The following is a 72,089-nucleotide window of genomic DNA, read 5'->3' as shown; positions in this document are numbered from 1 at the left end:
GAAGAGGATACTCATGTTTTTCGCTACTGAATAACATGTAGTATCCGGATTAATACCACCCTACAGCCATCAGAGTTGGCAATGGAATTGTAAGTTCTTGTCAGATGCTGATAATGGTCATGCGGGATCCAACAGACCCAACGGTCCATGTCCACTGTGCCACATCTCCAGTGGCTACAGATTACAAGTGCCCTCTGTCGCCACAATATGGGATGGTTGGCGGCAGGCAGACAGTCCATTCACAATGAGGTGCAGCCCAATCTCACTTTGAGCCTCTTCGTCACATGATACTATGCAGAAGACATTTAGTCACAGCTCTGACACCAACGTTCATGCTTTAGCACAGAGAGCCTCATCTTTCTTGCTACTGTAATAGCTGGACTTATCTGTTGCTGCATTCTCTGTAATGGGTTTTCATACTCCTGGAGAAATACAAGTTAAGTAATTTTTTTTTTTTTTTTTTTGCTGTGTTAACTCGTTTGCTAATCATTTCTGCTTCTGTCCAGCTTTCCTGCGATGACAGTTGCTGCACCACTCTGCAGCCACCTATTCTTACCATTGTATATGTTTTATTTTTTACAAAATATTGAATTATTTAATAGGACTTTTACTGCATTTTTGAAATCTACATACCTGAATCAGGTTCAGAAAATAATGTTGTTGATATGAAGTCGTCCTTGCTGGACACAAATTTGGATCCTTTCCTGAACGTTGTGCACAGCTCTCTACGACAATTCATTCAGCACAGCTTCAATTTCATAATGAATGGAAATCTTGATGTCATCTATTGTGTGGGGCTTGTTCACATACTCTCTTGATTTCAAGTAGCCTCACAAAAAGAACCTGTTGGAACCACATTTCTCTCATGTTAACTCAATGCCTTTCAAGTTCTGGAGGAAGAACGTTGTTTAACATTTCAATGTAGGGCACCGATTTCACAGTAACTGCGGTTCCCCATCTTCAAAAAAGTAGGGTCCACAGTCTCTGTCTTGAAGATAGCACACCACAATGTCACATTTGAGTTGCGGAGAAGTTCCTGGTGTAACTCATGTGGGATCTCTAACACCAATTACTGACAGTTCTGTACATTAATGTAACCATCTAGATGAAAATGGGCTTCATCAATTGTTCATTTCCCGGAGTTCAAACTGAACATGGAAGACCAGGTGGTTTCTTTTTCATCATAGAACCAGTACTTCTAAATGCTGCAACCCATTAGAATATAGTATTTTGGTCTGGAACTGCGTCATGACATTAAACTTTCGATGGAAAAGCTGTTGAACCTGACCACAGAATCTTTGTTTCTAAAGAACTGGTAAAATGCGAACACAAGATGCTCTATGCTCCAAAGCAACTGAAAACACATTGTCTGAGCTGTCTGCCAATGGTTGCTCATGATCAATATCCCTACTCATTACCACGTACTACTTGTTTAAAAATGTGTGTTTCCTCTGCTCCACCCTAAATAATACAGACCTGGTCTAGATTCCAACTACAGATTATTTTATTTAAGTAGGTTATTCAAAATACAGGGTGTTTCAAAATGAATATACGGATTTTAAGGCTTTGTAGCATTAATTATGTTCACCTTACAAATATAAATAATAAATCAAATGAAAGAGCAATTCAAACAGTTTTGTTTGTATATCTGTACGCAAAGGGAAGAGATGGGAATGACCAACAGTAACTGAACAATGTGCTGCATGAGTGAGAGCCTTTCACTCATAGCACCAAGAAATCAGTTTGGATGGCTAGTCGTGATTTAGCATTTCCAGTGATGTCTCTGTGGAGATCTTTAAGAAGCAGCATATGGTTTATGTGTCGGCTTTGTAAACGAAACATTGCTGCATGGCAGTGAAGATATTCTGGATCTTGTCGTCTTCAGTGGTGGTGGGTAGTGTTTAACGTCCCGTCGACAACGAGGTCATTAGAGACGGAGCGCAAGATCGGGTTAGGGAAGGATTGGGAAGGAAATCGGCCGTGCCCTTTCGAAGGAACCATCCCGGCATTTGCCTGAAACGATTTAGGGAAATCACGGAAAACCTAAATCAGGATGGCCGGAGACGGGATTGAACCGTCGTCCTCCCGAATGCGAGTCCAGTGTGCTAACCACTGCGCCACCTCGCTCGGTCGTCTTCAGTGATGACTTGACACTTCACCTAAGTGAACACTTGTAAGATAAACTGTTTCAGCTGCTCTTTCATTTGATGTATTATTTATAACTGTAAGTTGAATGTAATAAATGCTACAAAGCCTCAGAACTTGCACATTCAGTTTGAAATGCCCTATATTTCTCATATTTTTTATATCAAGATAGCCTAATTAATATTCTTGCCTGAGCTTTTCATATTAATTTATTTATCCCCTTAACAAAGTAAAATATGCACTACAATTCATGAAAATATAACATGTCTTTAACTCAAGGTTTTTGAAACATCTAAAGAGTAAGATTTCAGATGCCAAGTGAAGTTAAAAATACACTGGAGACTAATTGTACAATGTTCCAAATACATTAAGAAATAAAAGTTTTATCTAGCTTCACAGGGATCTCCTGCACACTGTGCCCACATTGTGTCTGAGGAGGAGTGGAGGGGGTTTAAGAGACAGAGACAGAGAGAGAGAGAGAGAGAGAGAGAGAGAGAGAGAGAGAGGAATGTGGGATGAATTGGTTCAAGTTTGTAAGCAGATTTAATTGCCCTGACTACTATCAAATGATTGATAGCTGCTGTGAATCATCATGTTGGAAGAGCTCATGAGAGTCACGTACCTGTGATACTGGCACCAGAAGTCCCTACAGTACTATCCTTTCCGTTGGATCCTGTCTCCTCTGCAGAAAGTACAGGATCTGTGATTACTCATCCACTTGACTGCGAGTGGCATGGCAATGGTAGATCTAGGCCTCCTATATAGGAAGGATGAGGACTAGGGAGGACTCAAGGTGTTGTACCGATCCCTCTGACCAAGGAGTCTGAGGTGCTTTTTCTCACTGAAACTGAAAGTGAGCCAGTGGGACTCACTTTACGTGTTTTGAGGAAACCTATTTTATCCAGTGCCAAGAGGAGGCAAATACAAAACAGTAAGGGTCTATTAATCCTTGGCAGTTCAAATAGACAGTGAATGATGGCACCCCTTTCAGAAATGGCAGCAAGGGACTGGGAAGGTCACCAGTGTACTCAAATGTGAATGCCAGGGAGTCTTATTCAATATGTTGAAGAGGCTACTCCAGGACCCACTGAGGGAACAGGATGAAACAAATTGCAGATTGTGTCATACATTGGAACAAATGATGCCTGTCATCTGGGCTCCGAGGTCATACTGGGGTCAGTCCAGCGAATTGCAGAAGGTTGAGAAGAGCAGCCCCACACATGGAGTTTCAATGAAGCTCACAATTTGCAACAATGCTCCCAGAACTGATCGAGGCATTTGGTTCTCAGTTGAGTGGAAGGACTGGACCAGAGACTTCAAAGGTTCAGTGATGAGCTAGGCTGTGACCTCCTGGACTTGCACCATAGGGGTGAGAACTGTAGGGTCCCCCTAAATAGGTCATGTGTGCACTACACATCAGAGATTGCTACTCAGTTAACTGACTGTGTGTGGGTTGTACACAAGGCTCTTTTAGATTAGGAGACTCTCCATCCAATATAGATAATGATACCTGTAGGGAACCCAGAAGTATCAGTTAAAGATCAAAGGAATGCCTCCCACAGGTGAGAATATTAAAATCCAAATGGTGAAATGCAGAAGTATTCGCAATGAAGTGCCAGAGTTTGAAGCACTTATGAGAAACAGTGAAGCTCACATAAGCAAGCCGGTCGAAACCTGAAATTGATAGCAGTGAGATTTTTGGGGAAAGTTTAAGTGTACATATCAAGGATAGGCAAATGGGAAATTTGCCACAGTAAACAAGAAACTCAAAGCCACTAAGATAGAAACTGAAGCTGCATGTGAGATTTTTGGACAAGAATCATTACAGGAGTGGGCATAAAACGATAATTGGATCCTTCTATCTCCCACTAGACTCATTTCCTGATGTAACCAAAAACTTTAGATAAAACTTCAGTTCACTTTTATTTAAGTTCCTCATAATCATTAGTGGAGACTTTAATCATCCACCAATTAATTGGGAAAATTATAGTTTTGTTAGTATGGGTGTGATAAGATATTCTGTGAAACAGTACTAACGCCTTCTCTGAAAAATTACCTAGAACAAATAGCTAGGAACCCCACTGATGATGGAAACATATTGGATCTAATGGCAACGAACATACCTGACCACTTTGAGGATGTCCACATCAAAACCGGTATCAGTCACCATGACATGGTTGTGGCAACAATGACTGCAAAGTACAAAGGGTAACTAAACTAAGCAGATAGTATATATGTTCAGTAAGTTAGATTTTAAAAAAATCAATAGTGTCATATCACTATGAGGAACTTGAAACTTTCAGCACATGCCAGGAGTATGTACAGGAACTATGCCTGAAGTTTGTAAAAAAAAGTTGACCACAAACTGGATAGATATGTACCCAATAGAACAGTCTATAATGGGAAGGAACCTCCATGGCATGCAGTCAGTGTAAATAAACTTCTAAAGAAACAGATATCACTGCATAATAGATGTAAAACAAAGCATAGGACTATAGATAGAGAGATGCCGAATGAAATGCGTGTGGCTGCCAAGAGAGCAATGTGTGATGACTTCAATGACTACTGTAGTGGAACATTGTCAAATGAACACAGAATCCAAAGAAATGCTGGTCATATGTAAAGGCCATTGGTGGCATCAAGGTTGTTGTCCAGTCTCTAGTGAATGAGACAGGAACTGAAACTGAGGGTAGCAAAGCAAAAGCTGAAATGCTTAACTCCATTTTCAAATGCTCCTTCACAAAGGAGAACTGCTGTAATTTAATCCTTGAACACTGAAAAGATGAGTGAAATAAGCATTAGTGTCAGTGGGGTTCAAAAATGGCTGTAATCATTAAAACTGAACAAAGCTCCAGGGCCCAATGGAATCCCTAACAGATTCTCTACTGAAAATGTAGCTAAGTTAGCCCCTCTTCTAACTACAATCTAATGTAGACCCCTCGAACAAAAACAGTGCCCAGTTTTTGGAGAAAAGCACAGGTTACACTCATCTACAAGAAGGGTAGTAGAAGTGATCCACAACACTATCGTCCAGTATCCTTGACATCAATAAGTTATACAATCTTGACACATATCTGAGCTCAAACGGCCAACCTTCTCCTTGCTAACAAGCATGGATTCCAAAAATATCAATCATGTGAAACCCAACTCATATTTTTCTCACATTACATACTGAGTCTTTGGATGAAGGCAGTCAGGTAGATGCTGTATTTTTTGATTCCTGAAAAGCATTTGACTCAGTACCACACCAATGCTTATTGTCAAAATTATGATCATATGGGATATCAAGTGAAATTTGTGACTGGAATAAGGACTTTTTGGTAGGGAGTACACAATATGTTATCTTCGAGGGAGAGTCATTGTCAAATGTACAAGCTACTTCAGGTGTGCCCCAGGTAAGTGTGTTGGGACCCTTGCTGTTCATGTTGTATATTACAAACGTTGCAGAGAATATTAGTAGTAACATCAGGTTTTTTGCAGATGATCCAGTTATCCATAATGAAGCACTATCTGAATGAAGCTGCACAAATATTCAGTCAGAGCTGATAAGATTTCAAAGTAGTGCAAAGACTAGCAACTTGCTTTACATGCCCAGAAATATAAAATTGTGCACTTAAAAAAAGCAAGGGACAAGAAACATAGTACCCTGTGACTATAATATCAATGAAGTATCCTCTGACTATAATATCAATGAGTCACTGTCGGAACTGGCTAACTCATCTTCAGCTTATTGGTAGAACATTGGGGAAGTGCAATCAGCTTACAAAGGATACTGCTTACAAATCACTCAACCCAACCACCCTAGAATATTGCTCAAGCGTGTGGAACCCGTACCAAATAGGACTGTGGTGTATTGTGGTCTTCAGTCCAGAGATTGGTTTGATGTAGCTCTTCATGCTACTCTACCCTGTGCTGGCCTCTTCATCTCCGAATAACTACGGCAACCTACATCCTTCTGAATATGTTTAGTGTATTCATCTCTTGGTTTCCCTCTATGATTTTTACCCTCCATGCTTCCCTCAATACTAAATTGGTTATCCTTTGATGCCTCAGAACATGTCCTACCAACCAATCCCTTTTTGTAGTCAAGTTTTGCCACAGATTCCTCTTTATTCTGCTCAGTACCTCCTCATTAATTACATGATCTACCCATTTAATCTTCAGCACTCTTCTACAGCACCACATTTTGAAAACTTCTATTCTCTTTTTGTCAGAACAGGAGAGACGTCCTGCATTTAAACCTATTCTCAATGTTAACAAATTTATCTTCTCCAGAAACGCTTTCCTTGCCATAGCCAGTCTACATTTTATATCCTCTCTACTGTGATCATCATCAGTTATTTTGCTCTACAAATAGAAAAACTCATCTACTATTTTAAGTGTCTCATTTCCTAATCTAATTCCCTCGAAATCACCTGATTATACTCAGTTGTCTTAGTTTTGCTTCTGTTGACGTTCACCTTATATCCTCCTTTCAAGACAATGACCATTCCGTTCAACTGCTCTTCCAAATCCTTTACTGTCTCTGACAGAATTGCAATGTCCTCAGCAAACCTCAAAGCTTTTATTTCATTCCTACTCCAAATTTTTTCTATGTTTCCTTTACTGCTTGCTCAATAAATGGATTGAACAACATCAAGGATAGGCATCAACCCCGTATCACCCCCTTCCCAACCACTGCTTCTCTTTCGTGCCCCTCAACTTTTATAACTGCCATCAGTTTCTCTACAAATTGTAAATAGCCTTTCGCTCCCTGTATTTTACCGCTGTCACCTACAGAATTTGAGAGAGAGTATTCCAGTCAATATTATTGAAAGCTTTCTCTAAGACTACAAATGCTAGAAAAGTAGTTTTGCCTCTCCTTAACCTATCTTTTAAGATTAGTCGTAGGGTCAGTATTGCCTCGTATGTCCCCAAATTTCTAAGGAATCCAAACTGATCCTCCCTGAGGTCGACTACTACTAGTTTTTCCATTAAACTGTAAAAAAATCATGTTGGTATTTTTCATCAGTGACTTATTGAAATGATAGTTTGGTAATTTTAACCCCTGTCAGCACCTGCTTTCTTTGGAATTGGAATTATTATATTCCTCTAGAAGCCTGAGGGTACTGTCTCACACACTCACACATCTTTCTCACCAGATGGAAGAGTTTTGTCATGGCTGGCTCTCTCAAGGCTATCAGTAGTTCTAATGGGGTGTTGTCAACTCCCGAGGCCTTGTTTCAACTTACGTCTTTCAGTGCTCTGTTAAATTCTTCACGCAGTATCATTTCTACAATTTCATCAACCTCTGGTTCTTTCAGTTTATGCATCTTACATCTCCTTAAATTACTACCTTCTGCAGTTTCTTCAATTTTTATCTACAGTTCTTAACCAACAAATTGTGGTCAGAGTCCACATCTGCCCCTGGGAATGTCTTACAATTTAAAATCTGGTTTCTAAATCTCTGTCTTACCATTATATACTCTACACCATGTGATCAAAAATATCCGGACACCTGGCTGAAAATGATTTACAAGTTTGTGGCACCCTCCATCAGTAATGCTGGAATTCAATATGGTGTTGGCCCCCGCTTACCCTTGATGACAGCTTCCACTCTTGCAGGAATATGTTCAATCAGGTGCTGGAAGGTTTCTTGGGGAATGACAGCCCATTCTTCATGTAGTGCTGCACTGAGAGGAGATACTGATGGTTTGGTTGGCGAGGCCTGGCACAAAGTTGGTGTTCCAAAACATCGCAAAGGTGTTCTGTAGCATTCAGTTCAGGACTCTGTGCAGGCCAGTCCATTATGGGGATGTTATTGTCACGTAACCACTCCGCCACAAGTCGTGCATTATAAACAGGTGCTTGATAGTGCTGAAAGATGCATTCGACATCCCTGAATTGCTCTTCAACAATGGGAAGCAAGAAGGTGCTTAAAACATCAATGTAGGCCTGTGCTGTGATAGTGCCATGCAAAACAATTGGTACAAGCCCTCTCAATGAAAAACACAACCACACCATACCACCACCACCTCCAAATTTTACTGTTGGCACTACATACGCTGCCAGATGACATTCCCTTGGCATCTGCCATACCCACACCCTGCCATCGGTCCGCCACACTGTGTAGTGTGATTTGTTGCTCCACACAACGTTTTTCCACTGTACAATTGGCCAATGTTTTTGCTCCTTATACCAAGCGAGGTGTCGTTTGGAATTTACTGGCGTGTTGTATGGCTTATGAGCAGCCGCTCGACCATGAAATGGAAGTTTTCCCACCTCCTGCCCAACTGTCGTAGTACTTGCAGTGGATCCTGATGCACTTCGGAATTCCTGTGTGATGGTCTGGATGGATCTCTACCTATTAAACATTACGACACTCTTAAACTGTTGGCGGTCTCTTTCAGTCAACAGACAAGGGTGGCCTGTACACTTTAGTGCTGTGCATGTCCCTGCACATTTCCGCTTCACTGTCACATCAGAAACAGTGGACCTAGGGATGTTTAGGGGTGTGGAAGTTTCACATACAGAGATATGACACAAGTGACACCCAATCACCTGACCATGTCCAAAGTCCGTGAGTTCTGCGGAGCACCCCATTCTGCTTCCTCACGATGTCTAATGACTACTGAGGTCGCTGATATGGAGTACCTGGCAGTAGGTGGCAGCACAATGCACCTAATATGAAAAACGTATGTTTTTGGGGGTGTCCAGATACTTTTGATCACACAGTGTATCTGAAACCTTCTAGTTTCTCCAGGCCTCTGCCACGTATACAACCTTCTGTCATGATTGTTAAACCAAGTGTTAGCTATGATTAAGTTAGGCTCTGTGAAAAATTCTACAAGGCAGCTTCCTCCTTCATTACTTACACCCAGTCCAAATTCACCTAGTACTTTTCCTTCTCTTCCTTTTCCTACAATCGAATTCCAGTCCCCCGTAACTATTAAATTTTTGTCTCCCTTAAAAATCTGAATAATTTCTTTCATCACATCATACATTTCTTCAGTATCTTCATCATCTGTGGAGCTAGTTGGTAAAAAATATGTGTTACTGTTGTAGGTGTGGGCTTCGTGTCTATCTTGGCTACAATAATGCATTCACTATGCTCTTCATAGTAGCTCATCTGCATTCATATTTTTTTAATGCATTATTAAACCTATTCCTGCATTACCCTTATTTGATTTAGTATTTATAACCTTGTATTCAGTTGACCAAAAGTTTTGTTTCTCCTGCTACTGAACTTCACTAATTCCCACTATGCCTAACTTTAACCTATCCATTTCTGATTTTAAATTTTCTAATCTACCTGCCCGATTAAGGGATCCGACATTCCAGACTTCAATCCATAGGATGCCAGTTTTATTTTTCCTGGATATTACTCACCTGGGGATCCGAACTGGGGACTATTTTACCTTCAGAATATTTTACCCATGAGCATGCCATCATCATTTAACCATACAGTGAAGCTGCATGTCCTCAGGAAAAATTACAGCTGTAGTTTCCCCTTGCTTCCAGCCATTCGCAGTACCAGCACAGAAAGGCCGTTTTGGTTGTTGTTACAAGGCCAGATTAGTCAATCACCCAGACTGTTGTCCCTGCAACTACTGAAAAAGCTGCTGTCCCGCTTCAGGAACCACGTTTGTCTGGTCTCTCAACAGACAGCCCTCTGTTATGGTTGCACCTACGGTATGGCTATCCGTATTGCTGAGGCAAGCAAGCCTCCCCACCAACAGTAAGGTCCACATAGGTCCATGGTTCGTGTGTGACTGAGTGACTGAGGGGGGGTGGGGGGGGGGGGGGAGGAGGACTAACAAGGTATGTTGAATGTATACAGAGAAGAGCAGCACAAATGGTCACAGGTTTGTTTAACCTTTGGGAGAGTGTCAGAGAGATACTGAGGGAACTGAACTGGAAGACTCTTTGAAACAGACAAACTCTTTCAAGAAAGTCTATTAATAAAGTCTCAAGAACGGGCTTTAAATGGTGACTCTACGAATATACTACAATCCCCTACATATCACTCACATAGGGACCGTGGAAAAAAGATTAAAATAATTACCGCACACACACAGGCATTCAATCAATAATTCTTCCTTTGCTCCATATGTGAATGGAACAGGAAGAAACTCTAATAAATGATACAATGGAACAAACTGCCTGCCATGCACCTCATGGTCGTTTGCAGAGTATAGATGTAGAGCTGATGGGCTTAGTTCTGTACTGTCCCAACATGGGGTTTCGAGTTACTAAGGAAAATATAGCTACATATCTACCCAAAAACTTATTGGAAAGGCAGATTTGTGAGGTTCTAAGGCTATAGCGCAAAGAATCTACCTGGAAAGTGATATCATGCCATTGTTAAGAGAGATCAAGTTTTATCCCAATAATCTGCTGTATGTTAATGAGAGATAAATAAGAAACTGGTTCTATGGAGTATCTAAAATTCTGAATGACAAAAATATGTTAAATAACACTAATGGTTTTTAATATGGATGAAACCTCCTCTCCTGGCTCCTAAAGGGAAATTAATTGTAGACTGTTTCTAGGGCAATCACTACAATACCTTTTGTTAAATACATATAATAGTTTGAGGTGTAACATGAGTGGAATGTTGTCAAACCTTTTAGTGGACATTGGCATAGTATGTGGGAGCAGGGTATGATAGATATCAGCTAATTTTGTTGCAGGCCAATTTGTGGAGTCCAACATATGGGTAACTCCATCTCAAACAAGCAGTGGAGACACTGGGCTTTCCATTTGCCACTGTCTTCAAGGGTGTACCATGTGTGTGTCTATCTTAGTTCAGAACAACTACTACTGCGGGATGAAGGGAGATAAGAGTTTAACATCCTGTTGATGACACAGTCATTAGAGATGGAAAACAAACTCAGATTTAAGAAGAATGGAGAAGGAACATGGTCATGGCCTTTTCAAATAAGTCACCTTAGTTATGTGCCTTACGTGGTTTAGGGAAGCCCTGGAAAATCTAAATCTGGGTAGCTGGTTGGGAATTTGAGTTGCCATCCTTTTGAATTGCATCCACTGTGCCGTGGTGCTTGGTACCACCAACAGAATCATCTGCCATAGGCAATGGAGGTTTCTATAAGAGATTCTGACAGCAGATAAATGGGCCAATGTGCAACATTCCATATGCCAATTTAATACTGGTATGAGGCTTTCCACTCTCAACCACCAGCTCATAATGGAGTACAGAAAGTACCACTCTAAACCTGTACATCTACTCACTGCATACCACAGGACGAGAGATTAGCATGCAAACACAGCACTGCCATTCACTATCCAAAGCATGAGAAGAGGTAGCCTGATCTGTTTGATAAAGTGATACATCATGATACACAATGGTGTTAGGGTATGAGCATTTTAAAAATTCATGTGAAGTTACGTGCCCTGTTTCCCAACAGAGCACAGATCATGTAGGTGGCAAAGGTATTCTCATGTGGATGATGTCCACATACAGGATCAAATGGAGCATCTCTTTACCCACTTGCAAATAATAATGGAAGCTACTGTCCAATCACGTGCAGCTGTTAGTTGATCTAAAGCTACAAGCAGGCAACCTATTCCTTATGCAAGAAAACTGACCACTTCATCACTCTTAAATTGTGTCAGTTTTGAGCAACACTCCATGGACACTAGAGAGAGAGAGAGAGAGAGAGAGAGAGAGAGAGAGAGAGAGAGAGAGTGTGTGTGTGTGTGTGTGTGTGTGTGTGTGTGTGTGTGTGTGTGTGTGTGTGTGTGTGTGTCCAAGCCAATCCTGTTAAACATGTTTGGGACACCACAGCATACCTTGAATGCAGCTCAGATCGATCTCCAAGTATTGACTTGGTTGAGTGATTCATGGATTATGATGACCCTCCAATTCTTTTGTTCTATTGTAGAATCCATGTCATGTCATTCACAGCATTGAGGCAGAACAGTGAGAAGCAGGTCATTCACAGCTGCCAGAGCTGGTGGGGAGCAGCATACACTGCATGTGATGTGAGCTGGGAAGGGGTGGCAGGACAGGGGAATGGAAAACTGTTGGGTGAAGTGTGTGGAGACAGAACGTTACATGAGACTGAGACCAGGACTCTTACAGGAGCAAAGGTTATGTACTAAGGATAACTGCCATCTGCATAGCACAGAGAGGCTAGTGGCAGAGGGAAGGATCCAGATGTCCTGAGGTGTGAAGCAGCCACTGAAATTCAGCATGTTGTGCTCAGCTGCATGTTGTGATATCAGGTGGTCAACTGTGTTCTTGGCGACCATTTGGTGGTAGCCATCCATCTTTGTGGGCAGCTAGCTGGTAGTCACACCAACATAAAAACTGTGGAGTGTGAGCACCCGAGTTGGCATACGACACTGTCTCTTTCACAGGTGGCCCAGCCTCTGACAGGCAGTGGGAGTGGCTTAGGGTTGGACTAGAAGGAGTGAGTTGGATCATGGGTAGTATGTCCCTCATTTCACAGCAGACCTACAATAAGTGTTAACCAAACACTGCTGGGGAAAACTTAAGACTAATGAAAACCTATGGGCAAGGGCATAGAGCATTTTCAACAACACCATACTTCAAACTTTTTAATATTACAATAGCCTATAGGTTATTACTTCTTGGAGAATTAATAACCTGGTAATTTTCTGACGTAGGTTAACTGCATGAACAATTAGGAAATATTAAGTCATATTGTTACTGATTCTAGTAACTTTTAGGCTAAGGTGATCAATTACCAGCGTTTTATGCTCATAGAGAAGTCTTTATTTTACCTCATAAAGCTTTATCAACTCAGACCTTCACAGGAATAAAACCACTGTGATGATGGAAATTTACCTTTCTAGCCTCTCTAACACTTGACTGATTAAATACTTCTGCAACAATAAGATACTCTGATCATTACAATTTGAATGTCTGAAGAATTATCATCATTGTATACACCAGTTACCAAATTTTTAAGACAAAGGTCATAACTGCATAAACCAATCATTTAACTTATCTACGACATATGATTGTAGCATCTGTAACTGGTTCTTGCCAAAGAAGTTAATAATAACTTTTTTGGGGAGACTTAACCATGCAGCCTTCTGCTTGGAAATTAATTAACTGGTTTCTTCATGTACAAGTATCTTGAATGTACTTTGAGAAGAAACTCCAAGTTTATCTAACCTTTTTACTGATGGGCACAATTTTATTATATAGCTTTATTTGAGTTATATTATACTTTTTATCATTAATCGTAATTTATATGTAGTGCTCTTTCATAACTGTCGTTCACACTGTGGCCTTTTTGATTGATTAGCTGCATTTATTCTTAGCCTACCAATTTTTTAAATTACAAAGTGAAAACCAAATGTTTGGATTCAGCAAATATTACACAAATTCTGAAATTCCATGTTTCGCTAACGGTAGATACTCTACTTTGTTGTTTCTTTTCCTAACACTAATTAAAAACAAAAAACATTCAAATCAGTTACTGTTTTTGAAATACTTCGAAGTTTAACAGAAGCACTAACATAGAGGCAATGGAGGCAGTTCCAAAGCATTATATAATGCATGGCACTTTATTTATGTGTGTTGAAATTAAGATTGGAAGATAATGAAAACGATTTTATTTACATTAATAAAGGACAGTATAGATTTGGATCATCAAAAATAGTGCCTCTGAAAAGGGCTGGGTCTTGAAAGAATTCGAAATGAGTTCATTTACATAAAGGAACGGGCAGTATAGACTGAGACACGACAGGTGATTCTTCATGTGGAATGCTATCTTCAAAAATTATGTCGCTGACATGGGCTGTGTGTTCGGAATATCTGGGAAAAAGGCCAAGGGTGATACACAAATGTATGTAGTCTAAAATGTCCTAGTACCCTGAAACTGGTTTCAGTTTGTCAGCAAAGTACAGAAAGCAAAAGTAACATCGATTCTGGAGAATGTAAATGTGGATACAACGCGAAATGAAAATCTGTCCACAATAAAATAACAATCTAGAGCAAACAATGAACAAGAAAATGTAACAATTGCACCGTTAACTAGTTACTTAGGAGTTTACATTAACAGAAAATACAACATAAGTAAACATCGATACAGTGTTGTAGTAACGTTACTTATACCACATATTACCTCATCCGGCTCTCATTCCGTTTGTAAACAAATACACTAAATGGGCTGTTGTTCAACTGTTTGCCAGGTGTGGCAACAGTGTTCCAGGTAGGGTTACTGATGGTAGACGATTTGGTGTGGACTCTCTGCCCTCTGGTAAATGTGTTGCACTTGCAACTTTGATGCGGGAAGTGGCAAGTTTTAATATGCAATATGGTGTTGCTTGAGAATGAAGTTGTAAGAAGCAAATATAAATGTTTTGTATGTAATTTGTTAGTATTGCTTTTGAAAGATTTTGTTCCCATATATTCGTTCCTTTGCAGTTTTTGACGGAGCTCACGCGAATGTTCCAGCGCGCGCGAAACAGTGGGGCTGTGGTTATGGTTATGAAGAGGTGTAAGTTTTCGGGTTCTAATTGGAAACCCGTAACATGTGAAGTTTTTTTATTATTATGTCGAGCAACTAGACTTTTCTCCTCCACTCATATCTCTCACGTGTCAAAATGTCGATGTTAGTATAAGCGTGTCTTTGTTAGTATTGTATCGCGTAGATTATTCCTCAAGGCTTCTTTTTCTTGTACTCTATGTTTGAATGATTTTTTTTAAGACCCCATCTCCACTTCTGTAGCCCGCTTTTTATTTTTTTTATCGCTCATGTATTTTCCACTTGCGTATAATAAACAAAGTTGTTTTCAAGAGGTTGCAGCTGAAGTTTAGTGGTAGGTTATAACAGTGTTGTTTCTTTTTACAACATTTCGGCGTAGTGTTTTTTCTTGTCTTGGAGAAGCACGAGTGTTCATGTATTTGCTTAGTGAGTAGCTATGTAACATAGAACATGGTTATGTGTTTACATATGTTTTCTTTCCACCTGACGTGTTTGTGACCAAGTGGCTGTAGTGGCCATATTTTTATCCTGTGTAGTTTTGTGCATATCACTTCTTTCCATTAGTGTTTAATTTTGTGTATTTTTGTTTCCATCGCATTACACACAAACAACAAGCACATCAGGAGCTACTTTGAGAAATTCATTGATGTTAGTTGATGTGTGCAATTATTTCCCATTTTTCGTTTGTGGCTAGTGTGTTATGTCATATCCCTCTGAAATCTGATCTGCAGCATTGTCTGAGGTATGTTCACGTTATGCCTCTTCCTTCATGTGGAAAACTAGATGCAGATAAGTACATGCACAAACATTGGTGGATAGTAGGGTACACATGTGTGCAGTCCTGTCCACACGTCACCTTATTGTTCAAGCTGTTGGCTGCACATCCACTTCTGTGCAAGGCAGTGTGTGCTGTGTGTATTGTGATGAAAGGTGACATGAAAATAAAAGAGATAGATGACTGTGTGAAAAACATATTTAAATAACAGTTTTATTATTCTTTGAGGTGTGCAAAGTGATACATTTTTCTTACAAATTTCAGATGAGTGACAACTGTAATCGAGACGGTGTAAGAAGATCCCTGATAGCTAGCAGCACTGTTGCCAACCTTCAACTGTGAAGCACAGTCTGCTGCAGGCTAGAAAGAGCCTTGTGCATAACTGTGACAACAATGTGATGTTGCCATAGAGTCATTTATAAAATCACATTATTGTGATTGGTTGAGGTAGGCATGCGAAGCTCTGCACCCAGCCCTCTGCAACTGTTTGGGATTCTCTTACACCGTCATGACTTTAGATTTATATGTATAACAGTATTATGAAAAGCATAGTTGCTGCTCACCATGCTGAATCTCAGATAGGCACAACAAAAAGGCTGTCAGAAAGTGAGCTGTCAGTCAAAAAGATCTTCGTTGGCAATTGGGGGTGGGGGTGGGGGGGAGCACATGAGTGCGTGTGCAAATGCAACTCGTGCACACTTCAGGTGTTGATGTGCGCACGTGTATATATTGTTATTTCTTCTGACAAACTCCTTGTTGGCTCAATGTAATTTATGCAGAGATAAGCCTGGCAATAACTCCTGATTATCTACCAAACTGTGGTTCATATATCAGTTTGAACAACTCATTTCATGTTTCAGAACAAAGTATTTATCTGATTATTCATAAATCAGTGATTTGCTTTATCAAGGTTCTTAGTGATTATGTGAATGTGTGTTGGCATTTGTAGCATAATATTTATTTTGCTGTGTACTCACAGTATTCACACAACTTGTTTTGAGATATTACAGATTAAATCCCTCATATTGGACAATTGCAGGAATGCCATAGAACTCAGAATCCATTCCAGCAATTGTTGTTTCCAGATTTGTATTTGCACCACAAATGTCCTTCATTCCGTTTACTAGTAGTTTGTTGAAGAGCTCCACCTGTGCAATCTTTTCCAGTTATTGTGTTAATAAGTCATTGGAGCCTGAACATTAACCTGCAACTTTCATTTTTTTTTCATGAATTTGTAGGATCGTCCTTGTTTTTTGCTACCCTAGGATTTATCAAATGACCCAGAAAAAGATGGCTGGATCAGATTAAGGAAGATCCAAAGAACAGAGTAGAAAAGTGGGAAACAATATCAAGACAGGAAGTATTCAAGATAGAGCAAAATGCAGGGAAATTGTTTGTAATCATCCTACCTGGCATGCTGGATGGATTTGAAGATGATGAATGTGCATGGGAAGAGCCTGATACTCATTAAGTGCACTTTAGCCAATCAGTCCCATACTTTGAACTCGGGACACCCCATCTCAAATTTTTGTCAAAATAATCTTCAGAGATGGATTTCCGTAGGCTGTCACTTTGTCTGTAGTTGGGTAGAAATTTCAGTGGACTTACTTTGGAGTCGGCAAACATAATTGCACATAAATATCCTGGTTGCAAAACAAAAACAGCTTACATAACAGAACACATAGGCACCACCTGATTATGAGTGCATAGCACCTGTTAAACAGCATGAGTGATTGTCACTAAAGATGGAAAGTAATGAGCTTCGGCGAGTGCTTCCCATTTCTGACAATGTAAGTATGCACAAATGTGCATGTGTATTTGCGCTGCTGGAAAAGTGGAGCCTATACACAGGCTGAACAGAGAATAAGGCATCTTGTTGTGGATGCATCCTAAAAGAAATGGAATTGTATCCCAATGTGTGTTTTCAGAATAAAACATTTAATACAACATTACAGAATGTGTACTAACATGCTTTATTCTTCTGGAAAGTGCCCATGGAATGATGTTTGTTTTCATCGATTATATTACTGTACTGCATATTCCAGGGCCCCATTTATATGCAGGCTAAGGACCCACATCAAAAAAATTTAATGTAAAAGAGTGTTTGTTTTAATATGGTGCTCTTGGCTCTCTTATCACCATAAAAGGCTTTGTGTGGCCTTATTTAGCTGAATTTTATAGTGGAGAGCTGACATGAACTAAGTTAACATTTATGTGTAATATCCCTTCCTCCTTTGCATTAAATTCTCAGAATCACTTGGTCAGATGTGTGACACTACAATTCCTGAATTGCCAAAACTTTTAAAAGAATGGTTAGGCTAATTGAGTTTTGGCAGTTCGAAGTGAGTTCAACTTCTCGAAAAGTCAACTTTGTCTGTAGGCCTACATCATTTCATTCGAGGTAGGAAGCCAGACGCTACCAGAGGCTCTGTGTGTGTGTGTGTGTGTGTGTGTGTGTGTGAGAGAGAGAGAGAGAGAGAGAGAGAGAGAGAGAGATCATGATTATCATTTTGTCACCAATGATGCACAAATTGCCGTCAAATATAAAGACTTACTGGCCGAACATTCTGAATTGGCTCTCCTGGGCAATAAAGCCACACGCACATTTCATTTCATTTTACTGACATGCGAGTGCAGATGCAGGTAACATCTAGTTTTATAATAAACTGTAAATACTGCATTATAGTCCTTTAATTTTAAAACTTCTGCAAAATACTATTTTTTGTGGGTTGATTACCATTAAATTACTCCTGATACTCTGCACCCCAGGTTGAGCTTTGAATGTGTAGATTTTAAATTTGGCCCCAATACATCCATTAACTGACTTGTTTCAATGCAGACTACTATGAGGATGTCAACATTGGTCATTGATTCTTGTAAGACCAACTCATTGTGAACAGTCATTGAACCTGGCATTTAATGATGTCTACAGTGGTGATTGTGATACTAATTCGTGTTTATTGCTTGCAATTCATCCTTCAGTATTAAATTACATATATGTAAAGAAATTATTTGTGATTTGGGTAAAACAGTGTTAGAAGATTTTGATTCAGAAGAAAGTAAAAGTTTATTTCAGCACTAAAACTAGCAAAATTATGAAAAAGATAGATTGTGCAGTGAAAAAGATGTGTTACCAATGGCATAGTTCAGCTGGTGTCTGTGTTTGGAATGTTTTTACTGTGTCAAATGGCTGTCAGTTTCTGTTATGTCTTACTGACGAGCCTTTAGGAATTGTTACTCCTGCCCTTACAGTGCACATGGACTGGGGTGCATGGTATCTGCTTCTTTCTTATACACCGCCATATGGAGGAGATGAATTACAGATGGGCACGACGACCACTGTATCTGGTTACTGAGGCCAGTGCCAGTGGCCATAGACAGTGGTCACGTGTGTGAGTTGTGTTTGTATGAATGTATGTGTTCTGCTGTAGAAGGTCTTTTGGCTGGAAGCTCATCTGTACAGCAGTCTTTTTGTTGTGCCTGTAGGTCATTCAGTGTCTCCTCTAAATGGTGAACAGGAATCTATGCTTTTCATAATATTGTCATTTTTCCAGCCCAGGTTTTCCATTGTTTAGTATTAAAACTGAGAAATACATCACTGTTGTTAGGATACTGGATTGACTTACGAGTGGGAGGAGATTTGAATCCCAGTCTAACTATTTTTCATTTGTACTTGCAGTAGTTTCCATAAACAGTTCAAGTGAATAACTCAATGGTTACTTAAATATGACGACTGCCTTCTTTTCCCTCCTTTTGATATGCGTTAGTGCTCTGTCCCCTTTCTTTTTGAGGATATCTGTCCATTCTAGCTACCAAAGAACTCCAGTATGTTTATGGAATAGTTAAGTGCAGCAAATTGTGTATTTAATGTAGGGTCATCTTGTATCCCAGATTTATTTTTGAGCCATGCAGCATAGAAGTAATATAAATGAATGTGACACTCTTGGTTGTTCAGTGCTTCATTCAAATCCTGTTTTTGAATTCCTCTTAATGAGGAGTCAGCTGGGATACAGTCCTGAGAGAAGAATGGTACATGGATGGACACAAGTGCAGATCACTTATAAACCACATCTGAGCAGCTGGAGTAAAAAATGATGATGATTATGATGATGATAATAGCCTTATTTAAGGTGTTAGCCAAGGATATGTATTCAATACTGAATGTATTACAACAAAAACATGTTGTGGAGAGTTGAATATTTTCCTTCTATTCTGATGTGTTGGTAGTGACTGTGAGGCTACTGTAAGTTATTCATTCATTTCCACAGTTCTGTACTTTCCAAAGTATTATGTGTACAAGTGTAACTAATGCAGGAATAGAACTGTAAACTTACCAGGTTTGCATTTTGCACTCTACAAAGGTGTTGCAAGTGCACTTTGGTCACACAGCACATGTCCAAGCAGTAGCCAAATTTGTTCCACATTTTATGTAACAACTTGAAGTTGGTCATCACAGCAGCATTGATGTGTTCTCTGAGCTGTTCCAGTGTTCTTGGCAGTGAGGTACATAAACATGGTTCTTAATGTACACCCAAAAGAAAAAGTCACAAGGTGTTGCGCCAGACAACCTGGGGGAGGGGTCAAGGGAACAATCATATGATTTTCATCACTATGCCCAATCCAGTGATCCAAGAGTTCATTGTTAAGGTAGGGACAAACATCAGTGCTCCAGTGGTAGGGTGCCCTGTCTTGTTGGAAGATGAAATTCTCAGAATCAGCAGTCAGTTGTGAAAACAAACACTACTGCAGTATATCAAGGTAAGAGGTACCTGTCACAGCCAATACAGCAAGCAACCCAAACAGCTTTGTCTTCGAAATTGCACAGAAAACAGTAACCTTTGGCAAATTTCATTTGTGCACCTTAGTTTCAAGAGAATTTCAGTGCCTCACACTTTGACATTGTGGTGATTAACTTTTTCATGTAAGTTGAGGGTTACTTTGTCACTGAATGTCAGCTTGGAGGCAAAATGTTAATCCTCAATTCCTTACTGCATAGTGAAGTGAAATTGATGATGTTGGGCATAATCTCCTCATTTTAATTGTTGCATGGGTTGGAGACGCTATGGTTTGAAATGAAACCACCATCATAAAATCTTCCCCATTCATTGTTTGCTGCCATTTGCCAAGTTCGTGGTTTGTGCGGAACATTGATTTTTTTGGACTATGTATGAAGCTTTACCTGACTAACTCCACATTTGCATCTGGCACACTTGATCAACTGGTACTTTTCTCTTTGCAGATACAATCAGTTCCCCTAAATTGTTGATACTAACCCACAATACTCTGTATACATAGTGGTTCTTTTCCATAATTACTTCTGAATGCTCGTTGCACTGTTATAACAGGTAAACATCTTCCAGCACAAAAACTCTTTTGTTACTTTGTCAGCATTTTGTCAATGCACTGCACCCTAATGGCAATAGTGGGCAGAATGCAGACTCAGCGAGTTTCCCATTCAATTCCTGCATTACTCACATTTATACATGTAATACATTGGAAAATATAGAAGTTTGAAAATGAGTGAATTATTTATAATGGCCCTGTACAGTGCATCAGTGAGAGAATATGTGGTTGAAAATATGGGACAGTGGACCATATAGATGCCTTTTAAGTACCTTGTATAGATGCCCTGTACAGATGCCTTTTGTACTGGGAAGTTCCATCGTAGTTGTTTACATCACTATGCTATGCTTCAGCGGAGCGTCTTTCATTATCTAATAAAGAGAGAGTACATACTTGATTGATGATGATGCAGTAATAAGTAGTGTATGAAATACAAGTCAGTAAATTGTTTATACCTAGTAATAGTAATTACTGTTGAACTAGCTTTTCTCAAAGTTTAAGCGTAAAATTTTCTGTTACTGACTGCAGCCGAATCCTGTAATATAAATTAACTCATCTCTACCTTACTAGCTTACATATCAACTGGTCTACTTGAACTCGCAGTTGAAATATCTGTCAATGTAGCTTATCTCCGATCACTTATATTCAGTGAAATTTAAGGCTTGTTGTATTGCAGTTCATGCACTAGGATTTGTTCTTCAATTGTTGTGCAATGAACTTGGACAACACAGTATTCTCAACCAAGAGTGTGCTAACACAGTTGTTGCTTTAGTCTTACAGTATTACTAAATATATTAACCCCGTACCATAAAACCCAAGTTCTCATTATTTTTTATTTTGACAGAAACTTAAAACCCTGGGTACGCTCAGGTGACTTGAGAACAGATCTTCAAGAAAAGTAAAACCCTACTTATATCCATTTCAGCACTGATAGTTAAGTAATTGGCCGCTAGGAAGGATCTGTTACTACGATTGTAGTCTAGCTGTCATGTTTTGATTGAGATGGTATCCACTAGATATTGTCTTTACTGTGTGCAGCTTTGGATACTCGACATCAAAACACATGCTTTCAAGTACACTCCTGCATTGTGTTTAGGCATAGTTGTCGAAAAAAGATGGCTGTAGTGATTATAAGTTTGACGGTGAATTTAGCAGCTGTGAAAGTGAACAAGAGTGTGATGTTACCTCATTAGAGACTGAAAGTGATGGCAGTTTGTCAGTTGAGTGACAAATGCTCGCCATTGGTATGATATAAATACATCCACTGTGCTCCAGCCAGCTCCTCAAAGGTTTATGTTCGCAGGAAACTGTTTTGAAATACATGATTAGACCTCAAAGCTACACAGAAACTAAAAAATGACTTCGAGTTTCAGAATATTTTAATCCAAGTGTAGTGCGAGAGTGTAGTCAGGATTTTATTATGAGTGATCTTTGAAATTTTGTAAGTCATTACTTTGAGCTTTATAAGCTGTCCTTATATGTCCCTATGTAAAGTCATTCATTGTTTGCTCCGTATTAGATACTGCCACCCCTTTTTTTTTTCTTCCTGCCATTTCTTAACATTATCTCAAGCTTTCACCTGTCTTTGATGTTGGTGTTCCTTCTCTTGGACATGCAGGCTACTGGGGAAAATTTCAAATATTATGAAAAAACACAAATGAAGGAAAAGATTCATTTATGTCCTTAATAACAAAACTTTAATCTTTTCAGATGATGGCCGCACGAAACCACATCCAGCAAAAGGAAAGAAACCTCTTCCAGAACCTACTGAATTTATGTGTCTAATGAGAGCAACTTTAAAGAACAAAAAAATCAGTACTGTTGTAAGTTACAAAACATATTTGCAGTTTGTTTTATAATAATCAATTTATTGTTTATTAGGGTGTACCTATGAAAAGTTTTGAGTGCTAAGTGCAAAATGACGTTGGCAAAGAGATTCGCATGTGGGATGTCCCAAGGTAAAGTGTGTGGTTATCTCTTTTTTTGCTATGATTGTATGCCAGATGAAGGGAAGAACATGAGTTCAGTGAAAAATCAGACAAAGATATTTGAAGGAGCATTTTGCACCAATTATTTTAATGTTATTCTATCTAAATAGTGCAAGTTTATAAAGATACATACCACTGATAGATCTAGACAGCATGAAGTTTCTCATATGCAACGAGTGGAGCAGCTGCGTGGAGAAATTTCACTTTATTCCAGTTTTTACCAGTATTACATGAAGCACTATTTAATTCTTCAGAGGAAGAAAGTGAAAATATAAGATATATTTATTCAAGATAGTAGGTTAGTTTCGCTCCTAGGATTTCCTTTTTGTGCAGTTTCCTTCATCAATTTGAGAACTATTCAGTATGGTTTGTATTAGCATCAGCACAGTTTTTAATTGTTATAAAGTTGCTATCATTTAAATGTCAAAAGTAATGGATTGAATGGCATTAAGCTCTTTCCCTTCTCACTTCCTCTTTGTCCATTGGTACGAAGTAAATTTTCATAAAGAACATCCTAGCTTGAGTTGGTGTATGAGAAGAGCACAGTACTAGGAACAAAGTGAACAGTTCTCATCAAAGAAATGGTTTACCTCCAGCATTGAGAGCCTTCATACTATAAAGGGACTTAAGCTGGCAATCAAACAAACGTGTAACACCAACTCACAATTGGCAAAATCTGTTACTCGATGCTCACCTGTTTGTCATTAGGACCAATCATCATCAGATCGTCGGTGAAATGTAGGGCATGAAATTCTGCCAGTGATGTGGATGACACAAATCATTGTTTCCATACTGAAGTATGATACTATCTAATTTTTTAGGCTACTGCTTCAGCAAAGCTCTTGAAATGTTTTTTGAAAACACATCAGAAATAGCTGCTGGATGCCCAGCACTCGAAGCAGCTTCAGAAAAGGAGGGAAGACTTATAGTAATTACGCAGAGTTGGCAGCTAACACTTTGACCACATTCATCTGGAAAAGCTTCCTTGTCATTTGGATGTTATATTGTACAGATTCCTATACTCGTACATAAGCCGTGAACTTTTAGAATTTCAGATATGGCAGCATGAATTTATATATTGCCTCATACTTGATGGACATACATCCGGTTGGGAGACAAGATGGTGCTCCTATGGAAAATATTACAAGGCTTCCCTCAGACAGTAGTACAATATTGTTTATCATATATTTCGCTGATACTGTAACTTCTCTACTCCCAACTGTTATTTCGCACAGGATAGCCATGTGGTCTGAGGTGCCTTGCCACATTTCACACAGCTCGCTATCTCATCCCCCCCCCCCCCATCCCCCACCCCCACTCCCAACAGCTTCCCCCCTCCCTGTCGGAGGTTTGGGTCCTCCCTTGTGTGTGTGTGTGTGTGTGTGTGTGTGTGTGTGTGTGTGTGTGTGTGTTGTTCTTAGTGTAAGTTAGAAGTTAGATTAAGTAGAGTGTAAGTCTAGGGACTGATGAACTCAGCAGTTTGGTCCCATAGGAACTTACCACCACTACCACTACCCAACTGTTACAACATGCCTCTATTCAGTTAATATGTCTGTGGGATACCTGCCATAGTCTACATTGTGCTGTCATAATACTGGCTGATAAAACTGGGCAAGGAATATCAGCTTGCAAATGCCAAGTAGCGACAGATCCTTACAAAAAATTAAAGCAGCTTGATTCATGGCTGAATTTGGAAGTCCACATGTTACCAGTAACCTTGACTGCATGATTCCTAGTACCAATCTTTGACTGTCAGCTGACATGGTAAATCCACATTAAGTATTTTCTTTAGAGAGTAGAACATGCAAGAAATGTTTATTGTGCACTGGCATGTATTTCATGGTGCAAGCCTCCCACCTCAGTGCTAATCCTGTATCATTCACTGCTGTGACACCAACTGAGTTACAGTGCAATCTTCCACCACAAAGGTTTATATTATTATTATTATTATTATTACTACTACTACTACTACTACTACTACTACTACTGTTACCACAGTGGTCTCAGGCTAGTGCTCACCAAATCAGACAAAATACAGTACTCCTGTGTTAGAATTTGTATGTGAGTGATAGCTTCACTACAGGTTAAATGCCTTATGGTGTACAAAGGAGGGCAGCTTGAATGCTCAATACATTTGACTCATGGGTAGTGTCACTGAGATATTGGAAAAGCAGAACCGACAGATGCATGAAGATAGGTGAAAGCTCATAAAGGGTTATTCCATGTCAGACTAACACGGGGCCAAACCACACCATCTCATATTTTCTTGAAATTTGGCATAGGTGTACTGTTAGTATAGACATAGAAAAATGTGAAATTTTGCCGGGCCAAGTCAATTCCTGAATTACATAGCTGTAAAATTATAAATGGGTCCAAAAACAGGGAATGGCAGGTTTTGGAGTTGCATTAGAAGCTTTTCTAATTGAGCTACAGACCATGGATCAATACCATTTTATAGTATTTTTCACACTCTTTCCTATGGTATACAACAAGATATGGTTAATATAAGAAAATTATTTTCAAAACAAATTTAAAATTTTAATTTTTTTTTTGAAAAGTACATGTTTTAACATTTCCAGATTTATGCTGTTGTAAATCACAGGCCAGAATATAAATTTGTGATGATAATTTCTTCATTAGTAAAAAAAAAATCCAATAATTCAACTGTGTACTTATGTTAATTGTTACAACTCAACTAATGATGATATTTTCAAACATAAACATTGTTATGATAAAGATTTAAGTAAATAGTCCACTGTAAAACTTACTATTAAGTAACAGGTTCTGTTTATCACTTTAAGTTTGAAAAAGCTTCATTCATTTGGTACACATCACTTCCAAGTAAAATATATGTTCTTCCAGTAGGATTCACAGGTTTTATTTTCACCAAAACAACCATTACTGATACTCACAGAATATAAGAATTTCTTGGATATGAAAAGTGCAGTGATGCATGTGCGTACTTTCAAATCTGCAGTGTGTGCCTCGGACTTTTGTATGTGTGTGCGAGATCAACCGTCATAGCCCGCTATGTGGTCAACTCTACTTAAGGCCAGCCAAGCAGTGCTCAGCCTGTTCTCTGTGTGCTTTGCTGTAGCTCTTTGTGTGCATGTTGGTTCCTGCTGAATGTCACTTAAACACTATGTTCAAGTTGTTAACACTTTCGTGGCATAAAGTTGTGTTCAGTCTACTGGTCATGTTGTGCTTGTACCTAATTACAACATGATTGGTGGCCAGTGGTGGTCCTGTTATCCGTGCATATTTATGTCTTGATTGGTCCTTCATTAATTCTCATGATGGCTAATAGTGTTAAGTAGGACATTTTACATCAGTTGATCAGAGATCAAGAATCATTCGCCACAGTGTTGCACCACCAAAGACACTGGGCAATCAAACTGTGGTACTTCAACCATTGCTTTCTGTTTTGTTTAGTCGGCATGCTCCTTGGCTGCTGTTTCGGCCTTTGCGGCCCCCATGGTTTATCTGTCTCCCTTTTCTACATACGATGAGTCTGTTGAGGAATAGGACACATACGAGAAAAGTGTGCGACAACACTGTCAAGCTTTTGGGACTACTGACAGTTAATGTTGGACCAAATGTGTGAACCTCTTTCAAAAATGTACTGTAAGTGCATCCATGTTATTGAATCCTGGGTTGAGTTTTACCACTGAAGGAAGCAACCACATCAGTCCTGTTGAACACGGGCAGCGAACGCCATCGGTTAAGTTGTCATTGTCATTTGTGTCCGATATGATAGTCATATGCTGATTAGATTGTGAGAGATGCTATTACACTTTTAATTCCAGATCTTGAGTGTGACCTCTAGTGTGAAAATCCATCCCTTTCTGAGGTTTTAGCTATAGCACAGTGAGCAGCGGATAACCAAATTGAGTCATGGTGTGCAGTATCAGCAGTCCAACCCTCTCCCCTACAACAAGCTTCATATAGTTCGCAGTGAGAAGACATGGGCTCGGTGGCCCGCACACGATCACAGCATCAAGGCGGCTGGTGTCGCAAAGTAAACTGGCCAGTGAACAGCAACATACGTGTTCCACACTCCTATACTGTCCTTATTGTTTCATTAACCATGAGCACCTAGTCTCCACAAAACACTAAGCTAAATGTCATAATTGCAACGAAAAAGGTCACATTGCTTCTATTTGTAATGCTAAAACTTAGCACAACGATCCTGATGTGGATATGGACAACATTGTATTGACTATTTCTGTTGTGTCAACCAAGTTTTTCATTGATGTTGTGGTTTTTCATAAAGTTCTACACATGCAAGTGGATACAGGAGCTGCAGTAATCTAGTTAAAGTCATAAATTTGTATGAGCTTGAGTTCCTCTTCGCGTCTCCCTGTGTCACGAAAGTTAGTAAATTACAATAAATAGTGTGTTCCTATTCTTGGCCAGTTCTCTGCCGCAGTGACAAACAAGTCAGTAGTCCAGTCATGTACATTTCTTGTAGATAACACATGTAAGGAGCATCTTTTGCATTAGTTGCTTTTTAGTTGTTTGGTTTCACCATTTCACATGAAGTGAATTTAGTGTCTGAAAATGTGCTGTGTACACAGTTATATGCATTATGTTCTGAGTTTTCCTCTTTGTTCTCTCCTGGATTGGAGTGTACCAACAGTTTTCAAGTGCACATTACCATGAAACCTGCTTGGCCTCGTCTTCTGGGCCCACGTGCTTCCAGTGGCAGTCAGGGAACAAGTGAAAGATGAGTTAGATCTCCTCGCGGAATCTGGCATTGTTAGACTTGTTGTATTAAGTGAACGGTCTACTCCCTTAATTATAGTAAAGAAACCATTGGGCTGGTTACACCTCTGTGCCAAGTTTCAAATGTCTCTGAATGCACACTCTATAGTGGATACATACCTGACATCGTGCATGGGCAAACATTTCAAAGTTATCAGGTGGTCAATATTTCTCAAAAGTTCACCTGTCGGACACCTATTTACAACTCCATTTAGATAGAGAGTCACGACGTATGTGGGTTGTCAATACCTTCTTCGTTCTTTACCATTACTTGCAGCTGTCTTTCAGAGTCGCAGTGCTACTGCTATTTTTCACTGGTTTTTGGGGCAACTTACATCGTCTGTGCTGGACTGTGCAAACTATTTGGATGATATTGTAGTTTCCGGTGCCTCCACTGAGGAGCATTTACAAAATCTCCATACTCGTTTTACTCTCGTCCAAGTGGCCAAGTTGAAGAGTAATTTAGAAAAATATCAATTTTTTTCAAGCTTTTATCATTCATCTTTTGAAGTTTCTTACGAGGGTCTCAAACCCCTGCATCAACATGTTTCTGCTATTATGTTACTTACACACCCTATGTCAGTCTAAGAATTTCAGGTTTTTGTAGGTAAAGTCACCTACCATCATAAATTTTTGTCTGGGACAGCGACAATTGCGAAGCCAATCGCTGCGCCAGGTGACTCATGTTCACTGGCTGCTGGCTTGCGAAACCACATTTTCCACACATAAGCCCACATTACAGTCTGGGACCTGCGTAGTAGTGTACCAGCAAGGTTTCCACTTGCTCCTAGTAACAGATGCTTCAAATTATTGGTTGCGGGTGGTACTGGCTCATAGATATCATGATGTCTCCTAGCAGCTTATTGTTTATGCCCAAAAAATGCTGACTCTTGCTTAAACTAGGCACACTCAGATAGAAAACTTTATCTGTTGTATATGCTGTGAAGATTTTTTTCTCTGTGGTACCAAATTCCTCCTGATCACTAATCACAAACCATTGGTTTCCTCATTCAGTCCTTCTGCATTGTTACCAGGTGAAGTGGCACATAACATTCAGTGTTGGACTGTTTTGTTTTTCTGTTACAACTATGAGATTCATTTCTGTTCTACGAGTCAACATGCAAATACTGATGCTTTGTCTTGTCTGCCGGCCATTCTGGACCCAGGATTTGATCAGGAGAAATTGCTTTTTACCCACAGTGATGTCTCTGTGCAGAAGACAATTGATGGTTTTCCTGTAACTAGTGCACAGGTCTTGAAGGTTGTAACTTCAGACTCCGTTTTATGGGAGGTCATAACGTTTGTACAACATGGTTAGCTGGATTTACCAATTCCTTATGCGCCCAACACCCTCAATAATTATTGGATCTTTCGAAATGGTGTTCTGCTTTTAGCCATGTATCACATGGCCCCCCAGTGCTTCATTCAGGGGCATGCAGATCATTGGGGTGATCATGCATAATATAGCACTGGGCCCATCGACATGTGATTTGGCACAGCTTGAACGGTGAAATTACCCATCTGGTTGCCTCCTGTTCGCAGTATGTGATGCTTTAAACTGCTCCCTGTGTATCATTGTCTCTTTGACTGATGCTGTCACATCCGTGAGATCATATGCATATGGATTTAGCTGGCCCTTTTCTCAACACTTAATGGCAATTGGTGATTGATGCATATTCTAAATTCCTCTGTCATTTGCGCAGCCTTGCCCAAAATTTTATCATTTGAAGGCTTACCCATGACATTAGTGTCAGACGATTGTCCACAGTTTTCATTGCAAGGTTTTGCAGCATTTTGTGATTCCCGCCACATTCTTGGGCCGCAGTTCCATCCATTCTCAGTCTCATGGTGAGGTGGAAGCCTAGTTTGAACGTTCAAAACTGAGATGAAACAGTATGCTGTCCACACTTTGTCTGACATTGCCTTAGCTTGATTTCTCTCCTTGTACCGTTTCAAGCCATTCGGCGAGAAGAGCTACTCCATGCATGCCAGCTGAGGACACTGGTACACTTCCTACGTCCTCCATTTGGATGTCAACCTGTGCAGCCGCTGCACCTCTTCCAGCCAAGTGTGGCTGTTTGGTCACGTGGTTTCGGATGTCGCCAAATGTGGATTTCACCTGTCATCACCACCTGCCTGGGGCGGTGCCCTCTGACATCCACACGGACGATCTCTGCTTGAGTCGCTGGGCCCATGATGTGTGTGCGCCCGAAGCACTTCAGACTGTACGCTCCCATTGCACCACGCCATCTTAGCCAGAGTCCAGCATACAAAAAGGACAAGAATCCGTGATCTATCTAAGAGGGGAGGAATGCAGTGACACATGCACATACTTTTACAAGGCCATGTGTGTGTGGCAGTGCTGTGTTGGCCCCGGGGAAGGTGCCACAAAAAGGAGGATATATATGGCCCAGCTGGATGAAGAAAAGTTATTTTTACTTCAGCAAGTTCTTCATTTTTGTGTTGTAAGACATACCCAAGCCACAAGTTTGCTTGATAGAGAACAGTGATGTAGCCTGATATGTCCACTAATTTTAGTTCATCAGGTGATTTTGACACTCCCCTTTTACAAACTTCTGAATTCAAAGAAAAGTTTATCACCAATATTGTTGATCTAGTTTTCAGAGTAAATGCATGGTATTGATGCATTCTTTGGATAGTCAGTTCTTGTTCAAAGCAGTTTTTCGAGAAACATTTGGATTCAATGTCTTGAGCTGAATATGCAACGTCTACATTGGTAATGTTTTCTGCTGCCCATTAAAAAAGTTGCAGTGGGGTTTGTATTTGGGTTTCATAGGGACTTTGCAAACTGGCATAAGCTGCCAGTCTCTTGACAGGTCCTCCAACACCGTCACAAGTCCCTTCTCCATGTGCTATGGCAAGAAAGTGCCTCTGTGCTTCCACTAATGGAAACAGAGTTCAAGAAGGATTTTTTGTTTTTGTGTTGGGCAGCAGGCCCACCTACATAATAGTAAAACTTTTTTGGAAGGTTTTAAATTTTGGTTGTCAGAAAAGTTGAGTTTTTTAACAAGTATATACAGCAACTGTTGTTGCGCTCTAGTGAATTAGAAACAATTACATAACTAAGATGTTCAACTTTGTTTTCCTGTTTGAAATATATAACAAAGGGATGGGTTGTGACCTGTTGGTTTGTGGTAACTCTGAGCTTCATCTTGTAGAAATATGTTGTGATTTTCAGAAAAATCACATGTGGCAATGAATTCTGACTCTTTCAGATTTTCGTTTGTGCAGATAAGAAAATGTCTGTGCTGCTTGACCATGTAGTCATGCTGAACCAAAGAGGACAACTTGCTGCAGAGTAAATCAGTAAACTCTTCTGAATCTTTTTCCAAAGTCTCTAGATTACAATGGTCAAGTGAAACCTACTGATGAAATTGTACTTTTTCAGTTGGATTTTTAGCATAGGATTCTTCCAAAATTTTGTGCATCTCAGTTCCGCCTGAACAAATAGCACACTTCCCCTTGTTGCAATCAACAGACAATGGGTTACAAAGCACTTTTACAAGGCATTGCTAGTGATTTTTAGTTTTACATTTTTTTACAGTTCTAAATGTAGTATTTCCTGTCCTCAGTTTTCATATTTTGCTGATTTGTCCAGTTTGGCCAGCTAACGTACAATGTGTAGATCTCAATTCAGCAAATTTAGAGAATCCACTTTGTATGCCCAAAACATGTCTTTTAAAATTTTTATGTTCTTATTTAAGCATATGTAATACAAGTCTTTTCAAGATCTTTTATTTACTTCAGTCTGATGCAGTAACTGTCTCATATTCTTTAATACCTGGCATGGCTCTACCAACTACATTATATTCATAAAATGAATTTACATTTTCCAGTGCCTATATTGGCAAGCTTTATCCTGGTTTTAAATTTGGACCTTCCAAAAAGCCTTTCTCTTTAACAATTCTTTTTGACTGCCTAGCCATGTAGTTCGGTGCATTGAATTCACGCATTATGTTTCTAATGCTCCAATTATTTGGCGAACATGTTCCCAGAAGCATTAGCCTTTTCATTCTACTCATACATCTGGAAAACTTATTTTTCAGATTTTTTACAATTTCACATTTCTCAACATCATTGTTGCTTTCTGATGACAAACTTTCAGCAGAAGCAGAAAACAGTTAGTTTCATAGATGCGGAAATTTTTCTTACTTTCGATGTACAGTATTATATTTTGTTTTTCTCTTAGCAGTGGGAGACTTGCCCAACTTTTCAAGAGATATATTAAGTGACTGTACAACCTCTGAAGTTCTGTATCAGTGTGCAGTAATGTTTCTGAGTAAGAATGCTCATCTTCAACATTTTTGTCACTTAGCGACTGTACATTTTTGAACACAGTAATTTTCTTCCTACATTTATCATGGATTTTTGAATTGCAGTTACAATTCAGGCATGCATTATGTGATATTTCTGAGCTTTCTTCTGTCTCTAACAAAGTGATTTTTTCTGTAATGCATTGCAACACTGTATTCTCAATGTCTGCTCCCATCTTGATGGACACTGTGTTCATTTTCTATCTTGGGGGGGGGGGGGGGGGAAGGGATGGGGGAGGAGGGGAGGGACACTCAAACACAGTTAATGTTGAAGTAGAAAATCACTTTTTAAAAATTAGCCATAACTTTTACATTTTCATGATTGATTTTAAGTCACTTTTTATCTCACACACACACACACACACACACACACACACACACACACACACACACACACACACCAGGACACTCGACTGTGACAGTGAGTATTGTTGTAACAATTGGCATGAGTACCGAATCTCGGTCGGGCACACAGTTTTAATCTGCCAGGAAGTTTCATATCAGCGCACACTTCGCTGCAGAGTGAAAATCTCATTCTGGAAACATCCCCCAGGCTGTGGCTAAGCCATGTTTCCGCAATATCCTTTCTTTCAGGAGTGCTAGTTCTGCAAGGTTCGCGGGAGAGCTTCTGTAAAGTTTGGAAGGTAGGAGACGAGATACTGGCAGAAGTAAAACTGTGAGACCGGGCGTGAGTCGTGCTTCGGTAGCTCAGATGGTAGAGCACTTGCCCGCGAAAGGCAAAGGTCCCGAGTTCGAATCTCGGTCGGGCACACAGTTTTAATCTGCCAGGAAGTTTCATATCAGCGCACACTCCGCTGCAGAGTGAAAATTTCATTCTGGAAACATAGTTAAATGCTGTAAAATGTTATCTATCCCAAGTCTGTAGGTCCAGTTGTTCTAAAAACTACCACTCCCTGTTCTTTCTCCCATGTATGATAACTTCACAGCTCTGTAACTCAGAAATGAAGAGTCGACATAGATCAGTAAAATTTCATATTTTGCTAAGTGTATACCAACAGTACACCGGTGCCAAATTTTAAGAAAATCTGAGGCAGTGAAGTAAAAAATGGTCTTTTTCTGTGTTGATCTGACATGGAATGACCCTAAATGAAGATACCCCTCCCCCACTCTTGTAGGAATAGCAAAAAGAGATTTAGGCTAATTACAGCATGCACAGTAGTGATTGATCACTTTCGTCATGCTTCATACGGGAATGGAATAGGAAAAGGTACTGGGAAGATGTACACTCAGTGATTTGCAGGGTATGGGTATATATGCAGAATTCTCCTCTAATTAGGCTTCTAGGAAGCTGAAGGGACAGAAACATAAAATTATGTGGACAGTGGTTCCTAAGATCAAGGGACTTCTTTGGATCTGAGAATGTCATATTAATCATAAAAGTACATCTACTGATCTTAGAAATGCTGTAGAAGAAAATTGAGTTACCTCAGTGGTAAAGTCTAAAACTGTGCTAAGGAGCAAATGTTGCTAAATGAAACAGTAAAGATGGCTTTCTTGGCTCACAGTGGGAGAAATGTATTAACAGTTCTGGCCAATACTTTTGAAATAATAAACAGTTAACTTACTTTTTCTGTTTGCTTGCTTTCATTTGACTGCCCTTATATATTCAATTTTGGCATTGCCTTTTGTGGACAAAATAGGAGTTTCCCTGCTGTTCACAAACATTCAGCTGGAAAAAAATGTTGGCTCTCATGCAAAGTTACCTGTGGATACATTGCTACAGGAACTGTAAGTCATAAGCAGTTCGTTTGAAAATACTGGACTCAAACTGTGATCACGATGCTTTCTTTGTGAATGGGAAAGAAATTCCCAAATTGCTTGATATGTCTGCCAGTTTTTAATTGAGTTTATTAACATAATGTCTCATAAACTACATGTTACAATTTACTCTTAATTTGAAATACTTTGTTACTTTGATTTGCTAACATTAGTGGCCAGATTTGTCTACTTCGCTGATAATGTGATGATGAAATATGCAAGTTTTGCCAGATGTTGTCTGCTTTGGACAATCATCTCTTACCTGCTTGCAATAGTAATCTGAGAGATCAGTGCTTCAGAAATTTTGTCATCAGCTTTACTTCTGCAAGTGTTATTCTCACACAGTCATTACATATTGAGTGTAATGATGTATTAGCAGTAGATAAGAGTTCAGTGGTCATAATCTGTGTAACAAATTGTTACTGGCAACATTAAGGAAAGTAACTGTGCAAGACATAGTGCACTTTTTTTTCTTTTTTTTCTTTGGGGGGGGGGGGGGGGGGGAAGAAATAACGTTTTGAGAGCAGATGGTAGTTTCGATGTGCTATTGGATTGGTAAGGCACACAGGAATTACTATTCACTGCTTATTTGCTGCTTACTGATAAGCCTATAACTGTATACAAGGTATACATAAAATGCGGGAATACTTTCAATTATTTACTGCACAAGAACTAGACATTGTACAGATGTCATACATATTGCATTTTGAAGAGAAACTCTGAAAGCTTTTTTTACAAACATTCAATATGTGAACCATGAGTGACCCAGGAGATGTCAATACAGTAATCGAATTCTTGCCATACCCGTCCCAGCATGGCGTCATCGACTGTGGCAGTCACTGCCTGTATTTTCTCATGGAGCTGTGCTACAACACTTTGTAGAGGCGGTACACGACACCAGATCTTTAATGTGTCCCCACAGAAAAAAGGCACACGGATTGAGATCTGGTGGTTGGGGAGGCCATTTCGAAACAGCTGTCCCCTTCTGTAGCACAGCCGATCCATCGATGTGGCAGCTCCGTGTTCAGGTACCCACAAACTTCACGATGAAAATAGGGTGGATCCCCATCCTGCTGAAAGATGCCTGGAGAGTCCGATTGCATTTGAGGCATCAGCCATTGCTGCACACTTGTTTTTGTCAAACTCCAAAACACAGAAAGCTCACTCCGCACCTGAACTCGTGATGTTTGCGACTAGCACTGACTATCGACAAATGACCAAACTATGTTGTGGTGTATACATGAAAATAAACTTTCAGGGTTTCTCTTTAAAATGACATATTTATGCTATCTGTACAATGTTCGGTTCTTGTGCAATAAATAAATAATTGAAAGTGTTTTCGGACTTTATGTACACCTTGTATAGTGTTCAGTTAGAAGATAAAGTGTTACGTGACAGATCGGTGTTGATGACTTACAAACACGTACTCATACTACAGCTCAGGAGTATTTTGTTGTGGGATGTGAATATGCGTTGACTAAATCTTTCCAGAATGCTGTCGTAATGTTTGTTACATGTGCACCACCTTTTCAGATTGCCAATTGTTTTCATTTACTAACACAAATGTTAAGTATTTGTTCTTTTGTGTCATGGTGAGTGCCAGAGTTTTCAAAGTTTGTGGAATGTGTTTTCTTTCCACCCTGGCCTTTTTTTTATCAACTGAAATTTAATTTGGAAGAAATGTGCAAGTTTTGCCAGAGTTTGGCTGTTGTGGCCAAACATCTCTTACCTGCTTGCAATAACAATCTGAGAGTGCATTTTTACAGAAGTTGCAAGCCATCTGCTCTACTTCAACTATGTTCTCTCAAACAGTTAACATTCTTGCTACACATTATGTGAATATTGTGAGGTAATAAAGGGTCTCCATAATTTCTTGATTATTTGATCAACCATAATTGCAGTAAATTTATACAAACAAAATTCCTTGAACCTTGACCAGTTGAACTTTGTTACAAAGGTTCATCATCACTGAGGCAAAAAAAGGGGCTTGGAAGCAACTGGTTTTAAGATATTCATAAACTTTTAATTGCTCGGTGGAGTCACTGACTTTTCCGACATCAACTTATTTCTCATTTCTGAAATTCTGGTACTAACCATATGCCTGATGCTGTGCTGCAGTAATGATCACTGCGCGTAGGGAACATCACAATGTGTCGCAATTTGAAATGTGCAGACCTCCATGGTTCTCATATTTGCGGGCTGGTACTTAGCAGACGGTTGCCTTTTTTTTATTGTTTGTAGATGAGGAAGGTAGTTGCAAATGGTAAGGATTTGTTTTGCTGTTGGGAACACTGATTGGAAGCTTTGTAGTGTTACCCTATTTACCTGTGCTAAAATGCCTCCAGTAGCTGCACCACTGCCATATCTGGCTGAAAAGTGATTGTCATTAGTAGGCTATTGTAAATAATGTGGTCAACACCAGGTTTACAGTCCAGAACACTTTAATTGCACTTTGACGTTAAAGAACCTACTGTTTATTTTCAGCTCGAGTATCATCTATCATAATTTATGCACAGATAAATCGTTAATCCTTTACTACACTCTGTTGATGTTCTATTAATACAGTTGTTGAAGTGCAGTAACTTAACATAGACGTATTAGTTCAGTGAATCGTTCACACATTCACTAAATAAAGCTTACAAATCTCTGTCCGTGAAATCTAATGGGCAACTCATTACAAAAATTATGCACACAGTAAGTATAATTTGGAAATAATGATTCACAGTCCAATACTGTTGTCACAGTTTTCACATTGTTCAAGGTTTACATAATTCATGAGATTAAGTACAAGTTCACAGACAATCACTGAAATACAGTCACTGTATAAACTCTTGAAAACAGAATTTGGGCAGAACTGCACCTTTTACGACATATGATTTGTGCTAGCTTATCTGCGTACATTGGCTGTAATTTTGAGCACAGATCTTCTGTACTTCTGTTAGTTACAATTCCAGATTTCTATTATAGAATAACTGAATGGTGGAATAGACTTGTTCGACTGAAAACTTTTATCTAAAACAATAATTTCTATTAAATCAGACTGGTTAGTTTGCCAAAATATGGGGTTCTATTTCAGTAACAATATTTTAGTCAACAGTGTTAATTACTCTGAAACTTAATGAGTGCAGTTGTTACTAATGTGTATTTCTTTTGCAACATCCTTTTACTGTTGTCATAGATTCAGAGAAATTGTCACAAAAACATACATTCTGTCTGTGCAGACAGAGGCCCTGACAATCAGCAAATGGAAAAATAATTCTAAGACCCTCTGAGGAAGCCATCTAGGCCACTTATGTGCTATTTTCACCTGAGATTGCAACTATTGCCCAAAGAACTAACACTCCCATCCACTGCACCATCAACTATATTTTTGCCTTGCTGGTATGCTCCAGAATTGTGAACTTCAGTTTATTGGGAGAGTTATAGGAGAGTGTTGGTCATCTTTAAAGGAGACCACTTGTAGAACACTTAGAGTGACCCATTCTTGAGTACTGTTCAAGTGTTTGGGACCCTCATGTGGTCAGGTTAAAGGAAAACGTAATTAATTCACTTCAACTGCTTTGTTGCCCTGGGTAGCTGGTACTTCTCTCTGCTGTCAAAACTGGTCAAAAACAGTTGGTGATAGGACAATTCCAGTAATGTAGACCTGTCCAGTTGCAGTCTCTCAGGTTTCTGTTAAGTACAGGTAAACGAATAGTTATCTACTGGTCTTACTTATAGTTCTAGCTATGCAGTCGTAATGCAGTAGATCTCACCTCAATTAGATAATTACCAATCGGTTGATGTGGCAAAAGGATGATTAACATTAAGTCACAAGATTAGTCACTATGTTAGGTGATATGTAACACAATATTTTTCAGATTGAACATATAATGTAACTACAGCATCATATTGCACAGTGAAAGTATGTTCGTACTATTTGACACTGACTGTTACTGCATTCAATTGTTACCATCGCAGAACACCATTTTCACAGTTAATCAGTCATTGAAGTCAAATGTGAACTCATGTTGTTAAAGCAATTACGAGATATTGTCATTGATTTAATAAGCACACATGACAGAATATGAAATTGTACTCAAATGTGGTACATTTTACGACCTGTTAAGACTGCATCAAATTTTTCCGTACTGAGTGACATAGTTGTTGCCTCTGTGATTTATGGCCGCTTGTATACTCTGGGACTCAAATGGTCATGTAAAGACTGGTATGAGAACTTTCTATTATTTCAAGAACTACATAATACTTCAAAAATCAGCTATGTTGAATGTGGTTCTTTTAAAATAATTGCCGGCCAGTGTAGCCGAGCGGTTCTAGGCGCTTCAGTCTGGAGCCGCGTGACTGCTACGTTCGCAGGTTCGAATCCTGCCTCGGGCATGGATGTGTGTGGTGTCCTTAGGTTAGTTAGGTTTAAGTAGTTATAAGTTCTAGGGGACTGATGACCTCTGATGTTGAGTCCCATGGTGCTCAGAGCCATTTTTTTAAAATAATTGCAAGCTTTCACTAAAATTTGGTTTATAAAATGTTACTGTTTAAAAATTTAGAAAAATAGGATGATACTATTATGCTTCCGCAATGTGAATCCCCTTGTTTACAAATATAAGCACCATATTGAAAATCATAGTAAATTATATGAAATTATTAATTACTGTATTAATTAACAATTGGTGTATGTCATACTGTACAGAAAAATTAATGTAACAAAGGTAGGCAGCTGTAGGTCAAAATCTGACAGTGGTTAGGGCAAAATATGCGTGCACTGTGGAAAATCAGAGTGCTTAGCGTTTCTAGGGCATAAGTCATTATTTTGTATTCTGCCAATTAGCTTATAGGTTTTCCACTTATTGAACTTTAGCATTATCTTCAATTAATTGGATAACTTTTAATTAACATAATGTATACCCAAACTAACAGAATCAGTGGAATCCGGCGGGTGAGAAGAATAAGCTGAACAATGAATTTAAATTTAACTTGGCCTGTCACCTGGTTTTTGTGCACCTATCACATGTTACATAAACAACTATATTATAGATTAAATAAACTTTGACATAAATCTATAATTATTGAGTGCTAATGACATAACAGATGTGCAGTACCTGTGTGTTATGTCTCAGGCATTGAAGCAGTTCAATGGCATGGTGCAGTATTTGTTACCGGGAGGTTGTCAACACACAAGTATTATGGAGAAGCTTTGCAAACTCAAATGGGTATCCTTGGAGGGAAGATAATGTTCTTTTCATGATAAAATTTAGAGAATGGCATTTGAAGCTGAATGCAGGATGATTCTACTGCTGCCAATATACATTTTGTGTAAGGATCAGAAAGACTAGGGCTTATACAGAGGCTTATAGACAGCCATTTTTCCCTTGCTCTATTTGTGAGTGCAACAGGAAAGAAAATGACTATTAGTGGTTCAAGATACCCTTTGGCATGCACCACACAGTGGATTGTGGACTATGTATGCAGATGCAAATGTAAATGTACATAAATACCAGGTAAGTGAGGATTAGCGATTACTGTCAGAAGAAACAATAGACAAGAATATGGAATTGGTAATGCATATGATCAGGACCAATGTGTCTTATTCTTTGGACATGTAATCAGAACAACAGAAAACAGAATGGGTAGAGAATAATACAAAAACTGTGGGATAGTAAGAACAACATTAAATGGATTGCAGAAATTGAGGCAGTTGGAAGAGAACTCCATATTACAGTAGATGACCTAGAAAACAAAACAGACAATACCAAAATACAGCAAGAGGGAGTTGGGGATGGGATACCAGAAAGACTGAAGACATATTGAACAGGCACAGGAGCAAAGAAACCTATGTAATAACACATTATAATAATTCATTGTATAACTATTGTACTATAGAATAACAACAACTCCTTGTATTAACCATTGTACAGTGACCTAGAGTGGTCCATTGAAGGCCATATTGCAAATTTTGGTATCACATTTTTATAATCTTGGCAAGTTCTTTGAAATCAAATACTGTAACCCACAGTATCTCTACTGTATGTGAAAATGGTTTTTTTTTGTGTCGCCATCAGGGTTCATGTAATCCTTTGTCAAAATATCTATTTAATTTTAAATGTTCTCAATGAGAAATGCATCAAAATGCACATTGGTTATGATGGCATTTACATTTGTGGGCAGGTCGTTAGAGTATTTTATATTTTTCTGTTATAGACTACTAACATAAGTCTGTACTTCCCTTGATCATGTTGAGCTGACATTTTTGCACTTAAGTACACACGCGATAAGAGAGATGTGAACTGATATCTGTTGCTGCACCTGCTCTGCCAGGTATATAACTGGCAGGATCAGGACTGGATTTAGCAGACTGAATGTACCAAACATAGATAGAACAGAGATGATGTATCCTTAGTTTCTCCATTACAGGAATGTGGTTATTAATGGAAGCTGTGAACCATGTTATCAAACTATACATGCAGTGATATGTGAAGCCATTGAGCGATATTGTGGAAAATATTGCTACCAACAATTAAGCATGTGAACTTATGATGGAGTCTTCAAGTTAGCTTTTTATGTGTGGTTATGTATCGTGTACGAAGCTTGATTATTCCTTTTGATGGAAGAAAAGTAAATAATACTCATTTGTCTCCTACATTATCTAGTGCCAAAGTTATTTTCAGTCTTTCAGCTCAAATGAGCAGATCATTTTCTTCCCTCCTCGCTTCTTATTTTTAAAGACACATGGACATTTCAGGCTCATTTCGAATTACTGTCCATTTAAATTTCCTAATGCTGGTGTTACAGGCATCAATGTTTGTCCACTACACGAGTTATAAGTTTCAGACTTCTCAAAACTGACTGGATGTGTTGTCAAATGAAAGAAAGATGTACATTTAGATACTGATATGAATATGCAAGTTTTGACAGATGCCATCAGTGTAGCCAATGTCTCATACCAGTTTGCACTATTAACCTAAAAGAGCATTGTTTCTGTAGTTGTGAGTAATCATTGGTTCTGCCTGGTACCCTTATACAGTCAATATTGCACATAATTATTACAGTGTGAAGGACTGGAAGCATATAAGAAAGGTTCCATGATTACTTGATTTTCTGTCATTGTTTAATTGAGCAGTTAGCTTACTGTGTCATGGATTACATATCACAATCTGCACTTTGTGTCACGCTGTTGTTCTGACTTACTTACACTAATGTTACAGTGTGTTTAAGTTTGTGTCATTTGTCTGTAATGAGATTAGACAGGAAGCAATATGCAAGTTTGGTTACATGATATCTCTTGTGGCCAAATATCTCTTACCCGCTTCCAGTAGTAAGTTACATTGTTACAGAGGTAGTGTTGTCAGGTTTAACTGGTTCATTGATTGCTTCTGGCAGCAGTGAAGGGACTAACCGTTCAAGCTGTGGGATACTTAGGATGGAGGAGGAGCATAGTTGTGAGCAAGTCATGGTTCAAGAGCATCTGTGTGCACTGCAGGTTCTGTAAGGAGTAGACCAACATCTATTCACTATTCTTTTACTACGCAGTACAAAAATAATAAACTTACTTAATATTTCTGTGTGTGTGTGTGTGTGTGTGTGTTTTTAGTGGTGGAGACTGTCGTAATACTGTCATACATATCGGCAGTGTGTGCTCTTGCATTAACATCCATGAGAAACTATAGCCCTTTTTCTGTTAAATCTGTGAAAAAAAATTGCTTTATATTGTTCACATTCATATCAAATGTTGTGATTTGATGCAAGAAGATCAGCCCAAAAATTCATCTTGCACACCACACTCTTATTTTCATACTATGCAGATACTCATAAATGTTGTGGGTGAGAGTTTTCAGAACTTCCAATGTCTCTTGTACAGTTTTAATTTACTCTAATAAATACAGTAATGCTTCTTCAGGAAAAGGAGCCTTTCAGGATCAATACCTTCCTTTTGCACAGACTGTAGTAGCCAGTTGCATTAGTGAAGTTGAGCACCAGTACTTGAATTATTCAGTTGGTACACTGTTGTTAGTTGCACAACTCTGTGAGCAGATGCTACTGACACCATAGTCTGAAGTGACGATCAGTTATTTTCCAAAACTACTCCCAACTTGTCTACTCTACTGCTTATATAGTAGCATCCTTTGGAATGCTCAAATGTTTGCATTTGCTGACACTGTGTTACAGTTTTGTCCTGGTCAGGAAAAAGTGGCAGACTCATCACAATTTGTAGTATTTGTTTTCTTTCTACCTCTGTGTTTGCATCAAGAAAATTAAATGTGTAATTTAGATGCTGAAAGGAATAGACAAGTTTGTGCCAGATGTTGGCTTTTCTCATGCTCAAACATCTCTTATCTACTTGCAGTAACAACCAGTGAGTGCATTGTTACAGAAGTTGTGAGCCACCTGTTACTCTCTGTCTGGTTGTAGAGAGGTGTACTAGCAAGTGAGCATTCTGCTTCAATAAATGTAAATACATAGATTATCAAACACCAGTCTTTTTCCTGGTTGCAACCAAAAACTACTGAGTAGTACACACGTTTTCCAATCATGGTGTGTCATTGGTGGGGACTTTATAATGATCCAACAATCAATAGGGGTAGTTACAATTTTGTATGTGGTAGTGAGACAAGGCACCCTGCGAAAAACTAGTCATATGCCTTCTCTGAAGAATACTTTGAATAGACAGTTTGGAAGCCCACTTGTGCAGGAAGTGTATTGGATGTTATGGCAACAAAAAGAACTGTCATTTTCGAAGATGTCCATGTTGAAAGTGGTATCAGTCACCATGGGTCAGTTGTAGCAGCAATCATTGCTCAGGTACAAAGGGCAGCTAAAGCAGTAAAGTAGACAAAAAGGCAATATGTATTATTTATTGCTGCAACTCAGCATCTTCGCTATATGGTGAGTGCAATTTTCCTTTTCGTAATATTGTTACATTCCATCCTGGATTTTCCATTGTTTGAAGAACTAATCATTTAGGTCTGGACAGGACCATGGATCCAATGGTGGCTCAATTTTAAACAAGTAATTAATCATACACTTGATGGATACGTAACTAGAAAAACAGTCCAAGTTGGGAGGCACCTCCTGTGTTATACAGTTGCTGTAAACAAACTTCAAAAGAAACATTGACCACATCATAACAGGTGTGAAGCAAAACATATGGTTATAGATAGATGTTGAATGAAAGTTGTTTATCTGTGAAGAGGGCAACATTTTAAGCATTCGGTGACTATTACAGCTGAATATTATCAAAACATTTCTCTCAAAATCCAGGAAATTTTGGTCATATGTAAAGGTTTCTAGTGGCACCAAAGTTAGTTTCCAGATACTCATTGATAAGGCAAGAACTGAAACTGAAGGTAGCAAGGGGAGTATAGCCCCAATTTAATTTTCACATCACCACAGAGGTAAGCAGATGTTAAGTGTCAGCAGCATTGAGGAACACCGGAAATTGCTGTAATTGAAAAAAAGCTCATGTCCCAATTGAATCTCCATCAGATTCTGTACTGAATATGTGGTTAAATTAGCTCCTCTTTTTACCTCAGTATACCATAGATCCTTCAAACAAAAAACTGTGCGCAGTTTCGTATAACTACAATATCAATGAGTCGTAACTGGGATTAGTGAACGCAAGGTCATTGTAGCGAGGCTCAAAACCATATCAACCAAAACCACAAAACAGCAGATAAAAATTCGGCTGATGCCTTCCTAAGAGAGGGTCTCCATTCCTTCCAAGCTAATTATGTAAGTGTAGACCAAATATGGCTCAAATTCAAAGATACAGTATCGACAGCAATAGATAGATTCATACCACATAAGTTAATAAGAGACGGGACTGATACACCATGGTACACAAAACATGTTGGAACACTGTTGCAGAAGCAACGAAAAAAGCATGCCAAATTCAGAAGAACGCAAAAGCCCCAAGACTGGCTAAGTTACACAGAAGCTCAAAATTTAGTGCGGACGTCAATGCGAGATGCTTTTAATAGTTTTCACAATGAAATATTGTCTCAAAATATGGTAGAAAACCCAAAGAGATTCTATTCGTATGTAAAGTACACCAGTGGCAAAAAACAGTCAATACAGTAACTGCGTGATAGCGATGGAAATGTTACCGATGACGGTGCCACTAATGCGGGGTTACTAAATACAGTTTTCCGTAATTCCTTCATGAAAGAAGACGAAGTAAATATTCCAGAATTCGAAACCAGAACAGCTGTTAGCATGAGTGACATAAAAGTAGATATCTTAGGTGTTGCGAAACAACTCAAATCACTTAAGAAAGGAAAGTCTTCCGGTCCAGATAGTATACCAGTCAGGTTCCTTTCAGAGTATGCAGACACAATAGCACCTTTCTTAGCAATCATATACTACCGCTCTCTTGACGGAAGGTCTGTTCCTAAAGACTGGAAAGTAGCACAGGTCACACCAATATTCAAGAAAGGAGATACGAGTAACCCATTGAATTACAGACCCATATCACTGACCTCAATTTGGAGTAGGATTTTGGAGCATATACTGTACTCGAACATTATGAATCACCTTGAAGAAAATGACTTATTGATACATAACCAACACGGATTCAGAAAATATCGTTCTTGTGAAACACAACTAGCTCTTTATTCCCATGAAGTAATGAGTGCTGTCGACATGGGATCTGGGATCGATTCCATATTCCTAGATTTCCAGAAGGCTTTTGATACCGTTCTTCGCAACTGACTATTAATCAAATTGCGTGCATATTTAGTATCGTCTCAGTTGTGTGACTGGATTCATTATTTCCTCTCAGAGAGATCACAGTACGTAGTGATAGACGGTAAATCGTCGAGTAGAACAGAAGTGATATCTGGTGTTCCGCAAGGTAGTGTCATAGGCCCTCTGCTGTTCCTGATTTATATAAATGATCTAGGTGATAATCTGAGCAGCCCTCTTAGATTGTTTGCAGATGACACTGTAATTCACCGTCTAGTAAAATCATCAGACAATCAATTCCAATTATGAAATGATCTAGAGAGAATTTCTGTATGGTGCGAAAAGTGGCAATTGGCACTAAACAAAGAAAAGTGCGACATCATCCACATGGGTACTAAAAGAAATCCCATAAATTTTGGGTATACCATAAATTGCACAAATCTAAGGGCTGTCAATTCCACTAACTACGTAGGAATTGCAAATACGAGCAACTTAAATTGGAAAGACTACATAGATAATATTGTGGGGAAAACAAAAACTGCACTTTATTGGCAGAGCACTTAGAAGATGTGACAAACCCACTAAAGAGACAGCCTACATTACACTTGTCTGTCCTCTGCTGGAATATTGCTGGGCGGTATGGGATCCTTACCGGGTAGGTTTGACAGAGGACAACGAAAAAGTGCAAAGAAGGGCAGCTCGTTTTGTGTTATTGTGCAATAGGGGTGAGAGAGTCACTGATACGATATGTGGGTTGGGGTGTCGGTCACTGAAACAAAGGCGGTTTTCTTTGCAGCGAGATCTATTTACGAAATTTAAATCACCAACTTTCTCTTCGGAATGTTTAAATATTTTGTTGACACCCACTAGGCAGAAATGATCATAATAATAAAATAAGAGAAATCAGAGCTCGAACGGAAAGATGTAGGTGTTCCTTTTTCCCACGTGCCATTCGAGAGTGGAATGGTAGAGAAGTAGTATAAAAATGGTTCGATGAACCCTCTGCTAGGCACTTAAGTGTGAATTGCAGAGTAACCATGTAGATGTAGGTGGTCAACTCATACAAATACCAGTGTGTAATAACTTGTAGATTTGTGAAATGAAAGGATGAAAGGATCACATAAGCCCAGTTATAGGTAGAGCAGTTGGCAGACTTCATTTCAGTGGTAGAATACCAGAGAAATGCAGTCAGTGTACAAAACAGATTTAGCCCTAGGAGGAAAAAAAAGAAAAAAAAAACAACAACAACAACAACATTGCCTGGTGGCGAGGGGGAAAATCACCTAGTTGTAAATTTTTGTACAGTGCTAGGAGGGAGTGCTATGAACAATGTGTGTGTGATTGTGTGTTCATTACAAAATTAAACTGCATTAAATTTCATACAAAAACATCCTCTTCATTTATTCTTCAAGATTAATAGTTTTCAAGTTGCAGGGGATAGAAAAATTACAGATTATTAAAAATATTATTTCAATGTTATAAAATAAATGTTAATCTTTAAATGAAATGGATTAAAACAAATATTAAATGTTTGTACCGATTCTAAATGCATTAGAGCCATGTCAGGGGATAAATTATGTTCTGGGGGTGTAACGGGGTGGAAAGGGGGAGATGTGTGTGGCAGAAGAGCAAGAGGAGGTAGGTTCTCAGATTGTGTTCATGCACTTCCTTCATTCATAGGTCTGCAAACTGAAGAGCAAGAAGGGGATTTCTCATTCTGTCTACCCCACTATCTCACAAGAAGCAACTTCAGAGTGTTTCACAAAGTTATGCTGATACTCCCCAGTACCCCTTATGAACCACTGGTGATGCAGCATGCAGACATGCCCAGAGAGAGTTTATTTTCCACAACATACGAGGGCTATCCACAAAGTACATTACGTTTTGGAATTAAAAATAAAGAAAGTATTGTAAAATTTTTTTATTATATACAGATGAAAGCCACACTTAAATAATACTTTTCTACATAGTTGCCATTTAAATTAAGGCACTTATCGTAGCGATGTACGAGCTTGGCAGTTCCTTTGTCGTAAAATTCAGCCACCTGCGCCTCCAACCACGTGGCGACTGTCTTTTGGGACAGAGAAGGTGTGATTTTTGTGGATTTCCTGGAAAGAGGCACTACAATAAACTCTCAAAGGTATTGCCAAACTCTGCACAACCTCAGAAGAGCAATACAAAACAAGCGCAGGGGAAAGTTGGGCTCAAAGATCTTGTTGATTCACGACAACGCCCGGGCCCACACGGCAAATGCCACTCGTGAGGTTCTCGGATCTTTTAAGTGGGAGTTGTTTCCTCATCCGCCATACAGTCCCGAGCTGGCACCGAGCGACTTCCACTTATTCCCAGCAATGAAGAAGTGGTTGGCTATTCATTGTTTTGATGATGACGCACAGCTTCAAGAAGAGGTAACCACGTGGTTGAAGGCAGAGGCGGCCGAATTTTACGACAAAGGAATTTCCAAGTTCGTCCATCGCTACGATAAGTGCCTTAATTTAAATGACAACTATGTAGAAAAGTAGTATTTAAGTGTGGCTTTCATCTGTATATAATAAAAAAAATTTCCAATACTTTATTTATTTTTAATTCCAAAACGTAATGTACTTTGTGGATAGCCCTCATACACTATCACTACATGGAATGCAACTACGAGATACTAACAACACAAACACCAGAAACACAAAGGACATAATCTTACCTGAATCTCTGCTCACTATTCCACACAGTTAGAGGGGAAATTGATTCTTAGTCATCCTATAGTGCCTCTGTATTATTCTTCCGGGAAAGGCATTTCCCCAACACCAGCGCTGCTCGCTTTTCAGTTTACAGGTAAACTATACTGCCCCAGCATTTCCTGTTCAATTCTCTTATGTGAGTAGAGAAAATAAGTGAGCTTTTCTGTGGAGTGGAGTTATTTACAGTTAATTGAGTGCTTATCTGCAGTTGTTGAGTGAGCTATTACGTAATAAAGCTCAGCTGCTGGGGCTGTCAGCTGTGTGCCGCCATGAGGAGCTTGTACCAACTGTAACATGCTATCCATATCTATTCGACAATGCCAATTTCATTGTCTCCACTGTCTGGAATACTTTTCACCACCTGAGGGGTATGAAATGCATCATACCAGACTCAGCTCACCCAACATCTGAAGGGGCTAAAGACTTAAATTGTCCCCCTCTGCAACAGAAATAGGTCACCCAAGTGTTACTGAACTTCAGACATTTCAGCATAAGTCAAACAGTGCATTGCAGCAATTACTGTTTTAAATTTGAATGTTTCATCAAACATATTCACATCTATATTGGAAGATATACTAGTTGCTGAAAGGAAAAGATTTATTCAGTCTTCCAATAACAAAATTAATGGTGAGAAACGTGCAGTAACTTTCTGGTTATTCATCAATTCACTACCAAGTGACTAAAACACAATTGTATGGCTTTACAATGTGCTACAAACAATAGACAGCTGCAAGGTGCCATATTTACCAATCAAATCCTCTTCCCACCACCACTACATGTCACTGAGAACATTGTACTTACAAGTTAAACACTTTTCAGTCATTGTTTAAAGGAACATTTTTTACACAAAAGCTCACTTAACAACTGCAAATAACTTCCCATTTAATAAACTGAAAATAACTCCGCTATATAAACAATGGTCCATGAAGTTATTTTGTCTGCATGCATAAAAGAACTGAACAGGAAATATAAGAGAGATATGGTTTGTCTACAAATTCTAAATCTAGCGATGTTCATGTTGAGGTAATTTGCCTTTACCAGAACACTACACCAGCTGTACAGAATGACTAAAAATAAATTTCACCTGTCGCAGAGTAGAACAGTGTGCAGAGATTTGTGCAGATTCTGTCCACATTTTTTTCTTGCATTAGTGTTATTAATGACTCAGATCAGCATGCCATGTAGTTTTAATTCAATGTGTAGAAAATATAGACCCCTCCGGGCATACCTGCGCATTGCATTGCCAGTGATGAAGGAGGAGGAGGGCCAGTATAACTTCGTGAAACACCCTGTAGGTGCTTCTTGTGAAGTAGGGGGAATCGCCTGCTCGATCTTTAGTTGCAGATCTGTGTAAGAGGGAAGTACTAGAGGTTGAAAATACCGCTTCAGTTGTATGAGTGCAGAACTTCCTGTTCTCTACTCATAGGTAGCGCACCGCACCTAGTACACGTCCACTGCGGTGCTCGGGGTCCACAGCACAGTTGCGACACTTGTGGATGGGCTTATGAGAGCCCAAAACTGGCATGATAATAAAAGAAATTTAAAAGTGAAGCGGTATATTCAACCTCTGGTGTAATGCTTAGTTGCAGATGTTCTTCCAACAGGATTGTTTGTAAAGGGGAAGTGCATGAATATATATGTGCTTCTGCCCATATGTCCTCCTCCTTGATCCCCCTCCAGCATGTTACACCAACAGAACAAAATTTGTTGCTTAATACGCCTCTGATGCACTTATTTATGCTACACACATTTAATATTTGTTTTAATCCCACTTCACTGATAAATGTTAATTTTATAGCATTAAAACAATATGTTTAATAATCTGAATTTTCCATCTTCTGCAATGCAGAAACAATTAGTTTCCAAGGAAAAATGAATAAGACTTTTTTTTTTAATAGGAAGATAAATGTGGTTTAATTAGTGTAGAAATGCTGAAAGAGAAAATTGAGTTACTTCAGTAGTAAAATTTAAAATTGTTCTAAGGAGCAAAGTTGCTAAGTAAAGCTGTTGCTCCCCAATTTGATTCAGTACTCTTCAGTAGTTATTCAGTCTACCCATAAAATTGTCAGCATTCTTCAGTTACACCACACGTCTTGTTTGTACTGTTTATTCCCATGCTTTGATTCCGATTAAGATTACATTCCTAAGTGTATTTCCAAAAGAAACACCACAGAACTTCTCAACAAATTCAGTTTTTGGTTCTTCTAGTAGTTTTCCACTTTACTGGTTCTCCCCCTTGATCTTTATCATCCTCTGCATTGTTACAACTCTTGACAGTCTTACACATACTTGTTGGTTTGGGAGGGAACCAATGTGTATAAGTACTATTAGTTAAGAAAACCATTCACCGGTGGATGAAGGTATAGAGTAACTGCTTACATTCTATTAAAATAGTCTGAAGGTATCCAGTTATATCGTGTGTGTGTGTGTGTGTGTGTGTGTGTGTGTGTGTGTGTGTGTGTGTGTGTGTAAGAATTGTTCCTCTCTTTGTGATGCACCGTGCATTTGTTGTAGTGTCTCCTGTTAAAGTTGATTGCGCGCATCTAATACATTCCTACTCAGTAAACAAAACTTTGATGAATGATGCTCTTCTTCTATGAATTTCATGTAATTTTTCCATTAATCATGTGAAGTAATAGTTATGGGTGGAACAGTAATCAAGACTGACTGAGAGATATTTTTCTGAATGATGTCCCTCATTGATGAACTATATTTGGAATCATTCTCCCTATGAAGATCAACTTAGGCTCTACTTTCTTGACAGTTATGCTGCCTAAATATATTATTTTTGTGAGTGAGTGACTAAAGATTTGTTTCATGTATTGTAGTTCTACAAAGCTGCTCATCTTGCCTTTTCATGTGTGTTACGTATGTTTGTGTATTAAGCACTCTATTATGCAATACTCAGCTGTATCAGTATATTTCATTAGAGAGACAATTGATTTCAGTCTACGATCAGACCATTATTGGGTCCAGAGACATCCCTGCTATGGACCCAATGATTCTCTGATACTAGACCTAAATTCGTACTCTCTTATAAAATGTACTGCTAAATCTGTATAACACCATCTTCATAAAATATTTGTTTATATAATTTAAATATTGTATCACTGGATATACTGCCAATTAGGTGAAAGTGTTCCTGCATTGCAAGAAAATTTCCCACTGATTGCAGTTATTTGTGAATTAAAACATCATCTATGAGCAGCCTGATAAAGATGTTGGCAATATCTTCAAAGTTATTTATAAATACCATAAATGGTAAAAATATTTTGGCACTGTCTCTCCCTTGTGAACAATGTATAAAATTTGTATTTTCCCTGCTATTCGCAAGCATTCAAACAGGAAGGCACAGACTTTGGCAGATGTTGGCTATCACTGCCTGCAATCTGATACACTAATTATCTGCAGCTACATTGCTACAGGAACTATAAGTCACAAGTTGTTTGTTTGAAAATATTGCACTCAAACTGTGAATGTGATGCTTTCTCTAGTGTGACACTATGAACAGGAAGGGCATTCTCAGATTGCTTTATTTGGTGGCCATTTTTAAATTGAATCTTTTAGGATAATGTCTCATAAACTACATGTTATATCTATTCTAATTCAAAATGTTTTGTTATTTTGATTTACTAACATTAATGACCAATTTTGTCTGCATTGCTGATAATGAGATGATGAAATATGCAAGTTTTGCCAGATGTTGTCTGCTTTGGACAATCATCTCTTACCTGCTTGCAATAGTAATCTGTGAGATCAGTGCTTCAGAAATTTTGTCGTCAGCTTTACTTCTGCAAGTGTTATTCTCACACAGTCATTACACATTGAGTGTAATGATGTATTACCAGTACATAAAGGAGATCAGTGATTATAATCTGTCTAACTAATCACTACTGCCCCAACACTGAAGAAAGTAACTGTGTGGGGCATAGTGCACTTGTGATTTTTTTCATTTTTATTTACTTATATATTTTGGAGGGGATGGGGTAAGTTTGGGGGAAGAAATAATGTTTTGAGAGCAGATGGCAGCCTTGGTGTGCTATTGTTTTGGTAAGGCACACAAGAATTACTATTCACTACTTATTTACTACTTACTGATAAGCCTATGACTGTATATAGTGTTCAGTTGGAAGGTTAGGTGTTACATGACAAATCGGTGTTGACGACGTACAAGCAGGTACTCGTACTAGAGCTCAGGTGTATTTTGTCGTGGGATGTGAATTTGCGTCTACTGAATCTTTCCAGAATGCTGTTGTAATGTTTGTTATACATGCTTTTCAGATTGACAGTTGTTTTTTTCATTTACGAACACACGTGTTAGGTGGTTTTATTTTTTATTATTTTTTTTTTTATTTTTATTTTTTTCCCCCCCATCATGCTGAATGCCAGAGTTTTCAAAGTTTGTAGACTGTGTTTTCTTTTTACCTTGCCTTTTTTTATCAACTGAAATTTAATTTTGGATACTGGAAAAAATATGCAAGCTTTGCCAGATTTTGGCTGTTGTGGCCAAACACCTCTTACCTGCTTGCAATAAAAATCTGAGGGTGCATTTTTACAGGAGATTAGTCATTTGCTTTACTTTGAGAATGTTATTCTCAAACACCCAATATTCCATTACATGTAATGTGAATATTGTGAGCTAAGAACTTTTTATTCATTTTTTAAATCTCTGAGTAATTGATTAGCATTAATGGCATTGAAATTTATACAGAACAAAATACTTTCAACTTTGACAGTTTGACTTTGTAACACAGGTTTTTCATCACAGAAAACAGTCTTGGAGGAAACTTCTGGGTTACAGTAAGGTCCCTGCATGTTGGAAACAGCAATACTCCAGAATAGGGCGTACAAGCGTGGTGTAAGCAGTCTTGTTTAGTAGACTTGTTGCACCTTCTAAGTGTAGTGCCAATGCTTCGCAGTCTTGGGTTTGCTCTACCCACAATATTATCTATGTGATCATTCCAGTTTAGGTTATTTGTAATTGTAATCCCTAAGTATTTAGCTGAATTTACAGCCTTCAGATTTGCGTGACTTACCGCGTAATCTAAATTTAGCTGATTTCTTTTAGTACTCATGTGAATACGTCACACTTTTATTTATTCAGGGTCAATTGCCGCTTTTTGCACCTTACAGATATCTTATCTAAATCATTTTACAAGTCGTTTTGATCATTTGATGACTTTAAAAGACGATAAATGACAGCATCATCTGCAAACAATCTAAGACGGCTACTCAGATTGTCTCCTATGTTGTTAATATAGATCGGGAACAATAAAGGGCCTATAACACTTCCTTGGGGAATGCTGGATATTACTTCTATTTTACTCGATGACTTTCCGTCTATTACTACAAACTGTGACCTTTCTGACAGGAAATCACGAATCCAGGCGATACTCCGTAGGCACACAGTTTGGTTAGAAGACACTTCTGAGGAACGGTGTCGAAAGCCTTCTGGAAATCTAAAAATATGGAATCAATTTGACATCCCCTGTCGATAGTACTTATTACTTCATGAGTATAAAGAGCTAGTTGTGTTTCACAAGAACGATATTTTCTGAATCCATGCTGACTGTGTGTCAATAAATCATTTTCTTCGAGGTACTTCATAATGCTCGAATACAGTATATGTTCCAAAACCCTACTGCAAATAGACATTAGGGATATAGGCCTGTAATTCAGCGGATTACTCCTACTTCCCTTTTTGGGTGTTGGTGTGACTTGAGCAATTTTCCAGTCGTTAAGTTCGGATCTTTCTGTGAGCGAGTGGTTGTATATAATTGCTAAATATGGAGCTATTTTATCAGCATACTCTGAGAGGAACCTGACTGGTATACAATCTGGACTGGAGGCCTTACATTTAAGTGATTTAAGCTGCTTCATTACTCCAAGGATATCTACTTCTATGTTTCTCATCTTGGCAGTTGTTCTTGATTGAAATTCAGGAATATTTACTTAGTCTTCTTTGGTGAAGGAGTTTCGGAAAACCGTGTTTAATAACTCTGCTTTAGTGGCACTGTCATCAGTGACTTCACCATTGTTATCACGCAGTGAAGGTATTGATTGCGTCTTGCCATTGGTGTGCGTTATGTTTGACCAGAATCTCTTTGGGTTTTCTGCCAGATTTTGAGACAGAATTTTGTTGTGGAGATTATTAAAAGCATCTCGCATTGAAGTACGTGCTATATTTCAAACGTCTGTAAAACTTTGACAGTCTTGGGGATTTTGCGCTCTTTTGAATTTGGCATGATGTTTTGTTGCTTCTGCAACAACGATCTGACCCATTTTGTGTACCACGGGGGATCAGTACCATCACTTATTAATATATGCGGTGTATATATCTCAATTGCTGTCGATACTATCTCTTTGAAAACATTCCACAACTTTTCTACACTTACATGATCAGATCGGAAGGAGTGAAGACTGTCTCTTAAAAAGGTGTTAAGAGCATTTTTATCAGCTTTTTTAAATAGATTTACTTTGTGTTTCTTTTTGATGGTTGCAGGTGTTACGATATTCAGCCTAGCAGCAACTGCCTAGTGGTCGCTAATCCCTGTATTTATCACAATACTAGCTATTTGTCCAGGATTATTTGTTGCTAAAAGGCTAAGTATGCTTTCGCAACCATTTACGCTTCAAGTGGGCTCATGAACTAATTGTTCAAAATAATTTTCTGAGAAAGCATCCAGTACAATTTCAGATGACGTTTTATGCCTGCCGCCGGCTTTAAACATATAATTTTTCCACCATATTGAGGGTAGAATGAAGTCGCCATCGACTATATTTGTATCAGCAGGGTACTTATTTGAAATGACTCAAGTTTTCGTTGAACTATTCAGCAACTATATCTTCTGAGTCGGGGGGGGGGGGGGGGGGGTCGGTAAAACGATTCTATTAATAGTTTAGTCCGATTTTCAGGTATAACCTCTACCCGTACTATTTCACACGAACTATCTACTTCAATTTCGCTACAAGGAAAACTATCTGTGATGGCAATAAATACTCCACCACCAACTGTATTTAGTCTATCCTTTCTGAACACTGTTAGATCGTTTGGAGAAATTTCGGCTGAACTTATTTCCGGCTTTAGCCAGCTCTCTGTACCCACAACTATTTGAGCTTCAGTGCTTTCTCTTAGGGCTTGGAGCTCTGGTTCTTTCCCAACACAGCTACGACAGTTTACAACTACAATACCAATCGTTTTTACAACTACCTTATCGTGTTTTACCTGATCACTTTTAGACGGACACCCCTTCTGTGGTTCCCTGAGACATTCTAACCTAAAAGACTGCCTGCTAACCATGTAATTGCCTCCTGTGTGTAGTAGAACCCTGACCTATTAAGCGGAACCTGGAAACCCACCACCCGATGGTGCAAGTCAAGGAATCTGCAGCCTACACGGTCACAGAACCGCCTGAGCCTCTGATTCAGACCCTCCACTCGGCTCTGCACCAAAGGACCACAGTCGGCTCTATCGACTATGCTGCAGATGGTGAGCTCTGCCTTAATCTTGGAAGAAAGACTGGCAGTCTTTATCATTTCCGTTAGCTGCCCGAAACCAGACAGAATCTGCTCCTATCCAAAGCGACACACGTCATTGGTACCGCCATGAGCCACCACCTGCAGTTGGCTGCACCCTGTACTCTTCATGGCATCCGGAAGCACCCTTTCCACATCAGGAATGGCTCCCCCCGGAATGCACATGGAGTGCTTTCTGGCTTCCTTCCCCTCCTTGGCAGCCATGTTCCTAAGCGGCCCCATTACACGCCTAACGTTGGAGCTTCCAACTGCCAGCAAATCCACCCTCTGTGAATGCCCAGACCTTGCGGGCCGAGAAGCGTCCTCTGGAACAGGGTGGATGATTGCATCTGGCTCAGAGACATTGTCAGCCACAGATAATGCCCAAAACCTGTTCGTCAAACGAACTGGGGAGGCCCTACGATCGGCCCCTCGGAAAGTTTTTCGCTGCCTGCCAGACTTTGGAATGATCTCCCACTTGACAACGGATGAGGGATCGTCCTCAGTGCAGGCAGCACCCGGGGCGATCACAGCAGTGGACCGATCAGGGGACACACAGGATGTGCTCGATGTCCCTTGCATCCCTGCGCTCGATCCCCCACAGTGATGCCCCTTGGCAGCAGCCTCAGACTGTGTAACAGAAGCCAACACAGTCTGTAGCTGTGAGGGAAGGGTGACCAAATCGGCTCGCATTTGTACACAACAATCACAGTTCCTATCCATTACTGCTATCGCTCCTATTTTAAGCTCTTAAAAATATACAACAAACGAATGGTGTACTCGCTTCATTAGTAGCAGGAACTAGCGGTGCGCTCTCGCTGACGGTCCAACATATATGTATGGCACCTCCATATGCAAATATTTTTATGAGCCATCTAGAAGAAACCTTTTCTGAACATCAATACCTTAAACCGCTTGTCTGAATCAGATTCTTTAATGACATCATCATGATGTGACATATGGCCTTCACTCTTTTCTCTGGACCCACAATACCTATTCCCAAATCTATCACATGGTCCTTATGATGTTGAGCTGCCTTCGTGGGAACTGATCTCAATTTCTGTGGTTCTCCATAAAATCTTCTCATAATACAAATGTGCCAACAATCAAACAGTACCTGTGCTTTGACAGCTATGAACTGTTTCTTGTCAGAATATCCCTTCTCTGCAGCTTTGGTAACTATGGATGCTATCTGCTGTAGCAAGCAGGTTAAGTTTACTAGAGCCAGTTAGTGTTTCCTCAACTTGACCTACATGGCTGTTCTACCATAAATCCATTGTTGATGTCCATGAGTGTTTTATATTTGTTGCATTTCAGTGATTGATTGAGAAAGGTTTATTAAAGTAAGATTTTTTACTACTGTTGTTACTGTTGTTTATATTCATAGTCGTTTGGTGTGTGTCCTATGTAGGTCTCATTTTGTAAATGTTTTCTTTGTATGGGAAATCCGTTTGTACAAATGCATGCGTGTGAAAAACTGGAAAGCTGTGAGCGTTATCTGTCAAATAATTCCTGTGTACAAGTGAGTAGCATAGTTCTGTGACTTGTTACTCGGGGTAGGCTTATTTAAGTTTTGTTTCTGACAATGAGGTCCTTGCATTTAGAACAAAATACTGGGTTCGATCAACATAAGAGTTCTTTGGACCAGTTGCATACCTGACATATTTTGTTAACATGTAGATCTGTGTTGGAGTTAGCAGTATAAAACTGAACTGAAGGCTTTCCAAAAATGGGGAACGACAAATCAACGTATACTCCAGCCTACAGGACTGAATGAATGAATGAAAAGAGTGAACTGTTTTTTTATTGTAGAATGTGTTGATTTCTATAATGTAGTCATTCAGTCTTCAAGAGAAGCATTGTCTGCTAGTGTTATAAATGTTTCAGTACTTTGCAAAATATTAATGAGAGTAATGTAATTTTTTGGTGCTGTACCTGTGTTGAAAATTTTCTGAAAAACTGAAATGTCGGACACTTTTTATGGGCAAAGGGATTTAATGATTCTAATACTTTGCTTCGTTGGAAAGAGGAAAAAGGTCATTACTAGAATTGACCGTGAAGAAATCAAATTCTATAACTAAAAATCTTATCTACTTACTACATAAAGAAGGCATTGAGTTTGACAGGAACAGTGAAAAGACTGTTAAACATTGAAGGTTACACACACACACACACACACACACACACACACACACACAGAGACAAATTCACACAAACACAGCTTGCACATACATAGCTGCTGTCTCCGGCCACTAGAGACCAGTACACACACTCACTCTCTCTCTCTCTCTCTCTCTCTCTCTCTCTCTCTCTCTCTCTGTGTGTGTGTGTGTGTGTGTGTGTGTGTGTGTGTGTGTGTGTGTGTGTGTGTGCGTGTTTCAGAAGCGGGATTTTTTTTGTCTGAAAGCTTAAATGTGTAGCACTATGTTCATTGTGCCTCTCTGCATCTCAGTGCCTCCTGAATGTGATGAGTAGCAATCTATCATTTTCATATGTTATTATTACATCCAGGGCTTTCCATTGTTTAATTTTACCACTTGCACTTGGACCAAATTATTTGTGAATTACAACCTGACATTACAGCTTCAGTTTCAGTGAAACTGGAACTGCACAGTGGTATTTCAGAAAAATCTGTTAATTTTTTGCTTAGTCTTGGAGTGAGTAAATTGAAATCATAATCTATTGCATGTATGAGGAAAGAGGCGTTCCATATTATTCACATATATTTGATTGCATATTTCTGTTTTCAGATTCATCCTAAGGATGTCAACAAGTTTCAGCAAGCCTACTGCAACCTGCTGAGGGGAAATTTGGATGGACTGAAGAAACTTAAGAAAACGAAAACTAAAGCAAAAGCTACTCAATAATGTTGATGTATTTGTATATAACTGAAATATTGTGTTAATTAAGAGTCTAATTTATGTTTTCTATGAGATGTTCCTGACGTGTTAGTCTCTGAATGAAAAAGAAATTTTTTGTGGAACTGGTTTTTTACCTTTTATTTAAGAGAATGGGTACTTGACTATAATATGTTGTTAGTACATTGCCTTAGCAGTGAGTAAAATCCACTTCCTTGAATATATCTTGTTGGAACATGACTTTATTCTAGAGAAAAGTATAAAATATAACAGCACAAAAAGAGATCATTAAAATGGATCAGACAATTGATATGTATAACTTATCTGGGCCTATAGTTTTAAGTTTGTAATTGCTATGGCAAAACAGGGACAAACAGTTAGTGATTGTAGTTCAACGGACCTCTATCTTATTACTGAGTAAAAATGTGATTCTGTTTGTTTCAGTTACATTGATAGCGTTGTATGCTAGCTAGTTTGACAAGGGGTTGTTACTTTTTTGGCTGTTATATAAATATGATGTGAGGAACACCACAAAAATGTACAAATGCCTGAATTCCAACAGTTGATGTTACAAGTGTCATTAGTACCATAATTTTAAATACAGGAAGGAAAAGAGATATTGGATCTACAATTGACAGTTTGATGCAACAGTAATGAAAATTTTGTCAGATGTAGTTGGAGTTGAGGAAGAAGATCATGTTTCTCTTTTTTTCTATATACTCTAACTTAAAATTGTTGAGAGCTAATGGGCCTCGCAGGGGTCGTGGTACTGTGAGGTCGTACATCGAGATTGCAACTTTTACTTGGCTAAAACCCTACAGAAATTCACAGTGCATGAAGGGAGGATATGGGAGAAAATGGACTTGTTTGCATAATCTAACACAGTTTTTGATGCTTGAAAGATAATAGAACCAAATTTTGCATGTTAGGTAATTATGTAACGGGCTACGGTCTGGATTTTTTCAAATTTTTTTCTCAAAAAATTTGATCATGCTATTGTTGGAAATTTTTACATTTGCTGTCACACAAGGAACATTTTCACAAAAATGACTTTACTTACAACTTTCATATTGTGGTAGGTAATTCTTAGTAACCAGATAGCAAACATGTGGAACAGTTTCTTGATATCAGTTTTAGAGCTCTTACAATGTATTTTAAAAAATTATGCGTATGAAACAAAGCAATTTCAATTTCACAGAAAAGTAACTAATTTTGACAGAAATACACACAGAACAATTTTGTACCACAGGAAGTTGTGTTATACTATGAACAAACCTGCAGAAAATTTCACTTTTCGATCTCCAGTTGTTCACGGGAAAATGTTCCTTATGCACTGAAAAATGAAAGTTCCTTGAAATGCACAGAAAAGATTTTATAAGGATTTGGACCATTAACTAGTACCTTAATGATGACCATAACCATACATTTGGTCTTCGTGTATGTGTTTACTTTTTATCTGATGTTTCTGGCATGTCCTTATGGGTATATCCTTCACAAACAGTTCAGAACGTGCAACACACTCACAGTATCTCGTCTTCTTCAATAGCTTCTCGGTCGAGCAACCTGCAACAAATCTTAGTCCAGTAAGGGTCCTTATTCTTCCAATGTTACCATCATTAAACACCAGACATGAATCGTATGTGGCAATTTTAACAAGAGTAGATGAGCTAAATGTTGTTTTTGGGCATTTCTTCCAAATGAGACTGTTGAAGCTCCAGTTGGATTTTATGTTCCGCCATGGGTACATTTCTTTAACAAATCTGAATGAGCTAGAAACTGGAATTTTGGCTGTATGGTGTTTAAGATTGCTTCAGGAAGACTATGTTTATGTTAATTGGTTTTGTTTTCGGCTTTTGCCTGCTTATATTTACATCAGGATATATCACACAGTTCATGTACTTCATCAGTTGACAACTTGTGAAAAAATGAATGTTGTCTACACTACCTTCTGCATTGCCTTCAAATCTCCAGTGTTTTGGCTTATTGCTTTGCCATAATATGTCTGCAAATTGTGGATCTCTTTGCCAGTCAGGCATTGTGGCCCACCCTGTGGCTTTCCATCTTTGAGTTTTATACTGTTTTGTTCTCGTTTCAGTTTCAGAAGTCAATCGCCCATCCTCTTCTGAATGTGCCCCACACACTCGAGCTTTTCAATGTTGCATCCATTTCTGTGTGGCTTGCTTTCTACAACAGATTTGAAAGCACTAGAACCTCCATCACCAAGATATTTCACATATCTAACACCATGCCTCATTTCGCTCCGATGAAATATGAATTCTTACTGGCTCCATGCCACCAGTAGAACCATCATAATTGTTGCTGCAAATTATTTTGGAGTTTATTTGCCATTGTCTCTCTTCTTCATTATTGCCTAATGTCGTGCGACGATCTGTGTCATTTAGTTTTTATTTGCGCCCACTACTACATTCACACGATGACGTCTTTCCATGTTTCATGTAGGCTGTCATGAATGTTGAAACATTTGCTCTTGAGACATTCAATAAGTTGGCTGTCTGGGTTACTGATACTCCAGCTAATCAGATCCTCAAAATGTGCCCTCTTTGGAACTCTATTAGGTCTTTCATTGCACATCAACCTCAACCTCTAAACTCAATTACGAAATGTGCACTACTCGTAAAAAAAACTGCACTGATGCCTAGTCCGTACCGAACACTAACAGACAGCGTGACTTTTGCCTTACCTGCACTGTTGACCGTGAAACACAACCATCCCATTATTACCATTGTTCACATTATTTTACCTATTTCATGTTTGTAAGATACAAATGAGAAGAATTAACAACAACTAAAATCGGGTCTAAAGAAAGTAAGGATTTAAACTAAAATACATACAATAAACGAAAATAAGTAGTCATTATCAGTAGCTCGTTACAGCTCAAGCTAGACAATATACTCTGATGTTCTACCTCAGAGACAAGCTGTCTACCAATGCCGTAGTGATGTTTTGGGCAGGTTGTGACTCAGCAAACTGAATCATCGCTCCTGACCTATCAGCTTTTTGATTGCCACTCATTCTTGAATTACCTAGGACTCAATCATGTTTATGCTAGTGCTTTCCTCTATCCTCGCAAGGGCTTCATGGAATTCTGCGACGATCTTAGATATCATTGCAGGGGCTGAAAGGGATTTCAGAGCCACGTGGTTGTATGAATGAATGATGCCATGATTCTTGTTGCACCTGTGCAGATTCTCCTCCGCACAAGCTCTGATAGCAATGTTTCTGCCCAGACTACTGTGGCTGGCTTCCCTAGAGAGATTTTTAGTCTAGGGTGTACCCCCTATACCCCAGCCTCACCACCTTTGTCTGTTCTCCAAATGTTTGTAAACTAGACTATGTCTTCTGAATGGTATCGTGCTTCCCCCACCGCTCACTTCTTTCAGTTGTTACCATGAAAGGTTTATTGAAGCTGCTGGAAATTATTGTACATCCAGTCAACATTTCCCCAATTGTTTCTATATTTACCACATTCATTATATCGGTGTGTGATTCTGGACATCCTAATGGTTTCCAGTTATTTCCAGTTTTTAACCGCATATCCCCTTCTGGTGCCTCCATTATAATCCAGAGGTGTGATTGGGACATGTCTACCATGGTCTCCATCTCAGCGGGTGGTGAGCTGCTCATTATGCCTATTATTGCTATGTAGGACAGTCTCTCAACCTTCCCAAGCTCCTTAGCAGCACTCTTCTCTTCTGCTTTAGTTAACCATACTGTAGACACAAAAATTATCACACGTCTTATTACAGAAGTGTATGTACAGTACATGGTCCTGTGGTTTGGATCGCAGCCTTTACCACAGGCCATTCTAGCACACATGAGAGAGTACCTTTTGCCTTAGAACATATATTCTTTACGTGAAGGTGTGAGGGAACCACGATAGTTCCACATCCAGGATTTGCCTTCTGTACAGATAGAATTTCGTCGAAGAGCTTAAGATTTCAGCACTTGTTATGCATATGTTTCCTCATGAACGGTAGTTAACATGTTTTCCTTGGACTGACCCATAGATTCTATTTCTTGCACCAGTTCTGCGCAATGTTCAGAATGCATTGTGCCATTGTTTTGATTGTATTTGTATATCCTTGGCAAAAACTAACTTCTAGTAGTTAATTCTTTGATGAATTCATTCAGAATTAGATTCCATAGTACTAGGAATAAAAGCCCTCCTTCTGAATAGCCTTTGTTGGTGTTTATCATCATTTTCTCATTCATCATGGTGGCGTCTACCTTTCGTGTACTCGGCATGGTTTTAGTCCACCTGAATATACTTGTCTTAAGGCCATACACTTTTGCAGTTCTGACCGTGAATTTGAAGGTCATACCGCTAAAAGCCCTCAATATTCAGGAAGATGCAATATCCAGGAAGACGCACTTCCTCAGTATTCAACAAGATGCGCTTCCTGAAAGTGAAGAGCTTTTTCCAACTTTCCATCAAACTGGTGAAGTGCTGTTTTGCAGGATTTACCTGGTTGGTATGTATTTTGGTTTGCATGTAGAGGAATGTTTGTTTGTCTCCTTTACCTAATGTACACATTAACCAATGCATTGATTTTAAAAAAAAAAAAAAAAAAAAAAAAAAAAAAAAAAAAAAAAAAAAAAAAGTCCAGTTGTGGTGGGAATGTTTCAATCGTTCAAATCGCCAGGTGGAGATGGAAGTTTCCTGGCTGTCCTAGCAGTAGGAGTCATTCCTAATGCTTGGAGGACAGTGAACGTAGTTTCCCTTCCTAAGGGAGAACTGCTCATACGAGGGCTAAGGAGGAGACTGATCAGTCTGACCTCCTTCCTCCTAAATGTTTTCCTAATATCTTTATGAGAGAGGAGGACAGATATGTCAGTCTCGTCGTCAGCCTGTGTGTGACCAGTTCTCCCTGGCTTAGGAAAGAAAACAATCTTCACTGCCCCTGAAGCATCGGGAATGATTCCTGGGTGTGGTGACTTGAACAGCTGAAACATTCCACCACACACTGGATTTATATTATTATTATCTTTTTAACCACATTCTTTGGTTACCTATGAAGCAATACCTCCCAGGGATTGAATCTTGGTCTGTGTTATCTGCCAGAATGCAACGAGGCAAGTGAGTTCTGAGGAGCACATCTAGCGTCTCAAGTGCTGTCATTGCATACCTACCATCCTCCTTACTTAGATTGCCTCCTGGATTATTTGATATTCTTGTGAGGCCTTTACGCTTAATAGAAAGGCTGTATTTGGCAAGAGCCTCTCAAAATTTTAACCATTATCTTTTCCTACTTGCAAAGTTGGACAGTTTTCTTACCTGCTTTTCTTGCAATTCCATGTTATTGTTTCCCCAAGGTACACTCCTGTTTGTGCACTTCTTGATGATTGAGCAGTTTTTTAAGTACAAGGTCTTATGATTTCATCCACATACTGTATTTCTTATCGAGGTTTTGTCTTGATATAAGGATGAGTCTGTGTCTTTTCTAGATGAGTAACAGCTTGTTTTCAGAGTATACCTGTAAGCCATGATCTGTTTGACACTGATTTCAACCCCAGACTTAATATACATGTGGCCAGACGAGGTTGGCTCCGTCACCACATGCTTTTGTTCAACCTAACTATCCATTAAGATAGATGCGAAAGTTACATCTTCCTTTCTTCTATTCTTGTAGATAGGTTCCCTACCACTAGTCAAGATCTCCCAATTTCTCTTAAGTATGTATTCAAATAGGTGGCTACCTCTGCTGTTGGCGTCACTGCTTCTCCTCACCAGTTTGTGGGCATTGCCATCACAACGAACCAACAGCTGTGAGCAGTTATCTATCTGTCTCCTCACTTCCTGGGAAGTAGGAGTATTGTCCTTGTGAGGAAGATTCCCTCGTGCCTTCTTCCTCATGCTGTCTTGTCGTCATGATGGTCAGTAAGTCCCGGAACAAAGGTCCACCATTGATATGTGTGAAATCCCATTCTTGGCATAAATGTTTTTTTTTTTTTTACATAAATCAACTTCAGTTCCTCAGAGGATTGAGATGCTTCCTTTTTGTAAATAGGGTCTCTGCATCAGGTTCACATCCACATCCTGTCTTCGCAGAATGTTGCCACTTCCTGTTTTTCAGGTTTATCTTTTACACTTCCAGCCATGAGCTTGGTGCTGTGATCATTTCCGGCATCTTTGATTGTCCTGACGATAACCTCGAAGGACCCTAAATGCAGTTTCAGGTTCTGTTCTTGCTTTGCCCTGAGGAATTCTTTATCGATCTCCACCACAAGAGTTTGGCCGTTTGATACAACCTTCTCATTGATTACTTTCCTGTCTTCTGCTGCAACCTTCTGGTTCTGTACCTGTACTTTCTCGAACAGAGTTTTAGGAGGAATGTCGTTACGAAGTTTTGATACTCAAGTTGATATCTTTGCAGTCTTGAAGAACTCAGCCTCTTTCTAGACCAGCTTATTTGAGTTCTTGAGCTCTGCCATGAAGATATCTTGGACAACATCTCCTTAAGCCAATCCACTGTTCCCTTCCCCTCAGAGACAAAGAAAAGTGCATCTCTGTCCCGACCCTCCTGCATTTGGAGCCTGGACTTACTTCCTCCCAAATGGTCTCTAAGACAGCCATATGAACAAGCTCAACCTGGTGTGATGTTATGTCAGTCAGTGGCTATCGTTATTGGGTAACCACCATTCTAAAGACCGAGATTGCAGTGCTGTGTGTCAGTTTCCCTATTTATTGCCTCGACTTTTTCTGGGCCTGTTTATCCTGAGAATTGGCAGTATCAGACTCCTCCCTTCTTCTCTTGTTTACTGTCTTAGAGGTAGAAGGGATCTGATATCTACTTTAACTCTGAGACGGTATTTTTTGAAGGTCCTTTATGTTTAAGAAGCCATTCTTTATCTTCCTGTTCTTTCTGTTCTGTGAGAAGTTTTCTCAAAGGATTTGACCCTGAGCTGGTCCAACTTCTAAGTGATGTTTACCACTTCTTGGACTGGTCTGATACCTGATCCAGTTGCCTAAACGGTTTCCATCACTTCCAACACCGATACTCAGTTATTTGATGTTTCATAAAATTCATCACTTTTGTACAGTTTTATGTGTCTTCCATTTTGGTTCCGTGAGAACTGGAGACTTACAAGGTCAATACCAGAAGAGAACTTCCAAAGTGCCTCATGGTCTTTGACACAGATTGCATTGTACTTTGGGTTGGGTGCTTAGGGAGTTTGGGAAAGGCTATGGGAATGGGTTTTTGAAGAGATGGGCATTGTGGGACACACTTTGTCTGGTCCACTTACCGAGACTTTCACAGCGTGAGAGATCCTTCCCATAGCTGCGCTACAGTTGGCTTAATCCTAAGCTTCCATGAACACACAAATCTCTCTGCCTGCACGGTCAGATGGTGTCCCCTGGAGAGTGAGTTTTTTTTTTTTAGAAGCCCAGCCTCTCCTGAAGCAGCGTATAATCTTCTCATCTGAGATAAGTTGTAAAGAATTAGCTGCTGTACACATGGCAACAGTGTGCACTTATGTATTTAATAGTGTTACACTGTTGAAGTGAGTCAGTTTTACCAGTAACCAGGTCTTCATTTAAACATTGTTCTATATCGTCACTTCATGCACACACATTTGCTACCAAGTCAGTCTTAGCACATAATTCTGGAAATGAAACAACAAATAAGCACAGGTTATTCTAATCTTTTCACACTTCCTCCCTCTCTCTCTCTCTCTCACTCACTCACTCACTCACTCACTCACTCCCCCCCTCTCCCCCTCCCCCTACCCTCCCTCTAGTATCCAGTATAAAGTGTTAACTCAGACCTGTTTCTGATAGAGATGCACTTTTCATCAGCTGATAAACAGTTTGTAAAAACACACAGTGATTAATGGTTTTAAAAGCTTGCTCAAGTGCTACGTGGATCATCACTTTTAGACTCTTGCATGTTCGCAGTTATGACTGCACAGCACGCCACGCGGAGTTTATGCACCCCAAAAGAGTCTCAGTCCTCATTAAAGTTCCGAAGTTGTATTAAGGGTTCACAACAATTCAGTCTTAATGACAATGACTAGAGCTCCGCACTACGTGACTACTCGTCACAAGAGCTGCCCACAGACTCTTCTCGACTGGGCCTTATATTTCAGTTCATATAACCTGGTACTCTCCCTCAGTGAACCAATTCCAAAAACAGTTTACGTGAAATTAAAAAAATAATGCATTTTCAAAAAATCAATAAAACAAATTAACCTCATCTTTAATTGTCCTAAAGAGTGAAATATATTTTACATTTGCGAAATATCAAATAATGGCTGTCTTACATTTGTTATGTTCCCACGTAACTCACATCAAGGCTGCACAATCTGATTTCCATGCTAACTCATAATTACTCATGGTTTCAATGATTCATACTCCACATACAAGTGTTGAACTATATGAAAAAAAAACGTAAAATAGTTGCAAAGTACGGCGTGCATACATTTTATTCAACCTGTAATTTAATTTGCGATATGTTCTATACGCCTGCCATTATTGCTGCTGATGTGGCGCAGACGAATAGCGAAATTCTGTGTGACACACTGAAGTGTTGGAACATCGATGCTGTCGATGGTCTTCTGAATGGCTGTTTTCTGCTCAGCTATTCCTGTACACCTTGTCCTTAATATAGCTCCACAAAAGAGTCGTGTGTGTTCAGATTCAGAGAATATGGTGGCCTCAGGGTGCCCCAGAGGCAGAATGTGCTCCTCGAAGACATCAAACACTCTCCTGCTTCCATGGGGTCGAGCTCCATCCTGCATGAACCACATCTTGTCGAAATCTGGGTCACACTGGATAATGAGGATGAAATCAACTTCCAAAACCTTCATGTACTGTTCGGTAGTCACCGTGCCATGAAGGAATATTGCACCGATTATTCCGTGACTGGACATCGCACACGACACAGTCATCTGTTGATGGTGAAGGGAATTCTCGTTCTCGAAATGCGGATTCTCAGTCCCCCAAACGTGCTATTTGGTTATTGACGAACCCATCCAGTTGAAAGTGGGGTTCATCGCTAAATCGAAACATACAGCGCATGTTAATTCCCATCATGCCCCGCGGCCAATCGTGCAGTTTGAACATCCTAATGCAAACCATTCGGAAGTTATGACGATTTTATTTCATTAGTTCAATAATTGTCACCCTGTATGTACCTGCGTATCGCTTGAAGAGCCACTTTATTCACATGTGAATATATCTTACTGTCAGTTTGCGGAAACACGGTATGGGGCCATGACGCATTGCATACGGCAAGGAACCTTGTCAGATTCCCTACGTCTCAGTTTCGTGGTAGTATTCACTGTAGGGGAGGGCTAGGCAAAGTGGCCATAGGTGTCCTGGGGGCTATAAGGTGCTGGCATGGCGCTGGAAATGCTTTAACTTATTCTACCTGATCCAGTCACCCTGTGAAATCTAATCTGTCTGCTGTGCCGCTCCTAGGAGTTGTAACAATTTTTGTGAATTTTAGTTATCCTAATGCAAGGTAAGCGGTCAGTTTGTATATTTATTGTGGAGAGAGAATGTGACTTATGTCTTTTTAATGACTTTCATAGCTTTTTAATGACTGTTTCATAGCTTTTTAATGACTGTTTCATAGCTTTTTAATGACTGTTTCATAGCTTTTTAATGACTGTTTCATACACTCCTGGAAATTGAAATAAGAACACCGTGAATTCATTGTCCCAGGAAGGGGAAACTTTATTGACACATTCCTGGGGTCAGATACATCACATGATCACACTGACAGAACCACAGGCACATAGACACAGGCAACAGAGCATGCACAATGTCGGCACTAGTACAGTGTATATCCACCTTTCGCAGCAATGCAGGCTGCTATTCTCCCATGGAGACGATCGTAGAGATGCTGGATGTAGTCCTGTGGAACGGCTTGCCATGCCATTCCCACCTGGCGCCTCAGTTGGACCAGCGTTCGTGCTGGACGTGCAGACCGCGTGAGACGACGCTTCATCCAGTCCCAAACATGCTCAATGGGGGACAGATCCGGAGATCTTGCTGGCCAGGGTAGTTGACTTACACCTTCTAGAGCACGTTGGGTGGCATGGGATACATGCGGACGTGCATTGTCCTGTTGGAACAGCAAGTTCCCTTGCCGGTCTAGGAATGGTAGAACGATGGGTTCGATGACGGTTTGGATGTACCGTGCACTATTCAGTGTCCCCTCGACGATCACCAGTGGTGTACGGCCAGTGTAGGAGATCGCTCCCCACACCATGATGCCGGGTGTTGGCCCTGTGTGCCTCGGTCGTATGCAGTCCTGATTGTGGCGCTCACCTGCACGGCGCCAAACACGCATACGACCATCATTGGCACCAAGGCAGAAGCGACTCTCATCGCTGAAGACGACACGTCTCCATTCGTCCCTCCATTCATGCCTGTCGCGACACCACTGGAGGCGGGCTGCACGATGTTGGGGCGTGAGCGGAAGACGGCCTAACGGTGTGCGGGACCGTAGCCCAGCTTCATGGAGACGGTTGCGAATGGTCCTCGCCGATACCCCAGGAGCAACAGTGTCCCTAATTTGCTGGGAAGTGGCGGTGCGGTCCCCTACGGCACTGCGTAGGATCCTACGGTCTTGGCGTGCATTCGTGCGTCGCTGCGGTCCGGTCCCAGGTCGACGGGCACGTGCACCTTCCGCCGACCACTGGCGACAACATCGATGTACTGTGGAGACCTCACGCCCCACGTGTTGAGCAATTCGGCGGTACGTCCACCCGGCCTCCCGCATGCCCACTATACGCCCTCGCTCAAAGTCCGTCAACTGCACATACGGTTCACGTCCACGCTGTCGCGGCATGCTACCAGTGTTAAAGACTGCGATGGAGCTCCGTATGCCACGGCAAACTGGCTGACACTGACGGCGGCGGTGCACAAATGCTGCGCAGCTAGCGCCATTCGACGGCCAACACCGCGGTTCCTGGTGTGTCCGCTGTGCCGTGCGTGTGATCATTGCTTGTACAGCCCTCTCGCAGTGTCCGGAGCAAGTATGGTGGGTCTGACACACCGGTGTCAATGTGTTCTTTTTTCCATTTCCAGGAGTGTAGCTTGAATCCACAATGTTACTTTTGTTACTGAAGATTGTCATGTTATTAGAGGATATGCAAGCTTCTGTGCAAAGGCGTCAATGCGGGCAAAGTGCCCAACTCTTCAGTGGCTTCTAGCCACTTCGTGTAGGGAGAAACGTAAAAGCAGCGACCAGAAGGATGGCTCCGCGGTCATAGGCCTACTTATAGCAAGTCCTTATAACAGTGACACAGAAGTGGCAAATAAAGAAAGACAAGAAAAAGAAAGCAAAAAGAAAAAAAAACCTGACATCAGCCGTCGCAGAAAAGTAGTAAAAATGAGTACGAAGAGCAGGAAACACAACCCTAGAAGAGCTCATTTTGACGAAAACGACGAATACAGAGAGTGCATGTAATAAGAAGAAAAATTTTCAGATTCAGAGCCAGAAGATCAGTACCATTTGTGCTCCTTCTTGACGCACCATCTTTGTAGTGGAGTTGAGGGAAAAAATTTGACGTGTGTGAAAAGTATAATTCGAATCACATTTCACAATAAAATATGTTTAGTTATAAGTGAAACAGTTTTTATTCGTCATCTCTGTGTTTTAAGCTGATCACTTTCCCCATACATGTTTGGGCTAAATGGTCAGTTTGTCACTTTGTGAAAATTGAATTGTTTAAAGTACTTAATTTGATACTAACGTAATCAAACTACTCGATACTACACTTCATTATCCGCACTCTACAATCTCTCATTTGTATACATTTCCATCTATTATGACACAGCATAAAAATAGGAATATCTTAGCATGGCCACTTCGCTCGGTTCTCCTCTTCTGGTTTCTGCATTTACTGTGCACATAAATCGAGCCATGGCGCCATATTTTGCTTCACTTGGGTCTTGTCTGGCACCACTGGCTCGAGTTTGCTATCGATTTACCATTTGTTCAGTAAGTATCTTTGGTCGAAGTCGGCCTAGGAGGAAGTGTTGGCTGTGTGATGTCTTGGGGCAGGAAGACAGTTGGTCTGAGACAAGGGAATTGCACGGTTAGAGCCGAGTTGTTTGTGACATCGGGTTACTGTGTGAGAGCTGAGATGGGCTGTTTGAGCCAAGTTGGTCTGCGAAAGCCGCATCCGTCCGACACAGGAAATTGGCTGCTGGACGAGTGGTGCGTGGGGCGTGTCGGTCGGTTGGTGGGGTTTGCCTTCATCGCGTCCGCTAGCTGGTGCAGGCCTCCGGCTGTGGAAAGGGGCAACTTTGTGGCCATCCGATCGTTGGTTAGTGATACCGAAGTTCATCGGGTTTTATGGACTGCCCCTTCACGTTGCTCGCAGCCTGATTTGTCTGCTTCACCCTGGACTGATCTTCCGGATACACTATCCGACTGTTTGTTAAAAAATTACCATCTCAAGGCATCTCTTGCATCCTTGCAGCGCCGACACCTTACACAAGATTACCGAGTGTGGCCTCATTTGACTACAGTAGCCTGAAAAGAATAACCTTGTAGTCATATTTCTTTAAACTGTGGCCATAAGATTTAAATTGCACATTTCACCTGAACTTTTGCATATCTGGTCTTTTCTGGTTATTATTATTATTATTATTATTATTATTATTATTATTAAAAGCATGTTATATTTCTCCAAACTGTGCCCTTACGATTTAAATTGCAAATTTCACCTGAACTTCCATTATTATTATAAGCATGTTACATTTCTTTTAAAATGTGGCAATAAAATTTAAATGGCAGTATTTATTTCTTCGATTTTAAGTTAAACTTTAACTTAATCAATAAATTATTTGCCTGAAATAATAACCACTTGATTTGTGAGCCTGGTCCTTCCCGTTTTCCTTAACTCCCGGTTGTCCGGTTCATAAATAGTGACTTTTTTGTACTGCTAAACTGGTGGCCAAATATTAACGAACTAGAAGCACGCATTATGGAATCAGTGCTGCTTTAAAGAGTTGGAAGAACAGCAGCAGATCCCGATGCAGTGGCAGCCTTTGGGCCGTCTATAGAAGCAGCTGCCGACGGATGACTGGGTCAGTTATTTGTGGTAAGTATGTGTAAAACTTCACTAGGCTATGTTTCAGGTTCAAGATCCTTTCATTCAGAGGTCGCTTCTCTCTGTTTTTCGTCGATTCTATCTTTGTGTCGTTTGTTTCGAAGAGATTGTGTCTGTTGTCTGATCCACACGAATGACACTTCCCTCACATGTGCGAGGTGCTGTCGGAATATTACGGCAGCAGAAGACATGTGGTGGCCACCCCGTCTAGAATTTGGTCAATGATGGAAGACTGCACGTTTGTCTTGGGTAGTGTCGATTGCTGAGGAGAAAGTGTCACTTTGTATATAGTAATGTGCATTGCAAAGCTATCTTGTTCTCATTTATGATTGGTGGTTGTGTAATTAAGTTTTCGACGGATGGGGAAATCCATGCACTTGCCTACAAATTGTCAGATCTTTGATGGGAGAGTGTGTCGACTATACCAAATGGCTTTTACGCTGATTCCGCAGCGCAGTGTCCGATCGTGACGAAAACAAGCAGACTATTAGATAGTCTCACAAACCAGCTAGTCCAAATCTCCAATAGGAGGCCTCGACGCGTCGCCCATAGCGTCAGTAATCGATGCTCGGCACTTGATCATCATCATCATCATCATCATCATCATCATCCTCTGTAGATTTTGACCCAAGGCGGAGATCCGTCTAAATGTAAACTTCCCTGTCCAAGATCTTTTTACTAGTATCCGTCACCCACCATATCGTTTCCAGCGATCGGCAGTGCCGTTTTTATGTCACGAGAAAAGCTACATTCTCTCGACAAGCTATCTTCAGCTCCGTCGCTTGACAGGACCACACACCTCGTTACATTTTACTCGTTTTCCACACAGTGGAAGCTGGGTGCAGGCAAATCACGAAAAGTTGACGGAAGATCTACAGAACTGGGTAAAGATGTACAACGCTGGGAACAGACAGACGCATCAGACTAATGTGCCTGAATTTAGGCTCGCCTCGTCGCAACAGCACCCCTCTGCGCTAAACAGTTTCGGTCTCGATGCTTTTGATTGTTTCGGTTTCTAGATTGGTGAATCAGTTAAGGTTAATTTTTGGCCAAATTAGGATGTACCACTAATAACATGCACACACACATCACGATAAGTACAGATAATTTTCACAGTTGCTCGAGCGTACCAAACTAGAAAGCTCTACTTAACGGCTTCAAAACAGAATTAGAGCCGACCGGAGTGGCCGAGCGGTTCTAGGCGCTACGGTCTGGAACCGCGCGACCGCTAAGGTCGCAGGTTCGAATCCTGCCTCGGTCATGGATGTGTGTGATGTCTCTGGTTCGTTAGGTTTAAGTAGTTCTAAGTTCTAGGGGACTGATGACCTCAGAAATTAAGTCCCATAGTGCTCAGAGCCATTTGAATCATTTTTGAACAGGATTAGATGTGTTGTACAGACAAAATCATTTTCTTCTTAGTTTCGTCCAGTTCGTGAGATTGCCCATTTGCCCTAATGAAGAAAGCGAACGGCTCTTTCCATCTTTGAAGCCATTTTCAAACAGTCACCACACAGTTCATTGCTGATACGTAGCAAATTACACGATCAGACGAAATACACAATCCGAGATTGATTTCATTCCTGGCGTGTACGCGACGCCAGCATTGTAACTACGGTGGTAGCT

General features: G+C 39.8%; 1 protein-coding gene across 1 annotated transcript; it reads left to right on the top strand.

Moving 5' to 3' along the window:
• The first annotated feature begins 14,322 nt into the window (after positions 1-14,322).
• Positions 14,323-57,499, top strand: LOC124796147 (signal recognition particle 14 kDa protein). The gene is made up of 4 exons (XM_047260242.1): positions 14,323-14,462; positions 14,549-14,621; positions 22,438-22,550; positions 57,267-57,499. Exons 1-4 carry the CDS (start codon positions 14,439-14,441, stop codon positions 57,381-57,383), a joined length of 327 nt encoding a protein of 108 aa, XP_047116198.1. The 5' UTR covers positions 14,323-14,438; the 3' UTR covers positions 57,384-57,499.
• Positions 57,500-72,089: the final 14,590 nt, after the last annotated feature.

This window comes from Schistocerca piceifrons, chromosome 1 (assembly GCF_021461385.2).
Source record: "Schistocerca piceifrons isolate TAMUIC-IGC-003096 chromosome 1, iqSchPice1.1, whole genome shotgun sequence".
Classification (NCBI taxonomy): Eukaryota; Metazoa; Arthropoda; class Insecta; order Orthoptera; family Acrididae; genus Schistocerca; species Schistocerca piceifrons.
The sequence above is the reverse complement of the archived record's forward strand: the minus strand, read 5'-3'. Positions and strand labels throughout refer to the sequence as shown.

Coding starts and splice junctions, on each gene's coding strand:
- LOC124796147 (XM_047260242.1), top strand. CDS start 14,439: ATGGTGTTGCTTGAGAATGAAGTT. Junction 14,463..14,548: donor TGTTGCTTGAGAATGAAGTT/GTAAGAAGCAAA, acceptor GTTCCTTTGCAG/TTTTTGACGGAGCTCACGCG. Junction 14,622..22,437: donor GGTTATGGTTATGAAGAGGT/GTAAGTTTTCGG, acceptor TAATCTTTTCAG/ATGATGGCCGCACGAAACCA.